The sequence below is a fragment of the Chrysemys picta genome, chromosome 17 (assembly GCF_011386835.1).
Source record: "Chrysemys picta bellii isolate R12L10 chromosome 17, ASM1138683v2, whole genome shotgun sequence".
NCBI classification, from domain to species: Eukaryota; Metazoa; Chordata; order Testudines; family Emydidae; genus Chrysemys; species Chrysemys picta.
In genome coordinates, this window is record NC_088807.1 from 10,165,276 (window position 1) to 10,237,364 (window position 72,089).

Consider the following 72,089-nt stretch of genomic DNA (forward strand, 5'->3'; position numbering starts at 1 on the left):
CCGCAACCCACTTCACTGCTGCCAGAATCCCTCCTGCCTCCCCTGCAAGAGCCCTCTCCCTGCCCTACCTGTATGGGGCAGGAGGAGAGGGTTCTGACAACTTGAGCTGTGGTTTGGAGGTAGATCTGTTGTCAAGGGCACTGAGGGGGAGGTGGCAGGAGCTCACCCTATAAGGAGGGGGTGTTACCAGATGTGCCCATTACTTTGGGGTATGCTCATTTATTCGGGTTACTCTTCTAGAGAAGGGGGTTCTGTAATTCTATCAATGTACTGCCTGTGTCACTTGTCTTTTCATATGAAGCTCTACTTCTCCCTTCTGCAAGTCCCCTCCCAGTGGAGCTATCCTGCAGGACCTAGGCTCCCTAGGGCTGGGTTACTCCAGCCCCAGAACCGGATGAACACACCCACACATACATTAACAGAGCAAGTCTGAGTGGACCGGGTCAATCAGCACTGTCAAGCTGACCTCTTAAATGTCTCTGGACTCACTGGGCTGGATGAAGCAGCACTTTCAAGCTACCTCTCCTTATATGCCCCTGGGCTCCATGGACTGGGTCAAGCAGCACTTTCAAGCTGTTACCCTTATGCGTCCCAGATTCAGCACGTCCCTATCCCCACTCACCCAACACAGTTGTACTGGCAGTAACCTACTTGATGAGCAAACCCCACAGTATTTTGGGCGCTGCAGGGATCTCTAGCTTAGGTAAAAGAAGCGTTGCTGTAGAGTGAATGGGGGAAGCTAAAAACACAAAAGAGTAAAGTTCAGCAAGAGATAGAGAAGCAAACAAGTTAACCATAAAAGTTATTTATTGAATAATAGTGATAACTACACAAGGAGAGCTAAACCAAAATCACATACATTATTAAAGATTAATACCTAAGGTAGAAAGGATGCCACTGCCTCACTTAGTCCCCAGGGGTCACTACCCAAATAGGGGACGGACACACACGCACACACACACGGCACTGCCCCAGCTGGCCTGCAGGGATCACTGCCCCAGTTGGGGGATACACAGAGGGTACTGCCCTACAGGAATGCAGGGATCAGTGCCTGCCATACCTGGCACAGAGGGTGAAGGGGGGCTACACACAGGGCACGTGGCCACCAGGGCACATCCCTAGTGGGGAGTGACGCACACCAGGAGCAGGGCTCATGGCCACAACGGGGTTGGAAGATACCCAAGCCCTGCCTGACACCCAGGCCCCTGCCCCCTTGGGGGAGGTGAAGAACATACCTAGGGCACCGACTCCTCTGGCTACCAGTGGTCACTGCCCCAGTGCAGGGGCTGGGGTGTGTAAATACACACAGGGGACGGCCCCGCCTGGGCAACATGCGTCACCGAGATGAGAGTGGGATACACAGAGGGCACTGCCCCAATGGCTGATATACATACAGGGCCCTGCCTCACCCAGCCACCAACCGTCACAGGCGCAATGGTAGTGGTGGGGTCACATAAGCAACTGCCATCAGTGGCCTCCAGGGGTCACTGCAGCAACAATAGGGGGGAAACATGCCAGGCATTGCCGCACCTGGCCACCAGGGGTCACTGCTAGAAGGCACTGATAGGGCACTCCTGTGCCTGGCCAGCAGGGGTCACTATCACAGTGTTGGGGGGGAGATACACATAGGGCACTATCCCACCTGGGCAGCAGGGGGCACTGCACCCTGACACCTACCCACACATACACCCGGTGAGCAGGCGTGTGCTTGGGTGTTATTCTGCACTTTCAGAAACGAGGCAAAGGCTAATTTTACTAACATTTCTGCTGAAGAAAGCTCTGAGTTACAACCCTACCTTGCCAAGCACCTGCCCAAAGCCAGAGCAGTGTCCCTGCTGCCAGCAGAGACCCCAGAACACACAGATCCAAAGGGGAAGCAGCTTTTAGGTGAAGCAGTGACAGACTCTGGGGAGGGGCTATGGGGAACCAGAGAAAGAGCAACTAACCGCAGTGGGGAAAATCATAACCTACCGGGGAGAAAGAATGGACTCTGCCAGGACATCAAACCAACTCCAGCCAGGCTGGATACCAGCAATTCGGGGCTGGAGCAGCTCCAGCCAGGCTGGGTGGGGGCAGGTGACCTCGGTCTCTGTGCTGAGCAGGCTGCTTTGGCTGCGAGGAGGGACAAGGAGCCCTCCGGCCAGGGTCTTGCTGCCCAAGGGGGGTGAGATCTGTGGCAATCTCTGGAGTAGCTGGTTCAGCAGCTGTGAGCCCCACGCTTGTCCCTGCCCAAGCTCTCCAGGAACACATTACGCCCAGGTGTACGGATGTAGGCACCAGTGTAAAGCTACAGAGCCACACTTCTGAGTGCTGCCTGTGAGAGACAGGGGCGGAGTCAGAAGGGCAGACGGGGGCAGCAGATGACAGGGCCAGCAGCCATGAGTGGATCCCATCACACTTCCGGCCTGTGAGGTCACCATCCATCCCTGCAACTTTCCATCTGTCCCGCTGTCCATCCAACCCTCAAGCCCCATCCACCCCCACTGTATGCCACCCCCCCCCTTCATCCATCTACCTGCCTCACACACTCATCTATTTCCACATCATCCCGCCGTCCCTCCGATTGTCCATGCACTGCCCAGCACAAGGAGGCGTGGATAGGGCCCAATTGACCTTTTGTAGGGCCGGCGCTAAACAGATTTGTGGGCTCCCATGGGGGAATGGGGCATGGCACGAGGGGGGTTGATCCCCAGAGTGAGGGGCTGGCCAGGGGCAAGGCGTGGGGGGAGAGGGGAGGTACAGTCACGGTCCACGCAGCCCCGCCAGAGGCCACTGGCCCACCCAGCCCTGTGCTGCCAGCGTGCTCTGCCATACTACCCCCTGCCCATTACCCCCACCCCTTATGCCTGGCAACTCCCATGCCTAGTGCCCCTCTGGCCCGCATAGCCCTATAACCAGCACCCCCCACTGCCTAGTGCCCCTCTCACAGCCCCCCCACAACTGCCCAACACTCCATATTCCTGAGGGAATTCAGCACCAAATCATGAGATGGCAACTTCCATCTTTTCATGTTCTCTGTATGTATATATATCATAGATTCATAGATTCTAGGACTAGAAGGGACCTTGAGAGGTCATCGAGTCCAGGCCCCTGCCCTCACGGCAGGACCAAATACTGTCTAGACCATCCCTGATAGACATTTATCTAACCTACTCTTAAATATCTCCAGAGATGGAGATTCCACAACCTCCCTAGGCAATCTATTCCAGTGTTAACCACCCTGACAGTTAGGAACTTTTTCCTAATGTCTAACCTAAACCTCCCTTGCTGCAGTTTAAGCCCATTGCTTCTTGTTCTATCCTTAGAGGCTAAGGTGAACAAGTTTTCTCCCTCCTCCTTATGACACCCTTTTAGATACCTGAAAACTGCTATCATGTCCCCTCTCAGTCTTCTCTTTTCCAAACTAAACAAACCCAATTGTTTCAGCCTTCCTTCATAGGTCATGTTCTCAAGACCTTTAATCATTCTTGTTGCTCTTCTCTGGACCCTCTCCAATTTCTCCACATCTTTCTTAAAATGCGGTTCCCAGAACTGGACACAATACTCCAGTTGAGGTCTAACCAGCGCAGAGTAGAGCGGAAGAATGACTTCTCGTGTCTTGCTCACAACACACCTGTTAATGCATCCCAGAATCATGTTTGCTTTTTTTGCAACAGCATCACGCTGTTGGCTCATATTTAGCTTGTGGTCCACTACAATCCCTAGATCCCTTTCTGCCGTACTCCTTCCTAGACAGTCTCTTCCCATTCTGTATGTTTGAAACTGATTGTTCCTTCCTAAGTGGCACACTTTGCCTTTGTCTTTATTAAACTTCATCCTGTTTACCTCAGACCATTTATCCAATTTGTCCAAATCATTTTGAATTATGACCCTGACCTCCAAAGCAGTTGCAATCCCTCCCAGATTGGTATCATCTGCAAACTTAATAAGCATACTTTCTATGCCAATATCTAAGTCGTTGATGAAGATATTGAATAGAGCCAGTCCCAAAACAGACCCCTGCAGAACCCCACTTGTTATACCTGTTGGTAACCATTAATAACTACTCTCTGTGTACGGTTATCCAGCCAGTTATGCACCCACCTTATAGTAGCCCCATCTAAGTTGTATTTGCTTAGTTTATTGATAAGAATATCATGCGAGACCGTATCAAATGCCTTACTAAAGTCTAGGTATACCACATCCACAGCTTCTCCCTTATCCACAAGACTCGTTATCCTTTCAAAGAAAGCTATCAGATTGGTTTGACATGATTTGTTCTTCACAAATCCATGCTGGCTATTCCCTATCACTTTAGCACCTTCCAAGTTTGCAGATGATTTCCTTAATTACTTGCTCCATTATCTTCCCTGGCACAGAAGTTAAACTAACTGGTCTGTAGTTTCCTGGGTTGTTTTTATTTCCCTTTTTATAGATGGGCACTATAATTGCCCTTTTCCAGTCTTCTGGAATCTCTCCTGTCTCCCATGATTTTCCAAAGATAATAGCTAGAGGCTCAGATACCTCCTCTATTAGCTCCTTGAGTATTCTAGGATGCATTTCATCAGGCCCTGGTGACTTGCAGGCATCTAACTTTTCTAAGTGATTTTTAACTTGTTCTTTTTTTATTTTATCTTCCAAACCTACCCCCTTCCCATTAGCATTCACTATGTTAGGCATTCCTTCAGACTTCTCAGTGAAGACTGAAACAAAGAAGTCATTAAGCATCTCTGCCATTTCCAAGTTTCCTATTACTGTTTCTCCCTCCTCACTGAGCAGTGGGCCTACCCTGTCTTTGGTCTTCCTCTTGCTTCTAATGTATTGATCAAAAGTCTTCTTGTTTCCCTTTATTCCTATAGTTTGAGCTCATTTTGTGCCTTTGCCTTTCTAATCTTGCCCCTGCATTCCTGTGTTATTTGTCTATATTCATCCTTTGTAATATGTCCTAGTTTCCATATTTTATATGGTTCTTTTTTATTTTTTAGATCATGCAAGATCTTGTGGTTAAGCCAAGGTGGTCTTTTGCCACATTTTCTATCTTTCCTAACCAGTGGAATAGCTTGCTTTTGGGACCTTAATAGTGTCCCTTTGAAAAACTGCCAACTCTCCTCAGTTGTTTTTCCCCTCAGTCTTGATTCCCATGGGACCTTATCTATCAGCTCTCTGAGCTTACCAAAATCCGCCTGCCTGAAATTCATTGTCTCTATTTTGCTGTACTCCTTTCTACCCTTCCTTAGAATTGCAAACTCTATGATTTCATGATCACTTTCACCCAAGCTGCCTTCTACTTTCAAATTCTCAACGAGTTCCCCCCTATTTGTTAAAATCAAGTCTAGAACAGCTTGCCCCCTAGTAGCTTTTTCAACCTTCTGAAATAAAAAATTGTCTGCAATGCAGTCCAAGAACTTATTGGATAGTCTGTGCCCCGCTGTGTTATTTTCCCAACATATATCTGGATAGTTGAAGTCCCCCATCACCACCACATCCTGGGCTTTGGATGATTTTGTTAGTTGTTTAAAAAAAGCCTTATCCACCTCTTCCACCTGGTTAGGTGGCCTGTAGTAGACTCCTAGCATGACATCACCCTTGTTTTTTACCCTTTTTAGCCTAATCCAGAGACTTTCAACACTTCCGTCTCCTATGTCCATCTCCACCTCAGTCCAAGTGTGTACATTTTTAATATATAAGGCAACACCTCCTCCCTTTTCCCCCTGTCTATCCTTCCTGAGCAAGCTGTACCCATCCACACCAATATTCCAGTCATGTGCATTATCCCACCAAGTTTCGGTGATGCCAACAATGTCATAGTTGTATTTATTTATTAGCACTTCCAGTTCTTCCTGCTTATTACCCATACTCCTCGCATTTGTATATAGGCATCTAAGATACTGATTTGATCTTGCCTCCCCATTTGGTCCTGACCCTCCTTTCTCTCTGCTATTATAGCCCACACTCCGTCCTATTTCCAACCCATCTCCCAGATCTCCATGTTCCCCACTTACCTGTGGGCTTTGCTCACCTGTCCCCGTCGAACCTAGTTTAAAGCCCTCCTCACTAGGTTAGCCAGTCTGTGTCCAAATAGGGTCTTTCCCCTCCTCGAAAGGTGAAAGCCATCTCTGCCTAGCAGTCCTTCCTCAAATAGCATCCCGTGGTCGAGGAAGCCAAAGCCCTCCTGGCGACACCATCTTCACAACCAGGCATTCACCTCCACGATGCACCTGTCTCTGCCCAGGCCCCTACCTTTGACAGGAAGAATCGAAGAGAATACACCTGTGCTCCAAACTCCTTCACCCGTACTCCCAGAGCCCCGTAGTCACTCTTGATCTGCTCAGTGTCACACCTCGCAGTATCATTTGTCCCCACATGGATGAGTAGCATGGGGTATTAGTCAGAGGGATGGATAATCCTTGACAATGCCTCCGTAACGTCTCGGATACGGGCCCCCGGCAGGCAGCATACCTCCCGAGATGAAATATCAGGGTGACAGATGGGCGCCTCCGTCCCCCTCAGAAGAGAGTCTCCGACCACCACTACCCTACGTTTCCTATTTGCAGTGGTGGCAGCAGACCTCCCAGGCTTGGGGGTATGAGGCTTCTCCTCCTCTACTGTAGGGGGTGATTCCTTCTCTTCTGTATCAAGAAGAGCATAACGGTTACCTATTACCACCGTGGGAGGGTTCGGAGCAGGGGTGGAGCACTGCCTGCTGCCAGAAGTAACCAGCTGCCAGAAGTAACCAGCTGCCAGTGTCCACCCTGAGCCATCTCCTCCTCCACCAGTGGTGTGTCAGCAGTCCTGTGTACTGGGACAGCTACCTCAGCTGTCTCCACATAGACACTGTCCAGGAATTGCTCATGGATTCAGATGCTTCTCAACCTAGCCACCTCCTCCTGTAGCTCCCCCACCTGCTGCCTGAGAGATTCCACCAGCAGGCACTTTTCACATTGGATGGTCCCCCCAGCCTGGATGTCAGTAAGTGGGAATTGCAAATCACAGTCTCTGCAAAACCACACCAGGACCTGGGTAGAAGCTGCCTACAAGTGCAGGTGGAGGAGACAGAAGCAGTGCTGGGACAGGTGTTGCGGGTCTTCCTAACCATCGTAGGCCTCCCTCTGTCAAACTCCCTCTCAAACTCCCCTGTCTGCAGCCCCCGGTCGCTCTGCCTCTGGCTTTTAAAGCCTGCTTGCCTAGGTCAGTCCCACCCCCTCGTGAGTCACACTGGGGAAGGCCAATCAAAGGCAATCAAGGGAACAAGGTCAGGCACTCAGTCCCAACTGCCACAGCAGCTGTAACTGAAACTGAAGTCCCTTGAAATCAGAATCAAAATTAAAATTCAAACAGTTGAGCAAACTAACTCACACCAGCAGCTAGTACTCTCACTCTCACCTGGTAGCCTGTTTGGCAGCGGGATCTCTTGCTCTCCCTCTCAAACTCCCCTGTCTGCTTACTATATGTTCCATTCTATCCATCTGATGAAGTGGGCTGTAGCCCATGAAAGCTTATGCTCAAATAAATTTGTTAGCCTCTAAGGTGCCACAAAGTACTCCTGTTCTTTTTACACTTAACTGAGTGATTGGTTAATCAGTTAGCTGACTGGCTAGTAGTGATTTAAGCAGAGGAAGGGTCTGCATGGATTCCAACTGAAGATTCCCACAATCAAGTGGAGGGAAGATGTTGTTTTAGACTCCGCAGACTGTATAGATTTGATGATCAAAGACTCTAACTAAGCTTTTGGGAACTTTCAGTTTCTTCTCACTGTATTTCTGTGGGACTGAACCATTGAGATTTTAATTTGTTTTCTTTATTTATGTTTATGTATAACTGTGAATGTAATGTCTGTGGATTATAAAATAGCCATGTCATGCTGTAAAAATTAAATTATTATTTATTTCTTTATCATAAGATTTTATAAAGTTATTTAATTAAATTCATTTCTTTAGTTCCTTTTGGGACTTGAAAGTGGGGAGGTTGACTCTGTGCAATCCTTGCTGAAAATCCCTAGAGACTGAACTCTGGGTCTCCAGAGTTGGGGGTTTTTTTTAGGCACTGGAGAAGGGTAATGAAGTGAACTCTACCCCACCCAAAGGTTACAATTGGATTAATTTATACCAGCTGAAGATCTGGCCCATATGTCCATAACGTATAATAGCAGAGGGATATTTCCGGGGACAACATGAAAGTGCTGCAACAAATATTTGATGTAGATTGTCAGTGCTCATATATGATATTGCTGTTAAACATTCTAACCTATGTGTTGCTTTGCTTTCTTTTGAAGAGAGACTCATCAGAGCAGAAGAAGGTAGATATGATATTTCATCACTTCATTATTTAAAATCAATATGTAAAAAGATGCGAAACCTGTTTCTTTCTCATAATAATATGTAGAGTACATTACGCTTTCCATAGATTTCTTGAAAGCAAATGCAAAATGTTTTGCTTTAAATTGGGGTTGTCAATGCAACTCGTTGTATGAGACACATCTTCATAGATACATTGTGTGATGGACACCCTCTAATGGACAGTCTCCCACTCATGATGATCCACACTCCACCTTCCTCCTATTCACAATTGCATAACACCCTCGGGGCAGCTACTACAATTGCTTGCATGGAAAAACATTATTGGGAAAGCATGTGTATTGTTATCTGCCTTTAGTGCTCTATGTCAGTGATTCCCAAACTTTTTTCCTCTGAGGATTCCTTTGGCATCTGACTAAATTTCCTGGACCACTTTCATTTTTTATACATACGTTTCATGTTATTATTATGTTAGGTTAATTAATTATTTAAAAATATATGTTCTGTAATTAAAATAAGAATCACAAAGGAACCAAAAATAGAGTCTGCAATCATTACAAGTTATCACATCAGCCTTATTTTCACTTTAACTACAATTATTTTGTGGTGTAGTTCTGAATGGGCAAGTACTGGTGGTACCAAAATGCCCTCGCCAATGTGGAAATGCCCCCCAGCAGCATGACCTTTCATGCATGGTGTGTGAGAGGTTACACTGTATGAAGGACGCCATTTTGAGAACAAAATGGCATCCTGCCATGCAGCAAAAGTGCCAGAATACTTTTCCGGCACATTCTGGTCCCACTGCAGTACTCCTTAAGGGAAAGACCCCCACATAACCCAGGGCACACCCCACTCCCCCCGGAGGTCTGGGGAACCCACTTCTGAACCACTGCTTTATTCGACTGGTCTTTTCTGAAGAAGAAAAAAACCAACACTGTGCTTCTTGGGATGGATTGATTTTAATCAACGTATTAAAATCCCTGGTTTTAATCATGATTTAAATAATCAATTTTAATTGTGTTTTGTATTTGGACTTCTTAGTTATTTTTCTAAAGAACAGTTGATTCTCATTTATTTGTAACCATTAAAACATGCTTATTTGCATTTATATATATATATATATATATATATATATATATATATATATATATATATATATATATAGCTTTTATACTAAATTTGATGCTTCGTGTCCCTATTCCAGAGCATGTGCTATAACTAGATATTAATTTAGACAATTAAATAGTTGAACATATAGTTATTCAAATTCTTAAATTTTACATTTTTTATGTTAGCAAATAGTGAACGATGCATTTCTTATTTACTAGATGATACATTTTTTACTTCTGTTTTGTATCAAGCTGTATTTGGACGGAAATTGGCATTCAATTAAAATACACAAAACAGCATTATATTAAAATTATTATTAGAATAAAATGTCCTTATAGGTGCTAGATACATATCAAAACATGTTTTGAATTTAAAACTAATTCATTTTTTAAACAAAGTATTCTCTGTTGTTAATGAACTGAACTTATTGTTTCTAGTCACTATGTCCTTCAAGTTTTAGAACTACTAGATCTCAATCTTTCACACCTAATTTTTATTTTTACACAAAAAGAGGAAAACAAGTTTTCCTTCTTTTTCAACTTCCAGTTGGTTTCTTAATTTTTAATGAACTTGTCATTGAACTGAACTAGTTGAATAAATTGAAAAGAAGAAAACATTCCCTTTGCACATGCAGAAGAGGCTACTGCTGTCAAAAGTTGGTTTAGCACTTCCACAAACTGATTCCAGGTGCTTAGCTAGTGTTTTCCACCGGTTCAGTGATTTGACATTAAAACATTGGCAGAAAACCTGTTGTTGTTGTTATTCTTACTCTTAATACTATTATTAAATTTTAATTCTTTTTATAAATTATAGTGAGTTTAGGCCTTAAGATAGGTTGCTATAATTTCAAAATTAATTTTAAATAGGTTTATGTTAAAAAAGAAAGTTTTAAATTTAAATTTTAAAAAATCTTATTTAAATTAAAGAAGTCAATTTTTTAAATAAAAGTGTTGATTTTTATCTACCCTAGGGCTTTTGTTGTTCATTTAATTTCTGCTCCCATCTGTTTCTTTCTTTATGAGAAGATTTTTTTTTAATATCGAAGAAATTGTTCAAAATACTTTTGTTTTATAGTGTAGGAAACATTTAACATATACCTGACATTAAAAAACAAAAACAAAAACCATGCATTTGTAAATTAAAAAAAAAGTTTGTTTTTAGGATATCAAACTCCTCATACAGATTTTGAAATGTATTAAAAGCCCATTAACCAGGGTGCCGGATGAACCCCCCCTCAGGGGAAGCTAGCCCACTGCCACCCCCTCCACCTGAGGTCAGACCCCCCGCCCACCAGAGCCCCAGAGGCTCCTGTCCGCAACTGGAGGTGCCCAGAAATCACCACCCCCTGCAGCCATTGGAGCCCCAGCCCACCCACCCCAGCTGCGCTGGCTCGCCTCGCAAGTGCCAGGCCAGCCCCCCTGACCACGGGACCGGCCCCTCCAAGTGCCGGGCTGGTCCCCCCAAGAGCTGGGCCGAGCCGCCAGCCCCTCCAAGTGCTTGGCCAGCCCGAGCACTGGGCCCGCCCCAGTGCCGCTCCAAGCCACCGGTCCCAGCGCCTCCCCAGGCCGCTGGTCCAATATCCCCCGGGCTTCTCCTGGCTGCCAGCTGGAGCTAAGCGCCCCTGCTGGCTTAAGTGTAAAGGTGAAGAGAAAGTGGGGCCTCGGGGCGGAAAATGGGTGGGCCACAGCCTGCTTACGTAGTCATCGATAACCACAGCCTATGCCCATTGCCTTATAAGGTGAGTGCACTATATAGCTATAAATTAGTACCCAAAATGAGCAAAATTTTATCTTGCCCTACTTGTCTCCACTTGCTGGAAGATAAAACCTACCTACAGGAAAACTTTATAGCCAAGACATTTTTAAAATAATCTGATTAATTTGCCACAGCACCCTAAAGCCAGCCAAGCATAAACTCTGTTGCACTTCTGGAGCTGAGAACCCACTACTGAGCATCACCCTGACATTGGTCAACTATGAATACTCCAGCTAATCTTGGATGACCAGATGTCCCGATTTTATCGGGACTGTCCCGATATTTCCTTGTTTGTCCCGCGTCCCAACCGATGTGCAGTCAGGACACTGGACAAACAAGGAAATGCTCCAGAGCCCGGAAGTGCTCATGCCCCCCCCCCCCCGCCCCGACTCCGCCCCCTCCTTCCCCCATTGGCTCCCTCCCCAAATCCCCGCCTCTTCCCCAGGCTCACCATTCCTCCTCCATCCACAAGCGCTGGAGGGAGGCCCGGAAGACGCAGGGGAAGCGTGGGGCCGGGGTGAGTGAGAGTCCGGCCTGGCCCCGAGCAGGCAGGACTCAGTCGGGTGGTAGGGAGAGTAGGGGGGCGGCCCGTGGGGCCAGGCGGCAGCTGTTCTCCCCTCCTGGGGCGGAGGCATCGGCAGCCCAGGCCCATTCATTCCCCTGCGGGACCCGAGCGGGACGGGGGGGCTGGGGCCTGCTGCCCCCACTCCGGGGCTGCCGCGGGATAGCACCAGCTGGGCAGCAGCCCAGACGCGACTGGCCAGGGGCTGGGCGCAGCGTGCGCGCTGCTGGGTCCCCGCAGCAGGCCCAAGCTCAGGGGGTTCGGGCCCAGGCGCCAGAGCCGCAGCCGCTGAGCTTGGCCATCGGCTGCTTCCTCCCCCCGCGGCAGTGGGAGCTGCAGCAGCGGCTGCTCCCAAGTCCCGCTGCCCGGGGGGGAGAACAGCCGCCTCCTGGCCCTGCAGGCCGCCCCCCTACTCTCCTTACCCCCAACTGAGTCCTGCCTACTCGGGGCCAGGCCGGACTCTCACTCACCCTGGCCCCGTGCTTCCCCTGCGTCTCCTGGGCCTCCCTCCAGTGCTTGTGGAGGAAGGGTGGGGTTTTTTTGCCACGCCCCCCCCGCCACGTCCCGCGTCCCGATATTTGACTTGGGTGATCTGGTCACCCTAAACTAATCATACCTGCCACAAAAGGGAAGAGGGAGAGAGGCTGCCTTTAAGACAGTGAGACACACATGGTTCAGGACCTCAGATAAATTGTGCCCCAGCCAATCCTTACTTGATCCACCACCAGTGGCTGACACTGTAGTGGAATCATTAACAGATCTGGATTGAGGAGGGGGGGGGGTGTCTTTTTTTGTGTGTGCGCCAAAAATGCACTCTTTGGAGTCTGAAACTATTTGCCAAAATTGTGTTGCATTCCACCAATAGTTTCAGTTGGGGAGAAAATTTTCAAAAGATTTGAAATGTTTTGTTTAGAGTGTTTTATTTCAAAAAATTTCATTTCAAAAAGTCAAAATGTTTCAGTTCAACTTTCTGATTTAAAATGCTATTTTGTTTCCAAGTTTGGTCACTACAAAAAATGGGAAAAAACATCAAAAATGGCTGAATCAAAAAGAAAATCTCAAGAAAAAAGTCAGTTTGTGTCAACTGAAGGAGTCTGGTTAATTCAAATTGACATTTTTTCAAGTCTTTTTGATTTGACAAAAAAAATATTTTGTTTTGAATTGAAAGAGATTGTTTTCCTGGATTTTTTCCAATCCAAAAAATCTATTATTCACCCAGCTCTATTCATAAAGCTCTTGTACATCCCAGCCACTGCTAGAAGGGGATTGAGTGCCTCACTGAGTAGGTGCGTGTTGCATTGTCTCTCAGCTACCACCATGGTCTTCTAGTCAAAAGTAGGGCTGTAGGGGGGGACTTTGTCCCACTTTAGTGGCTGGTCCATTACTGCAGCGTCCTGAATGATTTACTGCTATCGCTCGTGCTGAACGTCCTGGCCTCAGATCTCATTCTTGGCCCATGTGGGAGTGTTGTTATGGACTACTTTTTATTTATGTTTTATTTTCAGTCTAATTATGACCACATGCTCCCAGTAATAGAGACCTGGTCTTTTTAATTACCTGAAAACTGCAATACATCCCTGTTGTAATATACAATGTTATTTTTAAATGCTTTTTTCAAAATAAACCTCATCGAAAATGGTTTTATTTAACACGTTAATAAAATAGCCAGGTCATTGTAATTGTTAATTAGTATTAATTATAATTATTTATTGTTATATTATTTATTGCCAGGAACTGGAGTTCGTTGGAGTCAGAGTCAGGGTAAGTGCAAGTGTCTTTTATAAACAGGTTTAGCATCAGAGAGAGTTGAAAAGAAAAAGTTGAAAAGATCAGTGCTACGGCCCTATTCCTGCTCTCACTGGGTGAAAAATCTCTCCTGTGGAATGGGTTATTCATCACTTCAATCCCAACTAGCCCTTCAAAATAGTGTATAGGTGTGTACCTTGTGCTACACAGGTCTAGTCCTTCTCTCTCTCCAGGGATGAATTTCACCCTCAATCAGTCCTAACATGTCTGTGAATAGAGGAGGAATGAAGCCCTGACATTGTGTCATCAATTATATGATTTGCAATTTGTCATTGACTTTAATAATAAAAGTAACAACACGCCCTTTGAGATAATGTGTGTGGGTGTCCTGCTGTCAAAATATAGCCCATTCCTCTTTCCGTCCCCCCCCCAATATCTTTTAGTAATCTCCCCTCCACCCCTCTTTGAATTCTGAGGAGTTAAAGACACACATTCCTGTCAGTCTTCAGGGGTGTTGTAGCCCCTCCAAGCCCTGTCACCCTGGCCAGTGTGTTCCCCTGAGGGGTGCAAGCAGGAATTTCTTCTTCTGTCCCCCACGTGTTTGGGAGCTGGTAGTGAGAAGCCTTTCCATTGCAATTCCTGGTCTATGGGGCTTGGTGGGCAAGAGAGGGGAGTCGAGTAGCAGAGCCAACATGGACTGACTCCTTCCTAGCATAGCACTGAGGTGAAAGGGCTGAAGGCATCAGCACATTCCATATGTGTATCATCAAAATGTGTAAAACCAGACACTCCTAGCAAAAGGTGAAAAGGCGATGGGCTGTTTTAGAAGGTGGGGACACATTCTTTATCTTTTCATCTGATGCCCTCCATCCTCTCCTTACAAGAGCTAGGACAAATGTTCTCAAACCTATCATATGCCAAACAGCTCTTTATCAAAGTATCCTCTTTTTAAAAATTCTATTAGTACCGGTAGTAATAGGCCTGGATTGTCTTTCCGGTCCCACTAGAATTTGCAACATTTCAAAACATTTTCCCATCCTGAAGCAGGATGAACAGTGGAAATCATTAAATGTTTCACAAACCAAAAGCCTCCTATCCCAACCCAGTTCAGTTTCAGTCAATTAACACATATTATTTTGAAATGTTTTGTTTAGATTTTAAAGTTTTTTCCCTTTTTAAAATTCGTTTTATACGTACATTTACCTAAATTTCTAAACAAAAAATCTTGTCATGTGAAAATTCAAATTCAAAACTTCTCATTACAAAAATGTTGAAATGGGATGTTTTTATGTACTCAGATCTTCTTTTATGAAAAGCTTTTTGATTCATTGTTTCAGTGAACAGAACACTATTTCTCAAACGGTTTCAGTTTTGAAGAATCAGCATTTTTCAATTAAAGATCATTTCTTTGAAAACATTCCCAATCAGCTCTAATTTCCAGTCTGACATTGTCTAATTTCAATTTCCATTGGATCATGTTATGCCTTTCCCTCCTAATGGCCTCTTCAATCTGGCAGAGGAAGGTATAACACCATCTAGGGTTACAAGCTGAAGCTAGACAAATTCAGACTAGAAATAAGAAGTACATTTTTAATGGTGAGGGTCTCTAAGAATTACTTTGGGGGAAGTTCTGTGGCCTATCTTGTCCCAGGGTTCAGGATATTGTAATCTAGGAATCTGCCGTGGTATACAAGTACCGTTGGCTTTGATTCTTGCATTTTACTATTTCTCTACTTAAAGTATTTTTTTTATAAACTACCAAACTTTGTCTTGGTTTTGGTTATTACATTATTTCTGTAAGCTACGAAGAAAAAATTGGAAGTACTCAGTTAAAAACATGGTTTTCTTTTTAAGGAAGACTCTTGAAAGAAAAATTGTTTTTTTTCCTCTCCTCCCTCCCCTGATATCTGCCAAAAATGAATTCTTTGGAGTCTGCAAATATTTGCCAAAATCATGTAGCATTTCACCAATATTTTCAGTTGGGGAGAAAATTTTCAAAAGATTTGAAATGTTTTGTTTTGAGTGTTTCAGTTGGGGATTTTTTTTTCAAAAGATTTGAAATGTTTTGTTTTGAGTGTTTTATTTCATAATATTTCATTTAAAAAAGTAAATCATTCAGGACACTACTGCAGTGGCCTGAATGATTTACTGCTATCGCTCATGCTGAAAGTCCTGGACTCAAATCTCATTCTTGGCCCATGTGGGAGTGTTGTTATGGTCTACTTTTTATTTATATTTTATTTTCATTCTAATTATGAGCACACACTCAGAGTAATAGAGACCTGGTCTTTTTAATTACCTGAAAAGTGCACTATACACATTCCTGTGGTAATATTCAATGTTATTTTTAAATACGCATTATTTCAAAATAAACCTTAAGGAAAATAGTTTTATTTAACACGTTAATAAAATATCCAGGTCATTGTAATTTGTTAATTAGTATTAATTATAATTATTTATTATTATTTTATTTGTTGGCAGGACCTGGAGATGATGGGCATCAGGGTAAGTGGAAGTGTCTTTTATATACAGGTTATAGTATATATTCATTTGCGAACACACAGGGCAGGACTCTGGTCTCCACAATGTATGTACCTCACTGACAGCACGTTCTGGGGTAGATCCTATTCAGCTAATCAGCAGAGTAAAAGGGTCATAGGAGATTCCCCTTTCTGCCCCCTTGCATACAGCATGCACCAGGGGCAGGCCAAAGCGCAGCTGCTCACGGCAAATGACTGTTGAATTAATAAACAAGAGTATTCACATTGCAAACTACAGCTGGCCAAAAATACCTGCATCCAAACATTTTTCAATTAAAAATGGCTTTTCAACAGAAGTGAAAAATTGTGAGAAAAGTTTTCACTTTGCCCAGATATTTTTGGATTTCTTGATGAAACATGCAAAGCCAAATTTAGTTTTCAAATGTTCTTAGGTTTATTTAGTTTTCTTCTACTTTTCTCTCCCCGCCCCCCTTTATTTTCCCTTTCTGAGGGAGACAAAGTGGGGTGAAACCAATTTTTTCCCTCTCTTTTCAATCTTTTTTTGTTTGAAAATTCCACTAATTTTTTTAAATGATTTTTTGTGTGTTTTTCAGAAATTTTCCCAGAAAAGAATTACAATTTTTTGACTAGCTCTGCTAGAAACCTGATTATAAGGAGAACAAGCAAACAAACAAAAAAAGTACTGCAACACTGGACTTCTTGTTCTTTTAGGATAAAGTGCACCCTATGAATAGTGTCTGGATAAAACCCTCCACCAGGGATCAGTGCTGACAAAAAGTAGATGGTGCTAGCCAGAAGTGCATCCTCAGGTCAGCCTCCATCAGCCTGGCTTCTGTAGAGCTCCATCCACAAACTAAAACTGCCCCCCTAAAGGATAATGCATTGGAGAGGTGATGGGCAGTTTTAGAAGGTGGGGACACATTCTTTATCTTTTCATTGGATGCCCTCCATCCTCTCTTTACAAGAGCTAGAACAAATGTTCTTAAACTTTATCATACGCCAAACAGCTCTTTATCAAAGTATCCTCTTTTTAAAGCTTCTATTAGTAGTAGAAGGCCTGGGTTGTCTTTCCGGTCCTACTAGAATTTGCAACATTTCAAAACATTTTCCCATCCTGAAGCAGGATGAACAGTTGAAATCATTAAATGTTTCACAAACCAAAAGCCTCCTATCCCAACCCAGTTCAGTTTCAGTCAATTAACACATTATTTTGAAATGTTTTGTTTCGATTTTAAAGTTTTTTCCCTTTTTTAAATTCGTTTTATACGTACATTTACCTAAATTTCTAAACAAAAAATCTTGTCATGTGAAAATTCAAATTCAAAACTTCTCATTACAAAAATGTTGAAATGAGATGTTTTTATGTACTCAAACCTTCTTTTATGAAAAGCTTTTTGATTCATTGTTTCAGTGAACAGAACACTATTTCTCAAACAGTTTCAGTTTTGAAGAATCAGCATTTTTCAACTAAAGATCATTTCTTTGAAAACATTCCCAATCAGCTCTAATTTCCAGTCTGACATTGTCTAATTTCAATTTCCATTGGATCATGTTATGCCTTTCTCTGCTAAAGGCCTCTTCAATCTAGCAGAGGAAGGTATAACACCATCTAGGGTTACAAGCTGAAGCTAGACACATTCAGCCTAGAAATAAGAAGTAAATTTTTAATGGTGAGGGTAATTAACCATTGGAAAAAATTACCAAGGGTCTCTTACAATATTTTTTTTTTATAAATTACCAAACTTTGTTTTGGTTTTGTTTATTACATTATTTCTGTAAGCTACGGAGACAAAATTGGAAGTACACAGTTAAACACATCGTTTTCTTTTTAAGGAAGACTCTAGAAAGAAAAAGGTTTTTTTTCCTTTTTTCCCACCTGCTGTTTGCCGAAAATCAGTTCTTTGGAGTCTGAAACTATTTGCCAAAATCATGTTTCATTTCACCAATATTTTCAGTTGGGAAGAAAATTTTCAATAAATTTGAAATGTTTTGTTTTGAGTGTTTCAGTTGGGAAATTTTTTTCAAAAGATTTGAAATGTTTTGTTTTGAGTATTTTATTTCAAAATATTTCACTTAAAAAGTTAAAATGTTTCATTTCAACTTTCTTATTTGAAATGCTATTTTATTTCCAAGTTTGGCCAATAAAAAAAAAATGGGAAAAGAACATCAAAAATGGCTGAATCAAAAAAGAAAAACTCAAGAAAAAAATCAGTTTGTGTCAACTGAAGCAGTTTGGTTGACTTGAATTGACATTTTTGAAGTTTTTTTGATTTGACAAAAAAAAAGTTATTGTTTTAAATTGAAACAGATTGTTTTCCTGGATTTTTTCCAATCTGAAAAATCCATTATTCACCCAGCTCTACTCATAAAGCTCTTTATGCAGCCCAGCCACCACTAGAGGGGGACAGAGTGCCCCACTAGGTAGGTGCGAGTTACATTGTCTCTCCATTTATCTACCACCATGGTCTTGTAGCACGTAGGGGTATGTGGGGGACTTTGTCCCACTTTCGTGGCTGATCCACTACTGCAGCATCCTGACTGATTTACTGCTATAGCTCATGCTGTAAGTCCTGGCCTCAAATCTCATTCTTGGCCCATGTGGGAGTGTTGTTATGGACTACTTTTTAGTTATGTTTTATTTTCTGTCTAATTATGAGCACACACTCCCAATAATAGAGACCTGGTCTTTTTAATTACCTGAAAAATGCCATTAACACATCCCTGTGGTAATATACAAGGTTATTTTTAAATACTAATTTTTTTCAAAATAAACCTCATAGAAAATAGTTTTATTTAACACATTAATAAAATATCCAGGTCATTGTAATTGTTAATTAGTATTAATTATAATTATGTATTATTATTTCATTTATTCCCAGAACCCAGAGTTGTTTCGTGGCCGAGTCAGGGTAAGTGCAAGTGTCTTTTATAAACAGCAATAGAGAGTCCTGTGGCACCTTTAAAACTAACAGAAGTATTGGAGCATAAGCTTTCGTGGGTGAATGCCCACTTCATCAGACGTGGTTATAGGATATTTTCATTTGCAAACACCCAGGGCAGGACTCTGGTCTCCACAGTGTATGTACCTCATTGGCAGCACATTCTGTTAGATCCTATTCAGCTAATCAGCAGAGTAAAAGGGTCATAGGAGATTCCCCTTTCTGCCCCCCTTACATACAGCGTGCAGCAGGGGCAGGCCAGAGTGCAGCTGCTCACGGCAAATGAATGTTGAATTAATAAACAAGAGTATTCACATGGGAAACTACAGATGGCCAAAAATACCTGCATCCAAACATTTTTCAACTAAAAATGGCTTTTCAACAGAAGTGAAAAATTGTGAGAAAAGTTTTCATTTTATCCATATATTTTTGGATTTCTTGATGAAACATGCAAAGCCAAATTCAGTTTTCAGATGTTTTTAGGTTTATTTAGTTTTCTTCCACCTTTCTCCTCCCCTGCCTTTCCCCCCCTTTCTGGGGGAGACAAAGTGGGTAGAAATAAAAATTTTTCATCTCTTTTCAATCTTTTTTTTGTTTGAAAATTCCACTAAAAATTCAAACAAAACAATGATTTATTTTTGTGTTTTTCAAAAAATTTTACAGAAAAGAATTACCGTTGTTTGACTAGCTCTGCTGGAAACCAACAGCAAACAAACAAACAAACAAAATACTGCAGCACTTGAATTCCTGTTCTTTTAGGATGAAGTGCACCCTCTGAATAGTGTCTGAATAAAACCTTCCAGAAGGGGTCAGTACTGACAAAAAGTAGATGGTGCTAGCCAGAAGTCCCTCCTCAGTGCAGCCTCCATCAGCCTGGCTTCTGTATAGCTCCATCCACAAACTAAAACTGCCCCCTAAAGGATAGTGCATTGGAGAGGTTATCCATGAAAATGGCTTAGCTTAGGGTGAATTTTCCAGTAGGAAAAAGGGTCTTTGAATGGCTATGCCTAGGAATATCAAGTAGCAATTGGTAGGGTGATAATACTGCTGTATACAGCATTGTTTAGACCATTACTGGGTACTGTGTCCAGTTCTGGTGTCCAAAGGAGAACAAGAGAACAACTTCAAAACATTTTGTGTCCCATCAGGTTTAAGTATGAAATCCGGCCAAGACAAATTTTATGGGAGACTGCTCTGCCACGTGTGAGAACGGGACTCACTCCCTCTTTCCCTTAGGCTGCATCATGCAAGGGGCGTGAAAGGGGCAGCATCTTTTCAGAAAGGAGTGTCCCATGTTCCTTCAATCTCTAAGCCCAGATGTGAAAGACACTAAAGCAGATGCTTTACCTTACTCACAAGCATAGTCCCATTGAAGAAGTCAAATAGATTACCCATGTGCTCTAAACTAAAGGGGTGCTTTAAATTCTTTGATGACCTGGGTCTGTAGCTGGTGAGAAATAGAGCTGATTGTTTTGGACTCAGTTTAGTTATGAGCAGCGTTTGAGCCGATCTCTGCCACATTCTGGATTTGGTTTCTGAAGGGAAACATAGATTTTATATTTTCCCTCATTGATATTTAGCATCAGGGAGAGTTGAAAAGACAAAGATGAAAGATCAGTGCTACAGCCCTATTCCTGCTCTCACTGGGTGAAAAATCTCCCCTGTGGAATGGGTTATTCTTCACTTAAATCCCAGCTAGCCTTTCAAAATAGGGCATAGGGTGTGTACCTTGTGCTGCAAAGGTCTAGTCCTTCTCTCTCTCGAGGGATGAATTTCACCCTAAATCTGTCATAACATGTCTGTGAATAGAGGAGGAATGAGCCCCTGACATTGTGACATTAATTATATGATTTGCAATTTGCCATTGACTTTAATAATAAAGGTAACAACACTCCCTCTGTGTGGGTGTCCTGCTGTCAAATGTAGACCATTACTCTTTCTGTATTTTCCCCCCTATATCGTTTAGTAATCTCCCCTCCACCCCCCTTTGAGGTCTGGGGAGTTAAAGACACACATTTCTGTCAGGCTTCGGGGTGTTAGAGCCCCTCCAAGCCCTGACACCCTGGCCAGGGTGTTCCACTGAGGGGCGCAGGCAGGAATTTCTTCTTCTCTCTGCCATGTTTTTGGGGGCTGGTAGTGAGAAGTTTTTCCATTACAATTCCTGGTCTATGGGGCTTGGTGGAGCAAGAGAGGGGAGACGAGTAGCAGAGCCAACATGGATTGGCACCTTCTTAGCATAGTACTGAAGTGAAAGAGCTGAAGGCATCAGCACATTCCTTATATGCATTATCAGAATGTGTAAAACCAGACACTCCTGCTTTTAAAAATATGAAAAAGTGATGGACTGTATTAGAAAGTGGGAACACATTCTTTACCTTTTCACCTGATGTCCTCTGTCTTCACCATACAAGAGCTTGGACAAATGTCCTCAAACTTTATCATATGCCAAACAGCTCTTTATCAAGGTATTATCTTTTTAAAAATTATATTAGTAATAGTAGGACTGGGTTGGTTTTCCTGTCCCGTTACAATTTTCAACATTTCAAAACATTTTCCCATCCTGAAGCAGGATGAAATGTTGAAATCTTGAAATCTTTCACAAACCAAAAATGGGATGTTATTAAAAACTCAAATCTTCTTTTATGAAAATCATTTTGATTAATTGTTTCCGTGAATAGAACACTATTTCTCAGACAATTTCAGTGTTAAACTATCAGTATTTTTCAACTAAAGATCATGTCTATGAAAGCATTTGCAATCAGCTCTAATTTCCCGTCTGACGTTGTCTAATTTCAACTTCTATCGGATCACATTATGCCTTTCTCTGCTAATGGGCTCTTCAGTCTAGCAGAGGAAAGTATAACACGATCTAGGGTTACAAGCTAAAGCTAGACACATTCCGACTGGAAATAAGAAGTAAAACTTTAATGGTGAGAGTAATTAACCATTGGAAAAATTTAGCAAGGGTCTCTAGGAACTACCTTGGGGAAGTTCTGTGCCCTGTCTTGTCCCAGGATTCAGGATATATAATCACAATGATTTCTTCTGGCACTGGACTCTGCAGTGGTATACAAGTACCACTGGCTTTGATTTTTGCATTTTACTATTTCTGTACTTACAAGATTTCATAAATTACCAAACTTTCTCTTGGTTTTGGTCATTACATTATTTCCATATGCTATGGAGACAAAACTAGAAGTACAGTGTTAAACACGTGGTTTTCTTTTTGTTTTTCTATTTCAGAAAGACTCCAGAGAGAAAACGGTAAAAACCCATTGACTTCTGTATCTTGGAGGATGTCTGGTTGTGTAATATTTGGGGATATATTTTGGGGGACAAGAACTGTGAATACAAGGCAGATTGATGATTGTCAGTGTGTTGATGAAAAGAGACTAGCAGATGGGAGTGATGGGTTGTGAGAGCAGTTTCCATGAGAAGACAAGGAGTCTGTAGAGTTTCCACGCTGAGAGGAGGTTTGGGATTTCCTCTTCATGGGGTGACGTTTATTCAGAGGACTGTCATGGCTGACAGATGAGACTGGTTGGATACTGAGAATGGGGATGGCAGGTGGGAATGTGTGAGAGTGGAATCTGTGGGGTGTTTCATATTGAAGGCTTTGGAAGTAGTTAAAATGTAATATTTGTGAATATTTTTTAACCCATTACACACACACACACACACACACACAAATGACTGCAAGAAAAGATGACTACTAAAGCAGTAGAAAGTAACTTTGAATTGGTTCTTCTTCAATACAGTTCTATTAAACTAACTTAACTAGTAAAACATCTCTAAAGACATGTGCAGGGCTCACTGTTTTTTCCCCCTAATAATCTTTTAATTAATCTGATGTCTTGTGTTTGGACTCCAGAGAGGAGCAGTGTGTAGCAGCTCTAAAACAGTGACAATATTCAGAATTTCCTTTATTGCTGTGACAGGATTTATTGAGGTTTTTTACAGTGGGAGGATGAGTCTGGTTTGGAAACTTGCAAAATAATTGCTGTGAGGTATCAGATTAGAGTCTTTTTGGGACAGGCGTAATATTTGCTAGCTAACCCAACTGAAATTCACAAAGTGTGTGCATTAAAAAAATATTTTTTCTTTGCAGATGAACTCCAAGCAGAACTGAGTAAGTGTGTGTTGTTTCTTTGAATGTAAAAGTTAATTCAGTTCCATGGTGGAAAAGTGATGAAAATAGAAATAAAGTTCTCACAGTTAGAAATAAGGGAACTGAAGGATCTTTGTTGTTGGTAGAATATTATTTTGATAAAATTTGTTAGGATGGACAGATGAATGCTACTACTCAATTCCTGTTCCCATTGGGTGAAAGTCTCTCCTATGCAAATGGGCTGTGTGTCACTTATATTCCACTCATTCCTTCAAAATAGGGCATAGGGGTGTACCTTGTGCTGTGGAGTCCTACACTTGCTTCCTGTTCAGGGATGAATTTCACCCCAAATAAGTCCTTACATGTCTGTGAATATACAGGGAGTTAGGCCCTGATAATGTGTCTCTCACTATGTGATTTGGAATTTGCCATTGATGTCAATAATGGCAGTAGGATAACACCCTCTGGGATAGTGGCTGTGAGTGGATGTCCCACACTCAAAATATGAAATATTCTATTACTCGTGCTGATTTTTTGGTATATCAATTGTGTCTTCACCACCACCACCCTTGTGCCCCGCTGAGGTCTAGGGAGGGCAAGACACACACTCCTGCAAAGCTTGAACAATGTCTCTCACACTAGCCAGGCCTGAGGGGTGTACCTCCATGTCTTTGGGAGGGAGGGAATCTCTGCACTTCCACTCCTGACCTAAGGGTCTTGGTGGAGCTAGACAATCATAGAAACATAGAATACCAGAGTTGGAAGGGACCTCAGGAGGTATCTAGTCCAACCCCCTGCTCAAAGCAGGACCAATCCCCAACTAAATCATCCAGCCAGGGCTTTGTCAAGCCTGTCCCTAAAAACCTCTTAGGAAAGAGATTCTATCACCTCCCTAGGTAACCCATTCCAGTGCTTCACCACCTTCCTAGTGAAATAATGAAAGGGGAGAGGAGTAGCAGAGCCAACATGGATTGGTGCCTTTAAATTTAATTTTAAATGTTTATATTAAAAAGAAAAAGTTTTAAATTTAAGTTTTAAAAAATCTGATTTAAATTAAAGAAGTCTGATTTTTGTAATAAAATCATTGATTTTAATCCACCCTGGGGCATTTGTTGTTGATTTAATTTCTGTTCCCATCTGTTTCTTTCTTATGGGAAGATATTTTTTTAAGAATCAAAGAAATTGTTCGAAATAGTTTTGTTTTAGAGTGGAGAAAACATTTAACATATACCTGACATTAAAAAAGAGAAAAAAACAAACCAACCAAAACCATGTATTTGTAAATCAAAAAAATAGCTTGTTTTTAGGATATCAAACTCCTCATACAGATTTTGAAATGTATTAAAAGCGCATTGACGTGGGTGGCGGGTGAACCCCACCTTTGGGATGTTTTTAAAAACTGAAACCTTCTTTTATGAAAAGCTTTTTGATTCATTGTTTCAGTGAACAGAACACTATTTCTCAAGCAGTTCAGTATTAAAGAAACAGCATTTTTCAACTAAAGACCGTTTCTTTGAAAACATTCCCAACCAGCTCTAATTTCCAGGCTGACATTGTCTAATTTCAACTTTAATTGGATAGTGTTATGCCTTTCTCTGCTAATGGGCTCTTCAGTCTAGCAGAGGAAGGTATAACATGATCTAGGGTTACAAACTGAAGCTGGACAAATTCAGACTGGAAATAAGAAGTACAATTTTAATGGTGAGGGTAATTAACCATTGGAAAAATTTAGCAAGGGTCTCTAGGAATTACTTTGGGGAAGTTCTGTGGCAAGTCTTGTCCCAGGATTCAGGATATATAATCACAATGGTTTCTTCTGGCACTAGAATGTAGGAATCTGAGGTGGTATACAAGTACCATTGGCTTTGATTCTTGCATTTTACTATTTCTGTACTTAAAATAAATTACCAAACTTTGGCTTGGTTTTGGTTATTAGATTATTTCTGTATGCTATGGAGACAAAATTGGAAGTACAGTGTTAAACACATGGTTTCATTTTTGTTTTTCTTTTTCAGGAAGAATCCAGGAAGAGAGAGGTTCATTTCCATTGACTTCTGTTGCTTGGTGGATGCCGGGTTGTGTAATATTTGGGGATATGTTTTGGGGAACCAGAACTGTGATACAAGAGAGATTGATGATTGTCAGTGTGTTGATGAAAAGAAACAAGGAGATGGGTGTGATGGGTTGTGAGAGCAGTTTCCATGAGAACACAAGGAGTCTGTAGAGTTTCCACGCTGAGAGGAAGTTTTGGATTTCCTCTCATTGGGTGGGGTTTATTCAGAGGCATGCCATGGCTGTCAGATGAGTCTGATTTGATGCGGATCATGGGGATAACAGTTGGGAGTGTGTGACAGTGGAATATGTGGGGTGTTTCATAGTGAAGGCTTCGGAAGTGGTTACACTGTAATATTTGTGAATATTTGTTAACCCATTACACACACACACACACACAAATGACTGCAAGAAAAGATGACTACTAAAGCAGTAGAAAGTAACTTTGAATTGGTTCTTCTTCAATACAGTTCTATTAAACTGTTAAACTAGTAAAACATATATCAAGAGATGTGCAGGGCTCACTGTTTTTTTCCCCTAATAATCTTTTAATTAATCTCATGTCCTGTGTTTGGACTCCAAAAAGCGGCAGTGTGTAGCATCTCTAAAGCAGTGACAATATTCAGAATTTCCTTTATTGCAGTGACAGGATTTATTGAGGTGTTTTACAGTAGGGGGATGAGACTGGTTTGGACACTTGCAACGTAATTGCTGTGAGGTATGAGATTAGAAGCTTTTTAGGAGAGGTGTAATATCTGCTAGCTAACCCAACTGAAATTCACCAGGTGTGTGCATTAAAAAAAATTTCTTTCTTTGCAGATAAACTCCAAGCAGAACTGAGTAAGTGTGTTTTGATTCTTTGAATGTAAAAGTTAATTCAGTTCCATGGAGGAAAAGTGATCATAGAATCATAGAATATCAAGGTTGGAAGGGACCTCAGGAGGTCATCTAGTCCAACCCCCTGCTCAAAGCAGGACCTAACCCCAACTAAATCATCCCAGTAAGGCTTTGTCAAGCCTGACCTTAAAAACCTCTAAGGAAGGAGATTCCACCACCTCCCTAGGTAACACAGTCCAGTGCTTCACCACCCTCCTAGTGAAAAAGTTTTTCCTAATATCCAATCTAAACCTCCAAGACTGCAACTTGAGACCTTTACTCCTTGTTCTGTCATCTGGTACCACTGAGAACAGTCTAGATGCATCCCCTTTGGAACCCCCTTTCAGGTAGTTGAAAGCAGCAATCAAATCCCCCCTCATTCTTCTCTTCTGCAGACTAACCAATCCCAGTTTCCTCAGCCTCTCCTCATAAGTCATGTGCGCCAGCCCCCTAATCATTTTTGTTGCCCTCCGCTGGACTCTTTCCAATTTTTCCACATCCTTCTTGTAGTGTGGGGCCCAAAACTGGACACAGTACTCCAGGTGAGGCCTCACCAATGTCAAATAGAGGGGAACGATCACGTCCCTCGATCTGCTGGCAATGCCCTTACTTATACAGCCCAAAATGCCATTAGCCTTCTTGGCAACAAGGGCACACTGTTGACTCATATCCAGCTTCTCGTCCACCGTACCCCCAGGTCCTTTTCTGCAGAACTGCTGCCTAGCCACTCGGGTCCCTAGTCTGTAACAGTGAATGGGATTCTTCCGTCCTAAGTGCAGGACTCTGCACTTGTCCTTGTTGAACCTCATTAGGTTTCTTTTGGCCCAATCCTCTAATTTGTCTAGGTCCCTCTGTATCCTATCCCTACCCTCCAGCGTATCTACCACTTCTCCCAGTTTAGTGTCATCTGCAAACTTGCTGAGAGTGCAGTCCATGCCATCCTCCAGATCATTAATGAAGATATTGAACAAAACCAGCCCCAGGACCGACCCTTGGGGCACTCCGCTTGAAACCGGCTGCCAACTAGACATGGAGCCATTGATCACTACCCGTTGAGCCTGACGACCTAGCCAGCTTTCTATCCACCTTATAGTCCATTCATCCAGCCCATACTTCTTTAACTTGCTGGCAAGAATACTGTGGGAGACCGTATCAAAAGCTTTGCTAAAGTCAAGGAATAACACATCCACTGCTTTCCCCTCATCCACAGAGCCAGTTATCTCACCATAGAAGGCAATTAGGTTAGTCAGGCATGACTTCCCTTGGTGAATCCATGCTGACTGTTCCTGATCACTTTCCTCTCCTCTAAGTGCTTCAGAATTGATTCCTTGAGGACCTGCTCCATGATTTTTCCAGGGACTGAAGTGAGGCTGACTGACCTGTAGTTCCCCGGATCCTTCTCCTTCCCTTTTTTAAAGATGGGCACTACATTAGCCTTTTTCCAGTCATCCAGGACCTCCCCCGATCCGCCAACTCCTTTAGCACCCTCGGATGCAGCACATCCGGCCACATGGACTTGTGCTCGTCCAGTTTTTCTGAATAGTCCCAAACCACTTCTTTCTCCACAGAGGGCTGGTCACCTTCTCCCCATACTGTGCTGCCCAGTGCAGCAGTCTGGGAGCTGACCTTGTTCATGAAGACAGAGGCGAAAAAATCATTGAGTACATTAGCTTTTTCCACATCCTCGGTCACTAGGTTGCCTCCCTCATTCAGTAAGGGGCCCACACTTTCCTTGACTTTCTTCTTGTTGCTAACATACCTGAAGAAACCCTTCTTGTTACTCTTAACATCTCTTGCTAGCTGCAACTCCAAGTGTGATTTCACTCCTGCATGCCTGAGCAATATTTTTATACTCCTCTCTGGTCATTTGTCCAATCTTCCACTTCTTGAGTGTTCATTAAAAATTATTTTTTCTTTGCAGATGAACTCCAAGCAGAACTGAGTAAGTGTGTGTTGATTCTTTGAATGTAAAAGTTAATTTAATTCCATGGTGGAAAAGTGATGAAAATAGAAATGAAGTTCTCACAGTTAGAAATAAGGGAACTGAAGGATATTGTTGTTGTTAGAATATTATTTTGATAAAATTTGCTAGGATGGACAGATGAAGGCTACAGATCAATTCCTGCTCCCATTGGGTAAAAGTCTCTCCTATGCAAATAGACTGTGTTTCATTTATATCCCACAAATTCCTGCAAAATAGGGCATAGGTGTGTACCTTCTACTGCAGAGTCCTAGGCCTTGCTTGCTGTCCAGGGATGAATTTCACCCCAAATACGTCCTTATATGTCTGTGAATATAGAGGGAGTTAGGCCCTGACAATGTGTCTCGAATTATGTGATTTGGAATTTGCCATTGATGTGAATAATGGCAGTATGATCATGTCCTGTGAGATAATGACTGTCTGTGGGTGTCCCACACTCAAAATATGAAATATTCTTTTACTCGAGCTGATTTTTTGATATATCAATTGTGTCTTCACCACCAACACCCTTCTGCCCCCCTGAGGTCTGGGGAGGGCAAGACACACTCCTGCAAAGCTTGAAGAGTGTGGGAGCCCCTCCAATGCCTCTGACACTGGCCACGCCTGAGACATTCACCTACATGTCTTTGGGGGCTGGTAGAGAAGGAATCTCTTTACTTCCACTCCTGACCTAAGGGCCTTGATGGAGCTAGAGAAGGGAGACAAGAAGCAGAGATCACATGGATTGGTGCCTTCCTTGCAGGCACAGTAATAAAAGGGCTGAGGACTTCAGGAGCACTGCTGCCTTTTTGGTACAGCGAGATGGGAACAGAGAAGCCTTCTTCATTTGCTGAGGAAAGAGGCTGTCTCTCAGTATGTGCAGCAGCTCTGATTGGCTGTAAACCAAAGGAGTTGGGCAGGTAGCCAATCAGAGTGGGGTTACCATATAGAAATATCTGAAAACCTGTGGATTATGGGGAAATCCCATACACCAGGCAAATTAGAGGTCATCTGAAATCCCACAGAGCTGGCAGGTCTGAGTTAATTTGACTTTGAAAGGTGTCGCCCAGTTGAAATATCAGTAAGTAGAGGTACAACATTATCACACAAACATCTGGTTACCTTGGTTATCTTCGTGCAATTATATTTTTCTATCTCATCCACTCTCCTCCCTCACCACCCTTAAACACCCTCCCCTCTAGGTTATTTGGAGGGAGCAGGGCTTTCTCTCATATTCCTCTCCTCCTATCTCTCTTGCTACTGTAGCCCATTTTCATCTCTCTCCTAGCAGGGAAGACAGCAGCTCCAGGCAGAAATAATGCAGCTAGCCACATTCCCAGCATCACCACACATATTTTATTGTTGTCTGCTGCCTCTGCTTGAGACTGAGGTATGAGTGAAGGATGCAACAGACCTGGTGACTCCATGAGAGCCACATATGGGGCCCAAAAGTGTAAAATAACCACAGTGTGCATGTACCATTAATGTGCTTTACTTTCTCTTTTCTGCACAAGTACATCAGTCTGTATTGTATCTGACAATCTCAGTTATCTTCAATGTAGTTGTAGCCATGTCGGTCCCAGGATATTAGCGAGACAAGGTGCGTGAAGTTGGTCCAATAAAAGATATTTCCTCACCCACTTTGATCATCAGTTATCCTCATCCTGTGATATTTTTGCTGCCAAAAGCAGGAAAATAGGCAATAGATTCCTCTTTTGAATTCAATGTCTGTTGTTTCTCACTTTCATTTCAGATTGGAGAAGGGCTTACAAGTATGCAGGTAACAGAATACACATCTATCCTGGTAATCAGAAATGGTCCTCATAATTAAAAAAAACCTAGAAACAGAACATATTGCTATCATGGAGCTAACAATTGGAGCTTTACTCCATTTCCTCTCAGGCCTTATTCATTCCGTCCTTTCTACCAGTGTAACTTATATCAGAATCTGGCACAATGCATTTAAGTAGCAATAAGATAAACATTTCAGAATCCCTCCCATTTCTCAGTACTGTTCAATCAAATATCACATCTCTAAAATATTTCAGTGTAGCCATATTGTCAGAATAGAACAAAACCCGATATCAATGGGAGTTTTGCCTGAGTAAGGACAGCAGGAATTGGCCCACAAGCCATATCTCCCAAGTTTCAGTTTATGCTTGCATGAGACAAAGTTTTCTTAAATCCAAATCTCTCTTTGCAGATGACATCACTCTTGATGCAGGCACAGCCCACCCCAACCTCTCCATTGCTGGGGATCATAAGAGTTTAAAACACGAAGCCCAACCTCAGAAAGTTCCACCAAATCCAGAGAGGTTCGATTCAACTGTCTGTGTGTTGGGCTCTGAAGGATTCTCCTCTGGAAAGCACTACTGGGAGGTGGATATCATGAGCAGCACTGACTGGGACCTGGGAGCGGCCAGAAAATCCATAGAGAGAAAAGGAAAACTTTCCCTGTCCCCTAAAGAGGGATTCTGGGCTCTGGGTCTGAATGGGAAAGATTATTGGGCAAAAACAGATCCATGGACCCGGGTCATGGTGCAGAAAAAGCCCAAGAAAATTGGAGTTTACCTTAGTTACCAAGACAAGCAGGTGACCTTTTTCAGTGTAACTGACATGTCTGTGTTGTTCACATTTAATGATTGTTCATTCTCAGGCGCTGTTTATCCATTCTTTAAAAATTCACACAAAGAAACAGCAATGAGAATTTGTTCTATAAGTGAAGATCAATGAGCTTAACATGGAACTGCCACTCACTCATCCCACTGTATCTATGAAATCAAATTTCCCATCAATGAATTCAAATTACACTTTGTCTCTATATTATCCATAGTGCCATCTCTAAAGCAGCACCATTATTCAATTTATGGCTATGAACCTATAACATCAAATTTCGCTCCAATAAAATTTGAACCGTAGTTTTTACTCTGTACTTTGTGAGCTGCCATCTTAATTACTTGCTTTCAACCACAAATGATCTCATTTGTCACTTCTGAAAAAATATTATTATTTGACTAGGCTGTTAAGGAAAATATATTAATGTTGCAGATCTTCAAGAGAAATGAAGCACCAAAATTAGGTTTTCAAGATTTCAATATTTTCAAGAGCTCAGCTGCCTTTTACCCAGCATGAAAAGCTGCTTAGAAAACCTGAGAATAACTGTCACAGTGGGAGCTGCTGGGTGGATATTACTGGGAAAAAAACCATCCTGTCTCACACAGTCATTTTTATCTCAGAGACACATCATCACCAAACTTATAACATAACAAATTAATGGCTTGTCACTGAGCTGTGTACCACACAGCGAGGAAAGGGAATATAAAATAACTCCCATCTCTGTACATAGCCACACAAGATTTACTGTCATAGTTACAAGGCAGATAAACCATTGACCTCTTTCTAGTCCCTCTGAGAGCACCCCACCCTGAGATCTCTTGACCTTACTTATCTCAGCGTGGAATCTCATGAGTCTTCAACTCTTACACGGGGGGTCTGACTATAGTAACCTGGTCATACCATCCACTTTCCACCTGTGGAAGTAGAGCAAGGCCTGACAGTGATTGGAAGGGGATGTCAATGCACACAGTCTCTTCTGTGAGCAAGAGTCAGGCTAGCTGTAACCCTAATAACGCGAGATTTGTAGAAGCGAGGATTGTGTGAGGCGAGTGGGAAAGAACTGTGTGAGAAGTTGTTGCGACCTTGTGTAGATAAATATGGAATATAGACTAGAGTCTAAATAAATGAGAAAAATAAGATATCAGGATGACCTATGTATAAACAAAATGCAGCTGTTGCTTATTATTGTATGTAACAAAAGGTATAAATGCTTGCTGTAATTGTTTACCTGTTGAGAGACCTGTTCAGCTCTCTCCCTCCAAGCAATTGCTAGAGATAATAAAGTATCTGATTTGCTGCACCCAAACAAAAAAGAGTGAGAACTCTGTTTTTCTCCGACACACCCATCAGTCCCATCTCAGATTGGGTACCTGCTTGATCCTCCTTTCAGGTAACTGTGACCAATATGACCAAAAGCCTTTTAAAATTCTATGTATTTTTATTTTGCAGTTGTGTAGTATATAGAATAATATCCCTTTAAAGCATCTATGAGCTCTCTGTTTGTGTTCACCTTAGTCTCTGAACTGGAAGATAACGGAAACCAGTCAGTGCAGCAATATGTATGGACCTAGGCCATGCAAGCTTGTGTATATTTAGAAAACTAATTTCTTTGGAATAAACTTGTTTCTTTGGAATATTTGGAGCCTGTGTTGTTTCTTCATATTGTTTTGGCTTTGTAAGGAGCAGATGACATAATAATTGGTAACCAGGAGGGAAGCCCAAGCCCAGAGTACAGTGGAACAGAGAATAGAGTCCTAAACTAAAAGGAAACCGCAGCCACTTGGACCGTGCGAAAACTGATCATTCCAGAAAAAAAAAGGTTTATAAAAGTCTGGCTGTTTGGGGAAAATTGAATTGTTTGATAGGTGGGACAGTCCTCTATTGAGCTGTGATGAGAGACCGGAACACATTATGATAGCTAATATTATCGGTGTTGAGCAAAAGGTGTTAATTTGACTGAGTGTAATGAGGACTAAAGCCTACAACATGCTGTGTAGTCTGACAGCTCCTGTTGAACCAGAGCATTTGCTGAGATTGTGGAAATTCTCCAAAATTGCCTCTCACCAAAGCCACTGGTGATTGCAGAGCGTTTGATTTTATAAATGAAATAAAAAAGAAAATGAAACAATCCATGAATCTGTGGCTGATTTAAGGATATTAACAGAATATGGCCAGTTTCAGGAGAATTTAAATGATGTAATTGTGTAATAAGGAAAATGAAGGAATCCAAAACAAATTATTGACTGAGGCTGATTGGACCCTACAGCTTGTGCTAGAACTTGCAGTATCAATGGAAACTGCTACTGAAGATGCCATGGAGCTGCAACCACATCATGTGATCTGCGCAATAAACAAACTGGCAGTAGAGTGGAAACACAACATGGACAGTGTTAACACAAAGTCTGGGTGCTTTCATTTGGAAAACAGTCTCACAGTGCAACTGACTGTTGGTTTAAGGACAAAACCTGTAGAAACCGGAAAAAACTGAGGCTCACACAGTAATATGGAGGTCTGTGAACAATGCACAATAATTACAACACAAGGGCACTATACCAGAGGATTTTGGATGCATTAGCATGCAGGTGACAACATGGTGCCCACTGAGAATGTTATAACATCTCTATGATTCTTTAGTTTAGAAGACAATAAATGACTAGATAGTAAAGGGTATTCCTGGCACTGGTGTTAATTGGACAATAGTTGGTCATGGGACCTGGTGATTAAGAACACAATGGAAACCTCCCAAGGTACCTCTGAGGCTGTCTGACTGTGGGCTGAGAGCAAACTAGGAGAAATATGATATTTATAGATTCAGTTGTGTACTGCAGGCACACCATGATAGAGATGGTTTGTGTTAATCACAGCACACAGTTGAAGCTGTTCTTGTGGCACCTGAAGCACAACATGTGTCACAATTCTGGCCCTTTGTGGGGATGGTCAGTTATGATTGTCACAGATCACGAGAAATGCACCTGTATTTCCCCTCTGTGGCCCAGTAAAGGCAACCAATCTCAGGCTTCCGGCTCCCCACCCATCACCTCTCTTGGACAGAAACCCGCATCTCTCTGTCCCTTCTCACCAGGTTATTTCCAAGCTGCACAGTTCTTTGCCTTCCCTGTATATTTCCCAGCACAGAGAGATGGCCCAAGGACACCTGCTTGCTTTCTTTTCTGAAACAGCTGTCGGGTGGAACTGCCACAGTTATATGGTATCACACAGCATGTTGTATGCAAGCCTCCTTTATCCTTAAAGTAAAAAGCATCACAGAGAAAACACATTAAAAACAATAAAATAATGTACATACGTGCTAATAAGCTTATCAGCGTTCAACCCCAACTCCAGCATGGATTCTAGTAGGAACTGTCCTTCAAACCCTCGCCCAAGTGGATTCCTTTGTGGTCACAAGTTCATCACAGCTTCAGCCCCTCAGTCTTATGTCGCTGCATTAGGCCAAGTCCTTTCAATCCTTTCTTAAGGATTGAGGCAGTCAGTGGGCTAGAGGTCGTGTCCATGTGCAGGATCAGGGAAAAAGTACCCAGTCTAAACAGGTTATTTATCCAAAAATCTTTTCTTTGTCTGTTGGTCCCTGGACATCCGGTTTGAACTAGTATATGCACACCTCCCCAGTGAGGTGGCTTCAATGGCTGGCCTCAGAGGAGAAAATTTGTATTTCCAGTACCCCAAAGAATTTCCTAGGAAATCCACTTCACATGCACTATTCCTGAAAATCCTTTGAAGTTCCACACGATCCCAGAATAGTGTATACATATTTGCATTGTTACTGCAATGAACTACAGAGATATAAAATTTCATTCAAGAATCTTTGTTAATTTGATAACCTTCATTCTGAATATTATAGGAAATTTTCAGCCTGCCACAATTGCCCTAGGTTCTTGCCTAACACAGAGTTACATGAAATCCTCCACATGAAATGTTGGACAGGAATGGTGCTGGCCCACACACTATGTGGGATGGGACCAAGAAGTTGTATCTTCCAAAAAGGGACCTTACACATTATAGTGCCTCTTTGATGCTTACGATGCTTCCCCATATAGTAGGAGCAATGATTTCAAATGTGTTGGAAGATCGCAATGGAGGACCTATTGCATTTGCTTCCAGATCTCTCACCTCTATAGAATGTAAATATTCTCAAACTGAGAGAGAAGCTGTGAATGTAGTCAGGGTAGGCTTTGTGAACCAGGGTAGTAGAGGATATGCTGAGTTACCCTAAGCAACAGTGACCCAGTCATCTTCTTTGGCCTCTGTGATGGTTGGATCACAGAAACCCCCTTGGGAGCTGCCACCTGTTGTGCTGAGACTACCCCTGAGCCCGTTTTCCCTGCCAGCTTGGGACTTCAGTGTCCTGCCTGGTTGTGCCAGACATGCTAGCCTGCTACAAACATAGAACCAGGTCTGAACCACATCCTCCAAAAGCTGCAGGCTTAACTGAAAACAGCTTAAGAAGTGTTCCTGTCTCCAGCACTCAGATACCCAACTTCCAATGGGGTCCAAACCCCAAATAATTCCGTTTTACCCTGTATAAAGCTTATATAGGGTAAATTCATAAATTGTTTCCCCTCTATAATACTGATAGAGAGATATGCACAGCTGTTCCCTTCCTCTCCCCCTCCTCCCCCCCGAGGTATTAATACACACTCTGGGTTAATTAATAAGTAAAAAGTTTTTTTATTAAATACAAAAAATAGGATTTAAGTGGTTCCAAGTGATAACAAACAGAACAAAGTGAATTACCAAGCAAAATAAACCTAATAGAGTAGAAAACTGATTACAGATAAAATCTCACCCTCAGAGATGTTTCAATAAGCTTCTTTCACAGACTGGATGCCTTCCTAGTCTGGGCCCAATCCTTTTCCCTGGTACAGTCCTTGTTCCAGCTCAGGTGGTAGCTAGCGGATTTCTCATGGCTGCAGCTACCTTTGTTCTGTTCCACCCCCTTATATATCTTTTGCACAAGGCGGGAATCCTTTGTCCCTCTCTGGTTCCCATATCTCCTTCTAAATGGAAAATCACCAGGTTAAAGATGGATTCCAGTCCAGGTGACATGTCACTCTAAGACTTAATTACCCACTTGCAAGCACACAGGTATAAAGGAACACTTACAAGTAAACAGAGCCATTTACAACCAATTGTCTTGGTTAATGGGAGTGATCAAGATTCCAAGCTACCATTAATGGCCCACACTTTGCATAATTACAATAGGACCTCAGAGTTATATTTAATATTTCTTGTTTCAGAGACAAGAATGATACATTTATACAATTTGGATGACCACACTCAGTAGATTATAAGCTTTGTAATGATACTTTACAAGAGACCTTTTGCATGAAGCATATTCCAGTTAAATTATATTCACACTCATTAGCATATTTTAATAAAATCATATAGAGTGCAACATCGCAGCATTCATATCATTGAGTGGGAATAAAATCCCATTTTGTCCAGGCTGGAAAACAGTGGATCTCCAGAGTATCCTGGCATTGGTGGCCATGTACCTTTGTCTCTATAGTCAGCCAAGCCCTACAAATAGAGCCAATAGGGACCTTTCTGGTTTACATATTCATGTGCACCTTGGGCAGGTGGGGGTAGGGGGAGATGGGCAGGGGAGACAATGTTTGATGAGCCTAGTGTAATTTAGGAAGCCCATTTGCTCAAAGCCAACTATTATTTGGGGGACATTAGCAAGCTCACCAAACTGATTAGCCACGGACCTGTAGCAGTTTGGGGGTGGCAGCTTCCAAATGGCAACAGCAACCCGCCTCTGTAGTGGTATGTCCCAGTGCTGGAGGGTCGGGGGAGCTCCTCACACAGTTGAATGGAAGTGTCCTTCCTCATGTGGAAGTCTTGGACTCACTGCTAAGCATCCAACATCTGCATCATGCATGAAAATGTGACCCCACCACTCTCAGCTTGTGGCCCTGTACCAGAGCTGCTGGTTAGCACAGACAGAATCCAGAGCTATTAACTCCTGCATCAGCTATCTCCACTGTTCCATGTCTGTATTCAGATTGCACCATCTCCTTACCAGGGCATGCAGCCACCTTCTCTGGGCAACAAGCCACTGTCAAAATGCCATTTGTAGTATCTCAAACCTATAACTGCCTGGTGTTGCCAAAATGTTGTTGCATCAATGCCAACAGCTGGAAGAGGTCATCCAGAGTAGGATCCCTGTCTCTCCACCAGTTGAAATGGAGGCCGCATCCAGGAATCATTTTTCTTTTCTCACTTGGTGGGCTCAAAGCACATCCTCACAATACACTGTGACCGAATTCATAGAGTGGCACAGTTTGGGGCAGCACTAAGAACCCTGGGATGTGCCCCCACAAGTCCTTGTGACTCACAAGGGTGATTCCGCACTGCTGTGGAAGCAGCAGCGCAGCAATAGATCAAGTGCACTAGAGATATTTTAGTGCATTTAGTGGGGGTCCACAAAGCCAGTTAATGCACAGGAGACTAACACACTGTAGCACACACCAGCTTGCTGTGCACTAATTCCAGAGTCAAAACATAAGAGACCAGAGCGGGAATCAGTTAAAGCCAGGTGGGGATGGCATGGAAGTGATTCAGCACCCTGGAAGCATGGCAGAGCACACAGAGAGACAAACAAGAAATTAGCTGCAATCTGAAGGAAAATAATGTTATAACTATCAGCCCCCTTTACACGCAAAACAAGCAGCTGCCCAAAGCTAACATGGCAGAAAAAATATTTACAAAAGGAACACACTGCAAAGTTCTGAATGGGCTAGTCTAGAAGACTAGAGGGGAAACCATCATGTCAGAAAATATAACTCACTTTAGCTGGGATACAATTAAACAATTTGTCCTTAATGTGGCCAAGGACAGTCAAGTTTATCAGTGGGTCAAGGGAGACATCCACAACAACCAGCTAAATCATTATTGTAAACATGGTCCTCTTTGTCCACCCTAAATGAAAAAGTCTCGTTTTACATCAAGTCAGTGAAAACGTGTCTTTTGTCAAACATGTACATAAAACCAATATGTGAAAGAGACCCAAAATGAGGAATAAAAAATAATAAATATTTCAGGCCCCTGAAGATGCTGTGGGGTTCATCTCTTTAATGTAAATCTCTCTATAATTCTTTATTCCCAATTTTATGGGGAGCTAGTAGGGAGTCCGATGTTTGGGTTACCTAATTTTATAAAATATATTTGCAACTTTTTTTTAGATGTATTCACACCTCCAATGTTTACAGCAGACCTTAGAAATTTGGCAGGGGGAGCCCTGGAGCTAGAGAAATGCCTTTTATGTGTCTCAAGAAATTCTGTTCAGGTTTGGCTGACTTTTGAAAATCACCATTTCACTTGAATTACTCAGGAAAATTTTGGCAGCCTGCCAATATCGTAACTGAACACAAATATCCTAAAAAGCTGGGCCCACAGCCCAGCCAAAACAGCAGCAATAATGCAGCACTGACAATGTCTGGTTGCTGCTGTGTGGGAGGAAGAAAGACCTAACCTAGGCTTCCTCAGTCACCCTCCTGCACATGGCCTCAGCAGCGGAGCCCATCTCCCAGAACAGCCCTTTTCTGCCACATATTAATGTTTGCAGCATTGTTGTAGCTGTGTTAGTCCCAGCATATTAGAGAGACCAGGTGGGTGAGGTAATATCTGTTATTGTATCAGCTTCTGTTGGTGAGAGAGACAAGCTTTCAAGTTTACACAGAGCTCTGTGTAAGATTCTGATCTAAGGAAGACCTTCGTGTAGCTCAAACCCTTGTCTCTCTCACCAACGCAAGTTGGTCCACTACAAGATATTACCTCACCCACCTCTCCTCATGTACTAATGTAGTTAGTCAGCTAGCTAAGTTCTGGAGGTAAAAGGTTTAAATCCTATTGAGGATAGGTGTTTGTTACAGTTGTACATACTGCATTTGTTTCTATGTTTTCTTTTAATTAAAGCATAGGAAATTATATACAAAAAAGTATTTACATTATCTATAAAACATTCTATGCATTAAAAGGACATGGTTTAGGTTGCAAAGTCAAGCACTCGAAAAGTTAGTATCATCTGCAAAGTTTGCCACCCCATCGTTTACCCCTTTTTCCAAATCATTTATGATCCACATGAGCATAGGATGGATGCACAGGGAGTGGAACATAAATAACATTTTTCATTTTTGTTTCCGTATGTAATATAAATAGTTTTTCAACACTAAAAAGTGTGGATGCTAAATGTGCCTGAAAACTGGGGAACTTCAATTTATGGCCTTTGAAATGAGGGACACGTGAAAGCTAGGAAAAGGGAATAATGAGGTGGGAGACTGACCAAGGAAGGCAATAACGGGTCTGTCTGAATCATAGAGCAAACTAAAGGAGCGGGAGCTGCTGTGGGCTGTGCTGGGTGAGAGCTCCTGAGGCAGCCGGCAGGGCCGGGCAGGGAAGGTTCTGGGGGGAGTGGAGACAGTGGCAGTTGGGGGCAGCATGGGGGATGGGCTCACCCCAACTGCCAGTACCTCAGAGAGACAGGGACCCTGATCTGGGAGATCCTAGCCTGGTTCACGCTGGGAGATGAGACCCAGGGAGAGTCAGCCCTCTTGCTATAGGGCAGCACCTCCCCAGGCTACCTGGCCCTTCTCCCAATGAGCAGGGGTCTGTCTGACATCCTGGCCAGCAGGGCAGGGTGTTGGGCTGCTCCTGCCCTGACTCTGAATATCTCACTGCAGAGCAGGGCAGGGCAGGGCAGGGCAGGGCAGAGAGGCAGCCGGCACCACTTGGCGCTGTCCCTCGCCCTGCCATTGATAGGGAAGAGTGGCAGGAGACCCTTCCCCAAAGCAAAGGAGAGAAGGGAGGAGAAGGACACTTCCAATCTTGATTTAAAAATTGTCCGTGATGGGCAATCCACTGCGGCCCTCAGTAAGTTGTTGTGCCAATGTTTTGAATTTTGGGGGGGAAAATAATTGGAATTTTTCAGCCAGTTCTCATTGCAGGCAAAGGTGTCTTTCCACTAAATCCAATGAGCCCTTGATCTGGTGATGGCTGGTTTTCTTTGATGGCAAGTAGAGCTGATGGAAAATGGGTTTTGTTTTCTGCCATGAATTTTTTTTGTCTTTATTGAAATGTTCACTAGAAAAGTTCAGCTTTTCATAATAACCTGCAGAAATCTGAAAACTGAAAACTTTTCAGATTTAGGTTTTTGATGAAAAACCAGCATTTCCAAGGAAACCCAGTCTTCTGTTTCAAAAACGTTCCTGCCAGAACTAACAGAAATAGATGTAGATGAAGTAGCAGCTCTGCCAAATCTGGGAGGTCCATGCACAAAATAGTGTCCTTTTCCAATATGGTTTCCTCTTTATTTATTGTAATTTATCACATTTTTCTGACAGATCCATTTGTGCAAGTGAAAAAAAATCAGAGAAGGCAGTTGAAGAAACTCCAACTCTTATAACTGATGTTAATAATTCAGTGTTGCTTACCTGTATCCTCACAGTGGGGCCACTGGTGTGGTTAAAGCATGTTCATTGGTTAAACAGTTTAGGCGCCTGAGAACAATTTTCAAAAGGCAGTGAACAGGGTTTACAAGGATCTACTGAGCTGGATATCTACATAATAGTTCACTGAAGGCAGTGTGGGAGGTCTTGACCAAGAACTAGCAGCCCAATGGTTGTCATAATCATCGCTAAAGGTATGTGTAGGTAATACTTAAGGAATTATGTATCTATACTGATGTAACCCTTCTACCAGGTGGAGCCGGCAGCACCCAGGGCCAGGTTTAATATCTAGGGGTTCCTTTTCAACAATACAACCCAGAACCGGCTCGAGCCCACACGCAGTAACCTGCTATGGTTAAATGTGGTGCTTGTTCTAGGGGTTAATGCTGACTCCTTCAGAGGCAGGGTTGCTATTTGTGAAGAGGTGCATGGAGATTAACCCTGTGACATTTTCCACAACCTGGGGAATCCTCCTCCCCCAGGATGAAGTCTACTCATGAAGTACAATAAACCTCAGGGAGAACTGATTAATCCAGCAGAAGTGCCTGAGGTCAAGGGGAGGGCAGGCCTAGGAAACCAGCCTGGCACAGGTTCCCATGGGGCAGCCTTGCTGGGCAGGATGGAAACTGTAAAGCTGGAAGTAGCTAAAAAGAGCAGGAAGATTCACAGCATCTAAGAAAATGCCTGGGGGATTTAGGATTCTGTCCCTTCCCGTGTAGGTGCCAAGAACCCAGACAAACAGCACCGTGCCAGCTTGTTGCCATGTGGGTCATGTGCAGCAAGTCCTTCCCCTCCTGGCACTGTGGTGGAAATCTTTGGGAATGAGAGGCTGAGACCCTGGTATGATGCATGAGCAGCTCTTACACAACCATTCCTTGGCCAGGGGATCAGTCGTGAGCACAGGCCATAACTGCTGTCACCCTTAGCTGGTAGTCCTGTCTAGAAGGGGAAAACACCAGCCCCTGCAAACAGACCTGACATGGAAACCTGTAGTGACCTTACTGGGAATGTGTCCTGTTAGGAGATGCAGGCATGCCCCAAAGGCAGCTGATGCATCTGCTGTCTTTAAGATCTTTACCATTCCTAGTTGTGATCATTCATATCTCAGCTGGTTGTTCTGCTTATAAGCAGGAGGCGTTGCTGATTTAAGTGAGCAGGAATCATGTGAATGTTTAGTACACTTTAACTAAACACTGGGCTGAATTTCTGCTCTCATGTAGACAAATGTCAGCTTCCCCTTCTGTTACAGCAGTGTAAACAAGAGCAGAATTGCCTCCATTTCATATTGAACATCTGTTCTTACTTAAACACCATTCAAAGGACACTGCCTGCATGTGGTATCACCTCTTTCTCCCTAGTTTTCTAAAGGTGTCTATTAACTGCATGGTCATTGGAGGTTGTATAAGAAGCTAGAGGCTAAGGTTCCCTTCAAGCTCAATATGTGAGTACAGAACAATTTACTACTCTTCCTAAGGCATTTTGTTAAAGCTTATTTATTAAGCGTGTCATACTTTGGGAGGCAGTTCCAATAGGGCTTTTCTTGCAAGTCCGTCCCCCTCCCCATGTATTTGCTTAACTCTGTTCTAAATGGAACATGGGAATTTGGGGTGAACTATCAGAGAAGCATCATCCTCCCAACCTGATAGTCCAGCATTCTACTCTGTCAGTTCAATACAATGACTCAACTACACAAACTGTTCAGCACAATACTCCTAAAGTGGTAGTGATCTTCATATTCTCCCTTTGTCCACTATCCTGAAGGATGATCCCTCACTCTCACAGATCTTGGGAGACAGGCCAGTCCTCGCTTACAGACAACCCCCAAACCTCTGCCCCATCCAACCACCCCTTCTCTCTGTCCCCTGACTGCCCCTGGAACCCCTGCCCCTGACTGCCTCCCACCGCCCCATCCAACCCCTGCTCCTTCCTGACTGCCCCCGGGGGACCCTTATTCCCATTCAATCCCCCTGTTCCCCACCCTCTGACTGCCCCGACCCCTATCCACCCTCCCGACCACCCCTCCAAACTCCCCTGCCCTCTATCCAACCCCCCCCCCCGCTCCCTGCCCCCTTACCGCGCTGCCTGGAGGTGGCTGGTGGCGCTACAGCCGCACTGTTCAGCTGGAGCCGGGCCAGGCCACTGCCACCGCGCACCATGTGGAGCACTGGTGGCTGGCAGCACTACAGCCGCGCTGCTTGGCTGAAGCTGGGCCATGCCGCTCGGCTGGAGCACTGGGTCAGGCCGAGCTCGCAGCCTGCCGCTCAGAGCATGCGCCAGTGGCGGGGCGAGCTGAAGCTTCGGGGGAGGGGGAACAGCCGGGGACTAGCCTCCCTGGCCCAGCTCCAGCTGAGCGGCATGGCCCGGCTCCAGCCACCGACCCGCCCCACCCCTAAGACCCAGAGGGATCTGCCGGGGGGCGAGGTGGGGAGTCCCAGCGGTGCTTACCTGGAGCGGTTCCCAGGAAGCATCCGGCAGGCCCCTCTGGCTCCTAGGGGTGGGGTAGCGTAGCTAATGGGGGAGCAGGGGGTTACCCACCACAGCGCAGGCAGCCCTCCTCGCGCCCCTCCCCCCCCCAGCTCACCTCCACTCCGTCTCCACTTCCCTGGGCCTGAGCGCGAAGCCGCCACTTGTTTCCCAGCCCTCCCAGGCTTCCCATGTGAATAGCTGATTCGTGGGAAGGGGGGGAGGAGAAGCGGGATGGAGTGTTCAGGGGAGGAGAAGTGGGGCAGAGCGTTCAGGGAAGGAGGAGGAGGTGGAGCGGAGGTGAACTGGAGCCGGGGGCAGGGAGCTGCCGGAGCTCACTGAGTCGGCGCCTAATGCGCCACTTTAAATTTAAAAGCCGTTGGACAACTGGTTCTAAAAGGGGTTCTAAATTTAACAACCGGTTCCTGCGAACCGCTGCGAACCGGCTCCAGCTCACCACTGCATCTACCAAAGTGATATATGCCATCATGTGCCAGCAATGCCCCTCTGCCATGTACGTTGGCCAAACCGAACAGTCTCTATGCAAAGGAATAAATGGACACAAATAAGATGTCAAAAACCAGTCGGAGAACACTTCAATCTCCCTTGTCACTCAATTAGAAACCTAAAAGTCACAATACTCCAACAAAAAAAAAACCTTCAAAAACAGACTCCAATGAGAAACTGTTGAATTGGAATTAATTTGCAGACTGGACACCATTAAATTAGGCTTGAATAAAGACTAGGAGTGGATGGGTCATTACACAAAGTAAAACTGTTTCTCCTACTGTTACTCACACCTTTTTGTCATCTGTTGGAAATGGGCCATCCTGATTATCACTACAATTTTTTTTCTCCTGCTGATAATAGCCCACCTTAATTGATTAGTCTTATTAGACTTGAAATGGCACCACTCATTTTTTCATGTTCTCTGTGAATATATATATATATGTGAATATACATATTCCTACTGTATTTTCCACTGCATGCATCCGATGAAGTGGGTTTTAGTCCACGAAAGCTTATGGCCAAATAAATTTGTTAGTCTCTAAGGTGCCACAAGTATTCCTGTTCTTTCTGAAAACCCTTAATTACTGCTGACCTAACTCCTAAGGCATGGCTTGGTTAACAGGTTCACAGAGCTGCCTTACAAAGAGTCACAGGTTCTCTCTTCCCTATACTTTTTTGCTCTTTAAATTCTGTCAGATCTGCTGTAGAAACCTTTGGGAAAATGCACAGAAAGAACCTTTTCTCATACTGTTTGCTCAGTCATTATGTGCCTGATCCAGTCAGTGCCCACTGAACTCAATGTGAGTCTTTTTGTTGCCTTGGGTGGAGAATGATTTGGATCCCAGGCAAGAAAATCAGAGAGAATAAATCTTTCTTTTACTTTAGTGGAAAGGAATGTGAATGTAGTAATACTGTGTCTGTCCAGTTACTAGGAATTAAGAAATAAAGCTACCACAGATCCACAGGTTGGGTGCTTTTAAACAGTCCCTTGGAGCTGCCCTTTCAGTGTGCCAGACCCCTAAATGGTCCTGCCCTTCAATGCAGCCTTAACATCTCCAAGACTGAGCAGCTGGGCTCCTGTACTCCTGTTTCACACCAAGAGCTCTGCAAAGCAGGTCTGACTGAGGTAGACGCTTGGTCAGAGACTTTAACACTCTTCAGGGACCAAAGTACATATTTGCAGTGGCACCAGGCAGCATTTTCAAAATGGAGCAGCATTTATTATTCAACTGGAACCCAGTCAGGGGAAGTCCTTCGGTTTGCACAGAGAAATAAGTGTTCATTCTTGCCAAGCCAATGTTCTACCGAGCTCTGACTCTATGTCAGTCTCAGGTGAGAGCTGCTGAGTCTCTTCCAAAAGTCGTCCCTTATTCCTGACACCTGTTGGTCCATTGTCTAATTGCAAGTCACAAATTCCACTTGTTGGAGAGCCCCATAAATACATGTCAATTACTCAATTCTTGATGCTTCTTTTGTGTTTTTAGATTCTCCAACGATCTCGACTGCTTTCAGCCAGTCTTCAGTGACCCATTCATTCCACCCCAGACAGCTACCCCAACACCACAAGTCTCTTGCTCTGCCCAAAACAGCAGATTTAACACTTTTGTATCCACTTGGTAGTAATACAAAGTACATAAGGAAACTGAGGCATGTTACAGAAAAGCCTCACTTTGTCACAGAAGTGACAGTGACAGCCCAACTATATTGAAAAATTATATGAAATATCTGTTCCTTAGGTACTGCTCAAAGATGTTTGCACAAATCAATATACAGTAGATAAGTACAGGTGTGTTGACTGACACATACATGAATGAATAATCCATTTCCCTGGAATTCTTTCCCCATATATAATAGTCTAAAGATCTCAGTAATTAATGCAACACAATTGTGTGTTAATTATACAGCAATAAAACACAACGGGTGTCATACATTTCTATGTGTATTTTGTGTTTAAAATCCATTTAAATATTGAATTGCATATTCACAGAATTTGTTTGGAACTATTTACTCAATTTTACCTTTCCTGTAACTAGAGCTGGGCAAATAATGGATTTTTTCATTCACTGGCAATTCCAAAAAATTGAAAAAGAGTTAAATTTCAAGTCAAACCAAAAACTAATTTTTCTACATATTCAACCAATCAAAAAACTGAAACCATTTGGAGTCTGATCAAATTCAATGATTTGTTGTGCCCAACTTGAAATTTTTTGTTTCCATTTTGTGAACTACAACAGAAGCAATGGTGGTCTAGATTCATAAAATGCCTGTAGAAGAAGGTGGTGGCACTCTCCTTGTAACTTCTGGCACAGTGGGTGCTCTGGTGGGACACTCAGGTTGTATTCCCTCGTACTCCAGATACAAAGAAGGGAGCTGAACTTGGGGCTCCTATATTAGAGAAAAATATTCTAGCCACTGAGGTATGAGATATTTCTGAGGTGTGTGTGTGTGGGGGGAGGTCCTCAATCTCTCCTATTGAAGCTGTTTCACTCTGTATAACTAATTATATTAGTCGTTGGCACAGGAACATGAACCGGGGCTTACAACACCCTATTTGTGCACCCTAACCAACAGGTTATGGAGTCGACTCCATGCATTTACCCTAGCCCAATGACCATCATCATTCATAGTGGCAATTCATTGTCATTCCTCAGTACTATATCTACACATACACACACACACACACACACACACACACACACACACACACATTTTTTTAGCCATTTATGTAGAGAAATTAAAATACAGATTTTTTTTTTAAGTGGTCCCACAGAGGCTGGTTCACACAGGGACAATACAGATTGGAGCTCAGACATCCCCAGAGGGGCAGGGCCCAACCAGATGGTGGGAAACACATGGATGGGCAAAGAGTGGGACTCACCCCCTAAAGGGGAGGGGCACCCAAAACCTGAATGACATGGAGGAGCATAGAGTGGGGCTCAGACGCCTCAAAGCACCAGGCCCCCAAACTCCTGGTTCACTGACAGGGTCCCTGACCACCGCAGGGCTGGGAGTCACTGCTGACCCATTCTCCTGCTCTCCCTGTGTGTGAAACACATTTTCACCTGGCTGTTGCCCTGAGACACAGAACTGTGAGAGGTAGGTCAGGTCATGGAGAGGTGCGGGGGGAAGTGGAGGAGAGGAGAGGAGTAGCAGCTTCATACAGGTGGGACATATATTGAGCCCACAGATCTGCACTTTTCCACTGGCTTGTGCTGATGCATCGACTAGGTCTGAGATCTGTGCTATGCCTGGTAGTGATCATTCAGATCTCAGCTAATTGTTCCACTTATAAGCAGGAGGCTTTACTGATTTAAATGCCCAGGAATCATGTGACAGTTTAGTGCCCTTCAGCTAAACATTGGGCTGAATTTCTGTTCTCATGTACACAAATGTCAACTTCCCCTGGTGCCGCACCAGTGTAAACAAGACCGGACTCTCCTCCTTTTTATATTGAACATCTGTCTTGCTTACACACCATGCCCAGGATATAGCATGCGTGTGGTAGGAGCTCTTTCTCCCTAGTTTTCCATAGTTGTCTATTAACGGGACAGTCATTGGAGGCTGTAGACAGAGCTAGAGACTAAGCTTCCCTTCAAGCTGAATATGTAAGTACAGAGCTATTTACTGCTTTTCCTAAGGCATTTTGTTAAGAGCATCATACTTTGGGGGGCAGTTCCAATATATTTTTTCTTGCAAGTGCCCCACATATCTTTGCTTAACTCTGTTCTAAATGGTACATGAGATTTTCTGGTGAACTATCAGAAAAGCACCATCCTCCATACCTGATATTCCAGCATTCTACTGTCAGTTAAATACAATCTGAACAGTAAATGATTCTGCTATGCAAACTGTTTAGCACAATACTCCTCTCTTTGATTAAAACCTGCTGTACTGATTCTCATGTTCCCCTCTTTATCCACCCAAAAACCTTAATTACAGCTAACCTAACTCCTATGGCTGTGCTAGCAGGTTCACAGGGCTGCCTTACAAACAATCAGGGACTTTTTCTTCCCTATACTTTTTGTAGTTAAAATTCTGTCAGCTCTGTTGTAGAAACCTTTGGAAAAATTCACAGAAGAAAAAACATTTCCCCACACTTTATTTGATCAGTCATTATGTGCCGGATCCAGTCAGTGTCCACTGAAGCCAATGTGAGTTTTTTCAGTAACTTAAGTTAGTTTTCACTTAACATAAGATGTCTGTATTTTAAAGAAACCTTATTGAGAGTGCAGGAACAAACCATCCCAATGTGCAAAAAGAATAGCAAATATGGCAGGTGACCAGCTTGGCATAACTGTGTAAACTTCTGTGAGCTTAAACACATAAAGGAAGCTTACAAGAAATGAAAACTTGGACAGATGACCAGGGAGGAGTATAAGAGTATTGCTCAACCATGCAGGGGTGTAATCAGGAAGGCCAAAACACAATTGGGCTTGCAGCTAGAAAGGAATGTGAAGGGTAACAAGAAGAGTTTCTACAGGTATTTTAGCAACAAGAAGAAGGTCAGGGAAAGTGTGGGCCCCTTACTGAATGAGGGAGGCAACCTAGTGACAGATGTGGAAAAAGCTGAAGTACTCAGTACTTTTTTTGCCTCAGTCTTCACAGACAAAGGCAGCTCCCACACTGCTGCACTGGGCAGCACAGTATGGGGAGGAGGTGACCAGCCTTCTGTGGTGAAATAACAGGTTAAGGACTATTTAGAAAAGCTGGACATGCACAAGTCCATGGGTCCAGATCTAATGCATCCAAGGGTGCTGAGGGAGTTGGCTGATGTGATTGCAGAGCGATTGGTCATTATCTTTGAAAACTTGTGGTGACTGGGGGAGATCCCAGACTATTGGAAAAAAGGCAAATATAGTGCCCATATTTTAAAAAGGGAAGAAAGAGAACCCAGGGAACTTCAGCCACACTTCAGTCCCCTGCAAAATCATGGAGCAGGTCCTCAAGGAATGCATTTGGAAGCACTTGGAGGACAGAAAGGTGATCGGGAACAGTCAACATGGATTCACCAAGAGCAAGTCATGCCTGACCATTGCCTTCTATGATGAGATAACAGGCTCTGTGGATATGGGGAAAGTGGTGGATGTGATATATCTTGACTTTAGCAAAGATTTTGATACACAGTATTTTTGCCAGCAAGTTAAAGAAGTATGGATTGGATGAATGGACTATAAGGTGGATAGAAAGCTGGCTAGATTGTCGGACTCAATGGGTAGTGATCAACAGCTCGATGTTTAGTTGGCAGCCGGTATCAAGTGGAGTGCCCCAGGGGTCAGCCCTGGTGCCATTTTTTTTTCAACATCTTCATTAATGATCTGGATGATGGGATGGATTACACCCTCCGCAAGTTTGCAGATGACAGATAAGGAAATCATAAGACACTACTGAGAGGTAGATATGCTGGAGGGTAGGGACGGGGTCCAGAGGGATCTAGACAAATTGGAGGATTAGACCAAAAGAAATGTGATGAGGTTCAACCAGGACAAGTGCAGAGTCGTGCACTTAGGACAGAAGAATCCCATGCACCGCTACAGGCTGGGGACCGACTGGCTAAGAAGCAGTTCTGTAGAAAAAGACCTGGGGTTTACAGTGGACGAGAAGCTGGATATGAGTGAACAGTGTGCCCTTGTTGCCAAGAAGGTTAACGGCATATTGGGCTGCATTAGTAGGGGCATTGTCAGCAGATCGAGGGAAGTGATTATTCCCCTCTATTCGGCACTGGTGAGGCCACATCTGGAGTATTGCGTCCAGTTTTGGTTTCTCCCACTATAGAAAGGATGTGGAGAAATTGGCGAGAATCCAGCGGAGGGCAACAAAAATGATTAGGGGGCTGGGGTACATGACTTACGAGGAGAGGCTGAGGGAACTGGACTTATTTAGTCTGCTGCAGAAGAGAAAAATGAAGGGGAATTTTATAGCAGCCTTCAGCTACCTGAAGGGGGGTTCCAAAGAGGATGGAGCTAGGCTGTTCTCAGTGGTGGCAGATGACAGAACAAGGAGTAATGGTCTCAAGTTGCAGTTGGGGAGATCTAGATTGGATATTATTAAACACTATTTCATTAGGAGGGTGGTGAATCACTGGAATGGGTTACCTAGGGATGTGGTGGAATCTCCATCCTTAGAGGTTTTTAAGGCCTGGCTTGACAAATCCCTGGCTGGGATGATTTAGTTGGTGTTGGTCCTGCTTTCAGCAGGGGGCTGAACTAGATGACCTCCTGAGGTCTCTTCCAACCCCAATCTTTTATGATTCTATGATTAAGTGGAGAAAGAATTGGGGCCCTATGTGAGGAAATCATACAGAATAATTCTTTCTTTTCTTTAATGTAAAAAGAATATGAATATAGGAAAACTGTATCTGTCCAGTTACTAAGAATTTTTTTTTTAAAGCACCTGTGTCAGAACAAGAAGCAATGGTCTCAAGTCGCAGTGCAGGAGGTCTCGGTTGGATATTGGAAAAAAAATATTTCACTAGGATGGTGGTGAAACACTGGAATGGGTTAGCTAGGGTGGTGGTGGAATCTCCATCATTAGAGGACTTTAAGACCCAGTTTGACAAAACCCTGGCTGGGATGATTTAGTTGGGGTTGGTCCTGCTTTGCGCAGGGTATTGGACTAGATGACCTCCTGAGGCCTCTTCCTACCCTAATCCTCTATGATTCTATGTGTCTGCCCAACTACAGTTAATGAAAATATCAGTTTAAAGCGGATATATATACAAACAAATTTACAGTAAGAAAATACAGGTGTGTAGACTGATAATGCATTAATGAATAGTCAGATTCTCTGAAATTCTTTCCCCCATGTTTACTAGTCTAAAAATCTCAGAAATGAATGCAATAAAATCTCCTGTGTTTATAATTCAGCAATAAAACCCACCAGGTGTGATGTATTGCAGGATATTGCATATTTTGTGTTTAAAATCTATTTAAAAATTGACAGAACATAAACAGAAGTTATTTTGAAATATTTACGTGGCTTTACCTTTACTGTAACTGGAGCTGGGTAAACAGTGGATTTTTTTTCTTCCCTGGTAATTACAAAAAAAATGGAAATATATTTTGTTTTGGGTTGAACCAAAACAAATGTTCGGGGAATCAAAAGTCATAATATATTTCCTCTGACCCGACTTGAAATTTTGCAGTGCCCTCCTTCTAACCCAATGATTAGGCCACTTATATGGGAGACCCAGATTCAACGTCCCCCTTTTTCTTGATAGGGAAAAGGTATGTTAACAGGTATCGAGCATCTTTCAGATGTGTGCCCTAACCACTCAGCTATGGGATGTGCTGTTGTAAGGTTTCGTCAAGCTCTCCTGTGCCATTGTGGTTAAATAATTAAATGGTCTTTGAAGCATTTGAATTGGGTCTCACATATCCTAGGTAAATGCTCCAAGCTCTAGAGCAATTCTCATGCTTTTCTTCCTAGCCTTGGTCCTCAATGGCTATTAAGTATCATTCATAATGGCACTTCATAGTCATCTATCTATCTATCCCCCCTTTTTGTGTAGAAAAGTGAAGATTTTATTTTAGAGGTATTTACCTTCATTTTGAATTTTCCAATTTTCAGAGGTGTAAGTTTATGCCACCTTAACACCTTCAGTTATTTTGTATTCTGGCTCATACATATGCAGGATGGACAGAGGTTCAACCCTCCCAGCTCATGCCGGGGAGAAGGGAGAACAACTGAAACCCATGTAGTGGGGCTAGGCATTCAGGAGGTAACAATACTGACCTTTGAGATCTACTCATGCAAAGTGCTAGGTAGGTATTATTATTACTATTCTTTAGAAAAATAAGTTCTTCAAAAATACAATTGACAAAGGAGAGAGCCTACATTTCTACATTATTCTAGGCTGGATTTAAATCAGAAAATGCACCAATATTTGCATTTCTATTTATAGTTTCCAGTTGATTTCAAGTCACATGAGACATGCTGATGGACAACAGCTCTGATCATTAGTAAGATAACCCTAGTATTGTGCCTCGGGCATTTGGCTTAGTGCTTCAGCGCAGGTTAGCTACAGGTGTAGTTGCTTCAGCTTTAATCTCCGTGCATGTTCCCTTCACATGCACATTCTCCATTAAAAATGTCTTTGTTAAAACAGACCTCATCTGGCAATTGGTTTCACATAGACAGATCTTTGCACTGACGTTGGCTCCAGTTGACTTCAATAGGGCTCCATAAGCAGAGGGGTCCAACTGCAGAATCGGGGTCCCCATTTGAAGGCAATGTGTTCCAACTGAAATGTCTGTTATTCCTTTGCAGAGTCAATGCCAGCTGAAAAGGGTAAGTTGGGTTGGGTTTGTGAGCTCTTCCTTTATGGCACAGGAGGTCTCTGATTTAGTTGGTGTTTGTCCTGCTTTGAGCAGGCGGTTGGAGTAGATGACCTCCTGAGGTCCCTTCCAACCCTGATATTCTATGATTCTATGATTTTATTCACTGTCCATGAGGTGCTGCTTCCATCTATTTCCCTGTCCCTCCCTCAACGAAGTATCACTCTGCAGACTTTTCATTACACTCCTGGTGGGTCTCGTGGCTCATGTACAAGAGGGATAATTAGCAACTCGTGTTTTGTCCTAATCCTAGAATAAGGCCTAATATAATAGGAGCTGGAGTCCAAATCCAAAGTACTTTCCATAATGAAGAAGTGCCACATAGCACTGAACATAGAATCATAGAAATGTGAACCAGGAAGGGACCTCAAGAAGTCCTACAATTCATTCCTCCACGTTGAGTCAGGACCACGTAAACCTAGACCATCTCTGACAGGTGTCTAACCTGTTCCTAAAAACCTCCAATCATAGAGATTCCGCAACCTCCCTTTGATGCCTATTCCACAGCTTGACCATCCCGATAGTTAGAAAGTTTTTCCTAATATCTAGCCTAGATTTCCCTTGCTGAAGATTAAGACCATTACTTCTTGTCCTACCTTCAAGGACAAGAAATGGAGAACAATCGATCACTGTCCTCTTAATAGCAGTCTCTAACATATCTGAAGACTGTTATTAGAGCCTCCCCTCAGTCTTTTCTCAAAACGAAACATGCCCCGTTTTATTGACCTTTCCTCATTGGTCAGGTTTTCTAAACTTCTGATCAATTTTGTTACTTTCCTCTAGACTCTCTCAAATTTGTTCACATCTTTTTTTTAAAGTGCAACACTCAAAACTGGCCACAGTCCTCCAGCTGAGGCCTCCACAGGGCCAAGTAGAGTAGAACAGGTACCTTTTGTGTCATATATGGCATTCCTGTTAATATAGCCCAGAATTATATCTGCCTTTTTTACCACAGAATATTGTTGGCTCGTTTTGAACTTGTGATCCATTATAATCCCCAGATCCTTTTCAGGAGTACTGCCACCTAGTCAGTATTTCCACATTAAGGCTATGTGCATTTGACTTTTCCTTCCTAAGTGCAGTACTTTGCAATTGTCTATTGAATTTCATCTTGTTGATTTCAGACCGATTCTGCAATTTATCCAGGTCATTTTGAATTCTAATCCTGCCCTCCAAAATGCTGGCAACCCCTCCCAGATTGTTGTCATCTGAAAATTTTGTAATTGTACACTCCACTCCATTATCCAAGTAATTAATGAAAATATTGAATGGTATCAGACCCAGGACTCACCGGGCAGGACTCCACCAGATATGCCCTCCCATTTTGACAGCAAATCATTGATAACTACTCCTTGAGTAGAGTTTTTGAATCAGTTTTGAATCATCCCTCTATAATATGGATGAATGTAGATCCTCTGAAATGCACTATTAAATATTTCATATTTTGTAATTATAGCAGAATCTTGCATTAACTTCTCTTCTGCAGCTAAAGATGGTTGCACAGTCTCCTAGGCCCCTCCTACCCATATCACCTGGTAAAGGGGTAGTCAATAAGTGGAGAGCAGGCCAAATCTGGACTGCCAGATGCTTTTGAACAGACTTCAAAATATTTTTATTTTATTTATTATTATTGGGGGTTTTAATTATTTTTTCTGAAGTCTGAACCTTGACTAGACCTTGGCCAAGAAATGTGGACTTTGAAAAAAATAATTGACTATCCCTGATTCCTGGTACCCTTAGCACAGTCTGTGACTCCTCTAAAGTCTCACACCCTTCTCCTTCCAATAGCCTCACTCTTCCTTCCCTTAGCTTGTTCTTTCAATCTCTTCCTCTCCCTCCCTCTGAACCACACCCACAGAATTCTAACACAGCCGCTACTCCTGATTCCACCCCAAAGTAGCTGTCTCTAGTCACACTTTGTCTTCCCTAGGAAAAGGAGATGTGTTAGAAAGTGTGTGAATTAACATATTTAACGAACACTTTGTTAAATTCAACAAAGCAGCTAGTGTTGACGAAGCCAAACAGGTTTGCAAAAATATTAGCTGGTTGTGATTAACTCTAGGTGTTACCTACAGACCTTCCACCACTTCTTAGGCCCTCAGCAGTTCCCCTAGGTTAGTGTCTACTTCCACCTTTTTGCAGCTTTCCCTTCACTAGAAAAAGGACCCTTTTCTCATATAAATTCAACTCAAAACAGATAAGGGGTGCTGAAGGCTCTAGAGTTCCTCCCTCATGTGGGGTCAACTGCGAATTTCTTCTTCAGACATGGCACTGGGTGGGAATTCCAAACTTACAGACAAATTCCTGGTAAACCAAGTCTGATCTGCAGTCAGCTAGAAAAAGATTGTAAACAAAATTAAATTATATTATCAAGTCTCAATTTTACTTCTCAAAAGCTGAGCAGACAGTTACAGAAAAGAGGGTCGAAAACCAACTTACATCCTCAGTGAGCAAATGCTAGAGACTGAACTTTGTCTGTCCATCTGCCTCCACTGTCCTCTAGGATTGTCCCCGTCCGAATGCTATCTCACCCCAGATCCAGGTTTCATTGTCCCTGTGTCCAGTGTATTAGTGTATCTCCCAGGGAGACAAAGTGGGTGAGGTAATATTTTTCACACATCTTGTCTCTCTAATATATCTTATCTCTAATATCCTGGGAACAACACAGCTACAATAACACTGAAAAGCTCTGTGTGGCTCGAAAGCTTGTCTCACTCCCCAATAAAACATATTACCTCACACACCCTTGTCTCTTTATCTTCTAGGGAGTCCATTTCACTCACCCTAATTGCTTGTCCAGGTGGGAAAGGTGACTGCCAGGGCCCTCAAAGTTAATAGACTGGGTGATTGTCACTATTTGCATGGATGTGCCATTGTGTTTTAATGGTCCATGCTCCTGGATTACTATAGGTCTGTCCTGTTGCCTGGGAACCTCTGTTTCTCCCAGAGCAAAGCTGGTTTTTAGAGAGCCTACCTACCTCTTCCCCTTTTGGTTTGTAGACAATATGAATATACTTTCCAGCATGAAGGTTGGACATGTGTATCGGCCACTTATCTAGAATATGATTAATAAATACTAGTTCATCATTACAGCGTCACACTAGGGTCTTTGTCCACATGAGGTACTTGGGGTGATGTTAATGGAAGCCTGCCAGGTAACACATTTTCTACCATGTCTCATATTCCCAACACAAGCAAAGCCTAAGGGCCAAGGTCTGCCAGTGGAGCTACTTGCAGCATAAGGGTGGCATGGTCTGTCCCTAAACAAACATTGTTTTTTCTGTCAAACCAAAGTTCACCATCGGGATGTTCCACGGAAAGTACTGTGCTTGCAGCAGAATCTGTGAACAGAAAAGAACAAACGCTTATAAATCTAACCTTGGTTTATAATTCAGGGAATTGTCTGACAACAGGTGCTGACTGGATTCATCCGGCTTTAACAGTTTGTGATCCGTTCTTCAAGGGAAAATGAAGTAATCTATATTCTAAAATGGCAACATGTGCCAGCTTTCTTCCCCCTTTATGCCACTGTGCTTCTTGTTTTCTTGAAAGCCTGAGCCTTTATTTCATTTGCCTAATAATTGTGATTGTGGTTTCAGCAAACAAACAAATACACACACACACACACACACACAACCTAGAATCATTTTCTACATTGTAAATGGAAAAAACATTTCTGGAGCAGAAAAAAAAATCTCTGCAATGTATATTTTCAGAAAGTGCAGGCCATATTTTTGTTTTGTTCTACAGAAAACATGGACTTTCCTAAACTGGTCCTAGATGACAAGATTCTCATGGACATTCTTGTTCTTGCCCTCATGCTCATAGCCATTGGGATTGCTTTCCTCATTTATCATCGCAAAGGTATGGAAACCTTACTTCTGCATTGCCTCACTTTCTCTGTACTTATGCTAATCTTGCAGCTCTTACTCAGTCCTTGACATCAAGGGGAATTTTGTGGTTTAGAGGCTGCAGCTTTTGATACACAGCTTGCCAGTTTTACAAAGGATTATCAGAGACGTGATCCAGAATTTGAATCCAAACTTTCAATTGCTCCCACACAAACACTTGTGGGTTTGGATCAAGTGTTTTCACTTTTGGGCTATGAAATTTGGCTCTGATCTAGATACCCATCACTGAGTTCTTGTGTTTGGTTATTTGTTTAAAACTCCCTAACAATAGGATATGTTGATTTGTAATACTCCAGGGGTCAAAGTAGTGACTAACTGCTAAGTTATTTTTATCCAAATGTCATAAATTATCTGTCTTTCATATTATGGAAACAGAAGTACAGAATCCAGAAAAGGTGCTTACTCATACTGCAGCTTGCTGTATGTTCTGGCAAGTGGAACATATTTGTTTATATGGAGAAGAGGGGGAATAAGACAAAATATTTAGGATGACCAATAATTTCACAGATTAATAAGGAAATGATTTTTTTTTAAAAAATTGTGGTAGAAACTGTAACTAGCCCATTTAATTAACACTTTTTTAAACTGCACATAGCAACTAGTGTAGACTGAGTCAGACATATCTAAGAACATGTTAACAGGTCATGATTAGCCCTAGAGTAAACATGGCTTTTTTTGTCTACAGTAACGTAGACAAACGTGTTACAGTAGCTGTAACGTGTTAATTAAACTCTTTGCCCCAGTGTGCCAAAGCTAAGAGTGAGACTCTGCCAGTGGTGCTTCTTGTGGAGTAAGGGACTACCCCATATGAGTGATGTGTAAAGGATTAGGCCTATTTGATAACACTCTCCTCCTACTGGACTAAGCTTTGTTCTTCTGGGGCAGCACACTCTCTGAGGTTAATTTGATGGCGCTTTCTCAAGGAACCCAGGGAAGCTACTTCTCAGTTGGGGTAGTTTGTTTAATTGAGCCTTCTTAACATAACCAAACCCTTGCATGCTCTTACTTCAAAGTCTGCACAAGCATAGCAGTCCTTTCCCCCAAATTCATGTCTCACACCCGTAATTCCAGTCACAGATTTCCTGGCTCTTACCTCAGACCATCAGCAATACAGAGCTCCCAGGTAGTCCTCCTCTTTTCTGTTTACTTTTCTGGTGCAGTTCCCCTCAGCAGTAACTAGTAGCAGTCCCTCAGGACTGCCTCTGGCCCCTCAAGTTCCTGGGAGTGTTGGAGTTCCTTTTCGTCCACCCCTTCCTGCTGCTCTCTTTATTTAAGGGTCAGCTAATAAAGTTCTCCTCTCAGCTGCAATGGGCAAGGCTACTCAGACAGCCAGACCAGGCCAGCTCCAGGCCACTGACCCCAAAGGAACAGTACCCTTATATCTCCACAGGTGGCAAAATCTAACTCTAAACAAATGTGGACTTGTATGAAAGCAAAGTTAACCATATGGAAGTTCATGTGTAAAAGACAGCACTTCTGTTAATGCTCATGAACAGCAAAGAGTCAGGACTTGTCTGAATCTAGCCTTGAATTCTGTTTCAGAGAAGTGTTTGAGAACAGGTTCTAGTCATCCAGTTCACAAGTTGTTCAGCAGGAGACATGGAGCTACAGAGGTCCCGGTGCAGCAACATTACCTGTCCTTTCTTTCCCCTGAGGCCAAAGTGCTGTTTTATGCAGATGTTGGAGTCTATAGTTGATATCCGATCACCACTAATAATTGTCATATCTGTTTTTAAATGTTGGGGACGGCATTCAAGGACACATGCCACACACTGAGGTTTGTTTAGATTGGGATCTCTTTGGGCAGGGATTGTCTCTTACTATGTGTCTGTTCAGCAGCCAGCACAGTGCAGCCACTGGTCTGGTTTGGTCTATGGACTAGGAATTTTTCTAAAGAAGCTCTCTAGCTCGTGTTATACAGGAGGCCAGATGAGGTGATCACAATGGTCCCTTCTGGACTTAGACGTTCATAGATTCATAGAATCCAAGTGCTACTATGAAATGGGGCTGTGAAAATCCACCCAAATTTGGTCACATTTTAAGCCTCTGAAAAATTTCATTTTGCACACGCTCGGTAGAGATTTTTTTGAATGTAACCACTAAAATCTTCAGAGATTCTATCCTCACTGAGCATGCTCCATCCCCTCACAGCACTTAATGTGGACCAGACTGTGTATGCACTATCTCCACAGAGATACGGAGCACTCTCCAAGCCCAGTGCTGAGGAGTTTCCATGTTGTTGTTGATCCTAGCTGCTAGAAGCTAGAGCTCTGGTTCTAGTACAGCAAACCTGGTGCACTGCCCAAGAACTGGGGGAAGGTTAAGCTGGCATGAAATGTTGTCCAAATAGAGATGTTCCTGCAGCATATTTTTATTTTAACAAGTTGGCATTTTCTGATTTGAAAAATATCCCCTTGGAAAATTTCAGACCGATTCTACCACCTACACCTGATTTGCACTCACACACTGAGCCTACAGAAACCACTCCAGAATTATTAAATGTTACATGACCTATTGCTCTGAGAATTCCTTCTTCACTTAGCCCTCACTAAGCCCTGGCGATCACTGTCAAATTGTCACCAGACTACTGACAGTCCCCATGACAAGAAGATCCCTGTGCCCTGCTACTGACAGCCTACACAATGCAGCACTGAAATGAGGCAAAATGGGTCTCTCAAGGTACACATGCCTCTCTCCTCAGACCACAGTTTCAGCTGCTTCAACTACCCCCTCCCCCAAACAGCTGCACCCCACACAGCGAACACAGCTGGTGAGCATGCAGACCAGTGAGCATACAGTTCAAATCTGTGGAGCACAATACAAGCAATAGCAAATTCTTGTAGAACTTCCTAATATATACTTATTATTCCACCCGCAACCCCTTACTTTATCATTCCCAATGGTTATTAATGCTCCAAGGGGCAGAGTTAATATTGTATTGCAGAGATGGGGCATCTTAACTTTGTATTTCCTGGTTTTCATAGGTTACATTTAGCCACTCTCTGCTTTGAGCAGGGGGTTGAACTAGATTACCTCGTGAGGTCTCTTGCAACCCTAATCTTCTAGGATTCTACGATTCTGTGATTATGGAAGGGCATAAGGCACCACGGGACAACCTTAACTCTTCAGTAACAATGTATTTGCGTATTTAATAATAATTACAATAATACCAAATGAGAGGAAAAAAGAAAATGGTGTTGTATTGTGTTCCTTGCTTTCTGCAAAGTCCAAGAGTTACTTATTTGTTGCATTTGTCAAATAGTTATAATCATGGGTTAGCCTAAAACAAACAAAAACACCCGGAACAACGTAAAAATTATTCTCTATGTTTAATATAGAAAGGTATTCCTAGAGCTATGCAAATATATATTACAGACTTTGAGCAACTACAGGGGATTCTTTTGCCTTGTTCACCAGAAAACATAGAGCCGTCTAAACTGCTGCTAGCTGAGATCATTCTCCTGACCATTGCTGTAATTTCCCTCTTCGCTCTCATCATCATCGGAACCATCTTCCTCACTTACCGTTGCTCAGGTATGGAACCAGATTTTCTCTCTCTCTTACACACACACATACACTTGTGGGTGGTGGATCCAGCGATTTCGTTCAGCTCATTACAGAGACATTGGTCTCACTGGGAGGACCATCTGCTTTGCTGAGTTTATACTTTAAGAATCTTTTGCATTCAAATGAATACCGTGTATTTCTTGAATTTCTCTCACATTTTAAGTATTTCTTAGTGGCCAAGCTGTTAAATAGCTAAATTGAGTCAGTAGTGGTCTCTCTGGGCCACCTTTTAAATAGTCTATTGATTTGCTTCCACATTCTCTAGAGAGATAAATCCTTCCAAAGATTGTCAGAAAGAGAGTTTCCTTTGTAACCATATTCTGAACCAGAATTTAAAATCTGAAACTGTATCAATATTTCAATCTCTACATGTAATTTTCAGTTGAACCCACTTCAGGGCAGATGTATGGAGATAGGAAACATAAGAGTTATGACAGCACACCAAGCCATTAGTAACCCCATCCCACTATCGTGTCCCTCACACTTCTCTTGATGCTTGAGGGCATGTTAGTGGCAGCCATTTGTCCTTGGGCTTTGATCTCCTTCCAGCTCTGTGTTTGCATGTTCCATCCATTCACCCAGTTCCATCCATTCACCGCAAATAATTCACCTTAAAATGCCTTTGTTAACTCAAAGACCCAATCCTGCAGGTTGTTGTGGGGATGGACTCCTGTGCCCAGGCAGAATTCAGTGGGGCTCCCCAGGTTCAAGATCTGTTTGAGCAGATTCTATCTCAGGTTCATGGCCATGTTTGGAAAGCAATGTGCACTCAATGAAATGCCTGTTATTCCTTTGCAGATTCATCACAAACTTCTCTGGGTAAGTTGGGTTGGGATTCTAAACTCTTCCCATCTAACACAGGGTGTCTCTATGCTGGAAATATGCACCCATTGTGGGTTATTGCTTCCATCTACCTCCCTGCCCCTTCCTCAAAAGTGTCTATCACTCAACAGGCTTTTCATGAATGTTCAATTAATTGACATAAGCCAAACTGAAATAAGCCTGGTTTAAACTGAAATAAGTCACTTAGGGTACATCTACACTACAGGGGGGAGTCGATTTAAGATACACAAATTCAGCTACGTGAATAGCGTAGCTGAATTCGGCGTATCGCAGCCGACTTACCCCGTTGTGAGGACGGCGGCAAAATCGACTTCTGCGGCTCTCTGTCGGCGGCGCTTACTACCACCTCCGCTGGTGGAGTAAGAGCGCCGATTGGGGGATCGATTGTCACGTCCCGACGGGACGCGATAAATCGATCCCCGAGAGGTCAATTTCTACCCGCCGATTCAGGCGGGTAGTATAGACCTAGCCTTAGTTTTTATCTATGCTGGAAATGCCACAGCTGTACAGATTTAGGGTAGACTGAATTCTTCCATTGACCTAGCCCTGTCTACATGGAGACTAGGGTTGGCTTAACTAGGCTGCTCAGTGTTGTGGGTTTTTCACACCCCTGAGTGACATAGTTAAGCCAACTTAATTTTCTAGTGTAGACGAGGTCATAGTCTTTTGCACCAGTTTAAAATCATAAATTATGTTAAATTGGAGTAACTCTGCATGTAGACAGTTGGTGACCTGTGCTTCATGGGATATGGAGCTAACTGGGTCTTAGCATGGCCCACCCCTCCTTCCTCATTATGCCCTAGTATTGCTTTATGTAGGGCATGAGATACTTCATATCTGATCACCGCAAATAATTCACCAATTGATTTTAAAATGGGAAGAAAATGCAATATTATGTGACATATATTGTGGTTTATTTATATTATGGACTACTTGGGGCAGGACTGTCTCATGCTATGTGACTGTACAGCGCCAGACCAATGGAGTCCTTATCACAGCTGGAGGCCTATGTGCAATACAATAATAATAATTAATAATTAATAACTAATAATTGATACAAACTGTTGTTATATGCTATTCTCCTTGTTTTCTTAACAACTCATGACTGCCTTTTTTGTTTCAGTTGTCAGATAATTGTAATTGTAGTCAAAGCCAACACAGATAACCCAGAGCCACCTAGAATTATTCTATGTTCAAAATGAAAAGACATTTCTAAAGCAGGGAAAATGTGATGGAGATTTTCACTAACTACAGGGCGTATTTTCTGTGTTGTTCCAAAGGACACCTGGACATGCCCAAACTGGTCCTACTCTTCAGCATTCTCCTTGCCGTTGCGACTGTTTCCCTCTTCATCCTCATCCCTTTCCTCATTTACTATCGTTGCTGCTTAGGTATGAAAATCTTACTTCTACTTTTCAAAACTGAGCCATATTCATAAAGCAGATTTACTAATACAAAAACAAACCCCTGCAGTCCTTACTGAGACTGACATCAAGGGGAAATTCCCCTGAGTCAGGACTGCGGCGTTTGACCTGTAAACTTGTGCCAAGGCAAGCTGGGTAACTAACCATTTCACACATTTTATGTCGTTGCAAAGAGGCTCACAGCCAACCTAGACACACACTTATATTCTTTGTCTACACATTGCCTTGTGTTATATTGGTACAGAAGAGATAGCAGAGAACCATTGCAAACCTGGCCCCTTAGAATCTGTCCTGTACTAAATTCCCTGCCCTCCCAGGCAAATTCCTTTGAATAATATTGAGTTCCTGTATAATGAAAAACTAAACCTCCCTCTTACTACCAAAGGTGGGCAAGTTTTAGGCTCCAGGGTTTTAAGTAGTGCATAAGTGCCAAAGTATATGTAGTGTTCATATATTCTCTTTAACTTTGCTTTTAGAAAACAGAAAAAGGAATGCTGCAGGAGGTAATACATGGGACAGATTGATGTAAATTTTTGGCAAGTGTATATATTGCTTGTAACAAATGTCACATATTTGAGTGTATGTCAATAGTATATATTTTCATATATAATTAATATTATTTTCTTCATGCCTTTTATATATAGGGGACTGTAATGGGGAGATTAACAAGGGGAAAGTATTGAGAGCCAGAGGTGGGAGAGACTGATTGGATGAGGACCTGGGGAGGGCAAAACTGGGAAGGGCAAAAACTGGGCAAGGAGACAAGGATTGGGAACCAATGGGGGCAAGGGAGACAGATCTGATGAGGAGCTTGGTTGTGGTGGAGAAGTGTGATTGTAGGTGGATGTAGCAGTTCCAACCCTTCTGGTGACTCACATAGGTGTGTATATGATGCCATATGGTGGAATTTCTGCTTTTTGTTTTGTTTGCTTTTTCAAAAAAACTAGGAAATTACACGCACAAGACCTGCATTAAAAGACCAAATTTTTTTGCAAATTCAAGCACACAAAAGTTAGGAAATGAGAGAATTAAATTTGCCTGGGTAACCTTAATTTGGCTTTCTTGTGCAAAAGCATTATGATACTCTTTAAAATATTCTATTCCCCCACCCCTCAGCGGATCCTTGCCTGGTTTGTTGTCGAGTGTTCAGTGATTCAGGGTGTAGTGAGTAATGCTGTTGTCTGTAGGTCCCAGGCCTCATTTGCTGCAAAAGTTGGAGGGGGATGCATGAACAAGACAGGGGATTACAGAAAGAGAAGGATGGTCTCCTCATTAAGGCAGTTGAATGCTGTCCAGGACAATTGTATTCTATCCCTGCCTCTGCCTCACAGTTCCTGTGCAATGTCGGGCATACCTGCTTTGCATCCTCCCACAGGCTACACATCAGACCCAAGATACCTAGCTCTGTGCTTCCGTCTTAGGCCTTAGGGTAGCTCCTAGCTAGGAGTAACTTGGCTGCACATTCTGAGAAGGGCTCAGCATGTGTTGGGTGCTTGCTGGGTGCTGAGCTGCAGGGAATCACATAGCAGCTTCTTCATTAATTCAGGGTTAGGTTCTTTTGAGTGCTTATCCTACTCCTCACCCAACACTGCACCAGGGCTGGACCTGACCTTGGGAATTCTCTGGGGTAAAGGCAAACTTTTAAGATAAAACAAGTGTTTGTTATTGTAAATGTCTCAGTTCAAGACAACTGAACATTTATTTTCCCTCATGGTCCAAGCAAGGGACCCACTGTAGGCTCCCAGCTCCCCAGCCGTCTCTTGGGCAGAGACCTGCATCTCTCCCTCTACACTTGGGGTATTTCCAGACTGCACAGCTCCCTGCCTAAACTCTGAATTCCACAGCAAGTCAGGCTGCCTCAACAGGCCTGCTTTGCCTTCGGCTCAGAGGCTATAAATAGTGTAATTGCCACATGCAAGTTACCACTCAGCTTTCTAAGGAAGCACATTCATTCACAAAGAAAACATTTACACAATACAAGAACCTTCACACATGCTAATAAGCTTACCAGACATCAGCCCAACTCCAATAAGGCCTCTGGTAGGGGAACAGTCCTTCAGGTCAGGACAAGCCCCCATGAATCTGAGACTCTCCTTTATCCATTTTTGTGTCTTTGATCTGCAGAGCCCATGAATAGGTCAACCAGACAATGGGTTTCTCCTCAAGGGATAGCTTCAAAAGGATGGGTCTGGAGGTGTGTAATTTGCATTCAAATATTTCCTAGGAAACACACTCAACTAAAAGTTCAACCTTGTCTGGCCTACTCTTTCAAGAGAGTCCTTTGAAGCTCACAGCACTCTCCATGGCTTCCATCAGTTCTGTTTCCTCTTTAACGAAGTTCCAGACAATCCCCCAGTAATACATACACATTTGCATTTTTAATACAATGAACTCCTAAAATACTGAAACTTAATTCAATGAGGTTGAGCAGAACTCAGGGCAGATCTACACCTGGAAATTAGGTCAGCATATCTATATCGCTCACCAGTGTGAAAAATCCACACCTAAGTGACTCAGTTAAACAGACCTAACCCATGGTGTACACAGTGCTATGTCAATGGGATGTTTTCTCCTGTTGATGTAGCTACCTCATCTTAAAAAAGAGGAGTACCTACACCGACAGGCGAAGCCCTCCTGTCCGTGTAGGTAGCTGATGTGTTACAGATTTTAAGTGTAGATCTGTCCTCGGTGTTGTTTCTGCAGGAAATTATCATATCTGCCACAGTCCTCAGGAGGTATAAAACAAGGTGGTACTACTAATGTGAGAATAGCGACACCAGTTCACACCAGCTGAGATGCTGGTCCATATATAATTGCAAAAGGTTATTTCTGTGGACAATATGAAAGAGCTGCAATGAATACTTTATATGGATTTTCAATGCTCATTAAACATTCTCACCTTCTCTATGTTGTTTTGTTTGCTTTTAAGGGAGATGCGATAATGGAGAGGAAGGTAAAGATCACTACGCTATATTTCAAATGTTTACTATTTAAAAGAGATATGGGAAAAGCTAAGAAACTGACACATTCTGCTTTTCTCATAGCATCATGGAGAGATCATTATGCATTCCATAGATTTCAACAAAACCAATTCAAAACGTTTCATTTTTCAGCAGTTTAATATAGGTCGATGTTGTTCATGGTGCAGAGACTGTGATGGGTTGGATCACAGAAACCCCCTTGCGAACTGCCACCTGATGTGCTGAGACTACCTCTGAGCCCATTTTCCCTGGCAGCTTGGGACTTCAGTGCTCTGCCTGGTTTGAGCCAGATGTGATAGCCTGCTACAAACACAGACCCAAGTCTGAACCATGTCCCCCAAAAGCTGCAGGCTTAAATTAAAACACTCAGGTACCCAAGTCCCAATAGGGTCCAAACCCCAAACAAATCTGTTTTACTCTCTATAAAGCTTATACGGGATAAATTCATAAATTGTTCGCCCTCTATAACACTGATAGAGAGGTATGTACAGCTATCCCCCCCCCCAGGAATTAATAAGTAAAAAGTGATTTTATTAAATACAAAAAGTAGGATATAAGAGGTTCCAAGTAATAACAGACAGAACAAAGTGAATTACCAAGCAAAATAAAATAAAACACGCAAGTCTAAGCCTAATACAGTAAGAAAGTGATTACAGAAGAAATCTCACCCTCAGAGATATTCCAGTAAACTTCTTTTACAGACTAGTCTCCTTCTAGTCTGGGTCCAGCAATCACTCACACCCCTGTAGTTACTGTCCTTTGTATCAGTCTCTTGAGCCAGCTGAAGACAAAATGTAGGGGTATCCAGTGGTTTATATAGTTTCTCTCCTGGAAACCCTCCTCTCCCCCTGTGTAGAACCCAGCTACAAAATGGAGTTTTGGAGTCACATCGGCAAGTCACATGTCCATGCGTTACTTAGTTTTCTACAGGACATTCCTAGGAAAGCTCAGATGTGGGTTGGCATCTATCAAGGTCTATTGTCAGGTTAAGTGTTTCTTGATTGGGCACTTACTGAGAATAGTCTTTTCTCAAGAAGCTGACCAAATGCTTCACGAGGCTACTTAAAATCAAACAAGCACACAGCCAATATTCATAACTTCAAATACAAAAATGATACATGCATACAAATAGGATGAATACATGCAGAAGAACATAACTTTTGCAAAGATGTGTTACATGGCATATCTAGCATAAAAAATATTCCAATTATGTCATATTTACATGCATAAGCATATTTCTATAAAACATTATGGGGTGCAACGTCACAGTGACATTGTATGATTCCCCTCTCATTCATGAGCACACAGACCCAGACTCCCCTCCCACTGACAATCACACAAACCATGTTCTCCCCACCCTCACACCGCATAAACAACTGCATAACAGCCCTGGGGCAGCCACTCAGCTGCTTACACGGAAGAGTAGTCTTGGGAAAGTGTTATGTTCTTTAGCTGTTCTTAATGTTCTTTATTTTTATTTCGGATGTTCTTTGGCGGAGAGGGTTGGATTTTTTTTTTGTTTAGTTTTTTGGTGGTGTGGGGGACCCACTGTGTGATTCCGTGATTCCGTTCTTCATTTAATTTCTACTGCCATCTATTCTTCTCTCAAGGCAGATTTTTTTTCTATAAGTATCAGAATATTGATTTTTTTCTATAATGTAGCAAATATTTAATATATCACTGACTTTTTTGATTTGGTGCTTTTTAAACTCAAAAATGGATTGATTTTAGGAATTGAACTTATAACACAGTTTTTAAATTGAATTCAGTGCCCAACATCTTGCGATGTAAGTGCCAGCATTACCCACAATCAGCAAAACTTAATTCTGCCTCCAGCTATCCCCAAGAACTGGAAGACAGAATTCATCCAACTGAAAAACTCAGTCGACAAGAATTTTGAAAACTAAATGGATTCTTCTTCCATGGCACCAAGCATAGAATCTGGCAGACCCATGGAGCTGAAGGCCCTCCACTGATCGTCCTCTGACTAGAGATAGTCGGAATTTTTTCATCACAATGATTTTGTGATAAAAAATGTAATTTTCTCCCAAATTTAGGCTCATCTCCCTAGTTTTAGACTTCACTTCAATCCACAGAACCCCCACTTGGCTGCCCCCTAGTCCTATAGACACCTAAACTCACGCAGCTCCTACATTTCCAACAATTCTCTCAGCACTGACGTTTCTGCCAATTAGCATGTGCATAACTGCCTCTCTCTAGGTATTCAGATGCTTGTCTCCCACCTGAGCCCCAGCCCCAGACATTTTTCAAAGAAGAACTTCAGTATGGAAGGATAAGACCTACAGTAATTATATATTAGCAATTACTTCCCTAAGATTCATTCAAAAGGAAGAGCGGCAAATGTATCCCTGCTCTTTGTAACCTATGCTAGCTGGACTCATACTAATGAATGACTCATTTGGATTTCCAATAAAGAGACTCTTCTTTTTTCTTTCTCTGCAGGTAATGCACTCCGCTGCTCATCTGACTCTGGAAGTGTCTCAGGAAACAAAAAGACTGAAAGAGAGGATAATTTATAACACACTTCCTGTTTTCTTCCTCATAGAAACACTCTCATACCTGAGTATGGCGTGGAGGGGATATGGAGATTACAATGTCCTTAGCTTATTGATTCATGTTGTTTCCAGTTTTTCTGTTTGCCAAGGCAAAGGCCCTCATCTCAGATGACATTTCTGACATGATCAAATTTCTTAGGGGTGGTCTAGACTGAAAAGTTATGTTTGGATTGCTATATCTCTCAGGGGTGTGAAAAATCCACACCCCTGAGCGATGTAGGTAAGTCGAGCTAACCCCTCGTGTAGACAGCATTGGTCAATGGAAGAATTCTTCTGTTGGCCTAGCTACCATTTCTCAAAGAGGTGGATTAACCACAGTGCCAGGAGTACTTAAGCAGTTGTGCCACTGTAGCATTTTAATTATAAACATGGCCTTAGACACTGCTTGCTGGCTGTTTGTGGATATTTCTGCTTATGCACATCTATTTCCCCAGTGACTCTTGCCTCTGAAAACTCCTCCCCTGAGATGTTCACCTAAATAACACATACATTACCAGGATGCTTCTGCCTGTTTCTTTTTTTAAAAATACCTCTAAAAATACCTTATCAAAGTCTTTTTATTGGCCTGATATTTGGCCCACATGTGCCCCAGTGTAACCTCCTTCAGTTAACCGGTGTTGTCAGTGCCTGCACCACTTGGAGTTGGCTAGATCTTCACCCGCTGCTGTTAAAAGGCTCTGAGGTCACCTTAATGGGATGGTTTGGTAGGGTGACCATAGGTCCCATTTTGGCTGGGACAGTCCCCTTCTTACACTCTGTCCCGGCTGTCCCAACGTTTTTGGTAAACTGGGCATTTGTCCTGTTTGCTCTTGCCAACTGATCAGGAGGAGAAGAAAGAGGGCGGTAAAGCCATTAGTAACTGAGGGAACAGGGAAGCAGGGGCAGTGTCCTGGCAGTGTCACACATAAGGAAGTCCAGGTAGCCAGAGTCATGTGTGGATCTGCGGGCTGTCACACCACAAGCAGCTGCAGGGAGGCAGAGTCCAATGCTTGCTTGGTTTTGTCCTGGCCCTGCCAAGGGTTGGGGTCAAGAGGCTGTGCTGGTATTTGGATTTGTAGGATTTTGTCATTACGTTTCATGAAATACAAACAGGAAAGTTAGATAAGAAACATACAAAGTGTTGCTGGAAGGTTGCAACATAACACAACTTTATTTCTTAAAATTCAGAATCTTAACGTGCAGTAACCAAACACACAGATAAAGCAGACTGCTCCCTAAGGCAGAGACCCAACTCACCCCACCTAGCTCTAGATTTTCCCAGAATGACACTTGTTGGAATTAAAATGTTATTTTTTATAGTTTTGACAGATAATATTGATATTTCTTTTTAAGCATTTTCTTAAAATCGCTTTACTTTTTCACAGTTGCAGGAAAATAATGCATTTAATGATAGTATATGGTGAGATTGAAAAAGGTAAAGTTTTCTAAACACAAATTGTTAACATGATTTGTCAACATATCCTTAAATCAAACTCTAAGAAGTTTTTAAGCAGCATTTTTTTTACTTTGCCTATCTGTTAGTTTTGATTATGATCAATGAAATTTCTATTCTGATTTGCCTGCATAGAGTGAAATTGATGTTTACTAACTGTTACTGATAAAAATCTGATCCTTCCAAGCCTATAAATACACCACATTTGTAAGGTGACACCTTTATGGAAGTTGAAAAAAAAAACTTTTAGGAGAAATAAAAGGTCTGAAAACACCATCATTAGAGTCAAACACTTTGAGAGAGATCAGAAGCAGCATGTTTTCTATGCCAGATAACTTCTTCTGGAGCATGAGTTTTTCTCTTGGTTTGGTACTGAGAAATTCTACAGCTTTTGGCTTCTGAAGTTGTTCTTAATTAGAGCTGATTGAAATATTTCAAACAATGTTTGCATGCCTGGGAGAAAAAATGGCCTTTTTACAAAAGCAAAATTTTTCACAAAAAATGTGGACATTATCACTGATTTTCAAAATTTTAGTCAAAGAGGTTAGCATAATGTTACATTTCAAAAACTGGGTTTCTGGTCACAAAAATTGTAATCTTTTTAGTAAGAATTTACATAGGTCATGTTTAAGTATTCCACCCACGCTCACTACATTTGTTATTGGACACATCCACTCCAACCAGCAGAGCAGGGCTAGTTCTGGGAGAGCCGTCAGCACTGGAGATGAAGGGAGAGCCAGGTGCATGCTGTGCCACTGCAACGGGTGTCACACCTTCTATTCTGGGGTGCACACCTCGAGACTGGCTGAAGACAGCTGCCAAACTGGGGTGTCTCCACATCTCCTTCCCAGGACGGCCTGTGCTTGTAAGAGAGAGGATAGCAGCCATGCTGAGAGTGTGGGCAATAGGCTGTTGTCCACTGCATAAATCAGTGAGTATTTAGTTACACAGGGGAACTGTCTACTGGAAATTTTGATGACACAAACAAAATCAAAGTCTGAGCTATAAGAAATTAAACTGAAATCACTAAATTGTGTAGACCAGGGGTCGGCACGCAAGCTGATTTTTATTGGCACGCTGCCGCCTGCTGCCTGCCGGGGTCCCGGCCCCGCTCTCTCCTGTGGGGCAGGAGGCAGAAGCTTGGCCAGCTTGGTGCCTTCCTGCCCCTCTTCCTTTCCTTCCCTGCACCAATCAGCTGATGGCCCTTGCGAGGGGGAGGGGGAGCAGAGCCACAGCGTGTTTGATGCTCTGGGGAGGAGGCAGAGAAGAGGTGGGGACGGATGGGGCCCTGGGGAAAGGTGGAGAATCGGGGCATATCCCCTCCAGGCCCCTGCCATGAGCCGCTCATGGCAGGGGCCTGGGAGCCCCCCCATGAGCCGAGCACCCCAGCCCTCTGCCCTGATCCCTGAACCCCCCCACACACCCAGCCCTCTGCCCTGACCCCTGAATTCCCCCCACACACCCAACCCTCTTCCCTGACCCCTAAACCCCCCACAGCCCTCTGCCCTGACCCCTGAACCCCCCACATACCCAGCCCTCTGCCCTGACCCCTGCACTCCCACAAACACACACCCAGCCCTCTGCCCTGACCCCTGAATTCCCCACACACACCCAACCCTCTTCCCTGACCCCTAAACCCCCCACAGCCCTCTGCCCTGACCCCTGAACCCCCCACACACCCAGTCCTCTGCCCTGACCCCTGCACTCCCACAAACACACACCCAGCCCTCTGCCCTGACCCCTGCACCTCCTCACACACACCCAGCCCGCTGCCTGACCCCTGCACCCCCAAACACACACCCAGCCCTCTTCCCTGACCCCTGAACCCCCCCACAGCCCTCTGCCCTGCCCCTGAACCCGCCCACACACCCAGCCCTCTGCTCTGACTCCTGAATCCGCCCACACACCCAGCCCTCTGCTCTGACTCCTGAATCGGCCCACACACCCAACCCTCTGCCCTGACCCCTGAACTCCCTCCCACAGACAGCCCTCTGCCCTGCCCCTGAACCCACCCACACACCCAGCCCTCTGCCCTGCCCCTGCATCCCCCCCACACTCCCAGCCCTCTGCCCTGACCCTTGAAACCCCCCCACACCCAACCCTCTGACCTGACCCCTAGACCCCCACAAACACACACACAGCCCTCTGCCCTGACCCCTGCGCACCCCCCACACACAGCCCTCTTCCCTGACACCTGCACCCCCTACAACCCCAGCCCTGACTTCTGCACCCCACACACATACCCAGCCATCCCACACCCTGAGTCCTGCACCCCCTCACAGACCTCCAGCCCCCGTTCTGACTCCTGCACCCCAACACATACCCAGTCCCCCACACCCCATGCGCTGACTCTTGCACCCCCACACATCCCCACCCCCACCCTGAGCACCCACATTCCCACTCACATCCCAGGTCTGGTGTCCTGGCCGCTGGCCCTGCTCAGCCCGCTGCTGGTCTGGGATCCCGGCTGCCGGCCCCTTGCCAGCCGGAGTCTCACAGGTCCTGCTCAGCTTCTTAAACATTTTGAAAACCTTGTTTACTTTACATACAACAATAGTTTAGTTATATAATATAGACTTATAGAGAGAGACCTTCTAAAAAATGTTAAAATGTATTACCGGCACACAAAATCTTAAGTTAAAGTGAATAAGTGAAGACTCGGCACACCACTTGCCGACCCCTGGTATAGACTGTAAGATGTTTGGGGTCTCTTATTGTGTGTTTGCATATTGCCCAGCACAATGGGGTGCTGTCCTGCTTGGGGTTATTAAGTACTTTAATGATAATGATAATAATTAATTAACAGTTAATTGTACAAGAAATGTCATATATGAATTACCATCTGATATTATCTGTCTCTCTGTCATGTATTGTAACTCCACACTATTATTTTGAAACTGTAATCAGCTGGCAAAGAATAAGTTGTGCCTGCTTTTTCTTGCAAGAATTAATAGTGAAATCAATAACATTCATATTAATGACAGGTATATATGCATCCGAAGAAGTGGGCTGTAGTCCACGAAAGCTTATGCTCCAATAAAGTTGTTAGTCTCTAAGGTGCCACAAGTACTCCTGTTCTTTTATTCATATTAATGAATTTGTCTTTGTTTATTTCAGTGATTTGTAATTACAAAGCACAGAGTTCATTGGGATGAGGCAATTATAGACTCACGGAGTCATAGGATATGTCTACACTGGAATTAGAAAACCCCACTTGGCCCCTGCCAGCTGATTTGGGCTTGTGGGGCTTGGGCAGCAGGGCTGTTCAATTGAAGTGTAGACTTCCGGACTTGGGCTGGAGCCTGGGCTCTGGGACCCTACAAGTTTCTCTCACCTGCTGGGGTGTAAATGCTATTCTGGCTACTCCCCCACTTGATAATTTGAGAACTTTGTTCATGTTATATATACATACCTTGATTGTCTCTGCCAGGTAACCAAGCTGGTCAGAAGCACAAATACCCACTCATTTGTCTAGGGCAGACTGGATTTACACATTGCTTGCCAAACACATTTCAAGAATGCAATTCCAGCCCATATGCATAATGCTTTGTACATACCCTGTACACACACCATGCACTGATTCTTGGGACTAGTGTTTTGCCAGTTGATTTATGACACCATCACTGACACCTTTTAGACACAGATTATGACAACAGTGAGTTGGGGTGCACTGAGTTGGTCAGGCCAGCTGAGATACCCTATTAGATACCGGGGATCCCCTTGCTGTGTGGCATTGACATGCTGTTAGTGTCACAGTGATTTCATTGCCTAGAGCCAGATTCTGCCCAGCAATTACACAGATGTGCAGTGGAAGGGAGGAAATATTGGGCTGAACCAGGAGCCATGGGCAATGGGTATAATAGGCCAGGAGAGGCTAAGACTCACCTAAGCCAAGCCCTGGCCCCGCCCATGCTATGCTCTCTCTCTCCCCTATGTTGGTGCCCAGCTCTGCCACTGGCCAGAGGCAAGTGGGCCGAAATTGCTGGGGCTGGGGACAATGCTAAGTCTGGCTGGTGACCCAATGCTGGTGCCAACCGGGGCCCATGGTGGTTCGGTCAGAGATCCTCTGGCTGGGGGTGGGGGA

At 43.2% G+C, this 72,089-nt stretch overlaps 1 protein-coding gene across 1 annotated transcript; it reads left to right on the forward strand.

Moving 5' to 3' along the window:
* Positions 1–1,331: 1,331 nt before the first annotated feature.
* LOC101935447 (butyrophilin subfamily 1 member A1-like) lies at positions 1,332–32,132 on the forward strand. Its single transcript, XM_065571842.1, has 12 exons — positions 1,332–1,350; positions 8,252–8,275; positions 13,432–13,461; positions 15,928–15,951; positions 18,827–18,856; positions 22,130–22,150; positions 22,995–23,015; positions 25,010–25,030; positions 25,866–25,886; positions 27,844–27,864; positions 29,636–29,662; positions 30,086–32,132. The coding sequence occupies exons 1-12, from the start codon at positions 1,332–1,334 to the stop codon at positions 30,613–30,615; spliced, it is 789 nt and encodes a 262-aa protein (XP_065427914.1). The 3' UTR covers positions 30,616–32,132.
* Positions 32,133–72,089: the final 39,957 nt, after the last annotated feature.

Coding starts and splice junctions, on each gene's coding strand:
- LOC101935447 (XM_065571842.1), top strand. Junction 18,857..22,129: donor TGTTTCGTGGCCGAGTCAGG/GTAAGTGCAAGT, acceptor TTTCTATTTCAG/AAAGACTCCAGAGAGAAAAC. Junction 25,887..27,843: donor TAAACTCCAAGCAGAACTGA/GTAAGTGTGTTT, acceptor TTTTCTTTGCAG/ATGAACTCCAAGCAGAACTG.